Source organism: Eublepharis macularius, chromosome 7 (assembly GCF_028583425.1).
Source record: "Eublepharis macularius isolate TG4126 chromosome 7, MPM_Emac_v1.0, whole genome shotgun sequence".
NCBI classification, from domain to species: Eukaryota; Metazoa; Chordata; class Lepidosauria; order Squamata; family Eublepharidae; genus Eublepharis; species Eublepharis macularius.
In genome coordinates, this window is record NC_072796.1 from 143,180,426 (window position 1) to 143,248,209 (window position 67,784).

Consider the following 67,784-nt stretch of genomic DNA (forward strand, 5'->3'; position numbering starts at 1 on the left):
GCTTCCAGGCAGCAACTAGCTCTGCGCCCCACTCCCTGGGCAAATGCTCAGGAATGCCCAGGAGGCCTTGGCTCCATAGGGCAAACCCACCCACCCCAAACCAGTGCGGATCCAACCAACCCTCCTTGGAGCAGGGCAGCGGTGGGGGGGACTTGTGTTTTACCGCTTTTCTTGCCTGACCAGCAAGGGCCGTGAAGACTTGGGTGTTCCTGGCAAACGGCAATGCCAGAGGGAGTCTGGCGCTTTGTGGGGGGCGTTCAGAAGAACCCCTCCAGCGTTGGCACGGAAGGGGCTCCTTGGGCCTCGACCTGGCCCGCGCCTGAATCTCAAAGGGAAATCGTGTGTGTGGGTGGCGGGGGGGGGGGCAGCTCTCGAACAGACAGTCCCTGCCCGCCCTCGCCTGGCAAGGGCACATGGGCTCGGTTCGTTGCCACCCCAGCGAGGTAGCAGGCGGCCCTTGGCCATTGAGGGGGGTGGCGTCGGGCATGGGAATTCGTAAAGGCTCCTTTAGCGAGGGGGGGGGCTGCCAGGCTGAAAGACGGGAGGGGCCCCCTCCCTGCCCTCGGAGCGCCCCACAGACTCGGCCTGGCGCTGCCGGAGGAGCAAGAGGCGCTTCCCGGTCCCCTCGTAGGAGCCTCTGGGCGGGAGGGGAGCCTGGCCCGGGCCGGCCCGGGCCGCGTCAGCTGCCGCGCTCCTCCGTCGGCTTAATTGCGCCGCTCCGCTGCCAGCTGGGCCGGCCGGCCGCGCACCTGCTCGGGCGCCCCGTCCGCTCGCCCCGCCGGGGCGCTCTCCTCGGGCGCCCTGCGCAGGCCTGGGGCTGCCGGGGAGCTGGAGGCGGCCGGACTCGCGGCTCCGAAGCACCGCCAGAGACAAAGCCGTCGAGGCGCTCCTGCCCGCTGCGCCGGGCGACCCTCCTTCCCCAGGCCCCGGACGGCGCGGGAGCGGGAGCGCGGCCAGGGCGCCAGGGACGCCGAGGCTCTCGGGCGGCAGGAGTTTACCGGCGGGAGATCCCGCGCCGGCCGCACCTCCGAAATAAAATGTGGCCGCCCGACCCCCAGGATCGGTGGGGCAGTGGCATTAGGGCTGTCCTCCGGGATGCTGACTTGCCTGCTTCACTTGCAGGCCGCCTTTCTCGCAGAGGCTCAAGGCGGATTCCAGAATTAGGAAACCCGGAGGGAAAGGCAGGAGAAAGGCTGTTAAGAATTAGCCTAACCTTTTCCACGAGACATTAAAACCACCTCCCGATTCCATCCCGATCTTTTACAGTTCCCCCTTTCCACACCCCTATGCCTAGGGTGTGGGCTGGGAAATTCCTGGAGATTTGGGGGTAGAGCTTGAGGAGGGGGCTCAGCGAGGTATAAAGCTATAGAGCCCGCCCTCCAAAGCAGCCGTGTCTCCAGGGCGGCTGGTCTCTGTGGCCTGGAGATCAGCTGTCATTCCGGGAGATCTCCACCGGCGCCCTTTTCAATAATGCCCCTTTCCCGTCCGCGTCATCGGCTTTGGAGGCACGTAAACGCGAAGGAGCCTCGTGGGCCGAAGAGCCGAGCCATGCATTGCCAGCCCGCCTTCCAGGCTCGGGCTGAAGGCGGCTCCCTCAGCCCCGCTTTGGGCTCCGCCCCAGAAGCCTGGCCTCGAAGACCTGCGCCCTCCCCCCGGCCTGGGAGCTCCCCGGGGTAGGTCGGTGAAAAGAACCTTTGCACGGCGGGAAGGGCCCTTCTGGGCGGTGCGCGCTGTCCGGGTGGGATTCGCACCAAGGCCCCGTCCAGAGTGCCGCCGCCCCGCCGCCGGCGCCTTGGAAATACCCCCGAAAGGGCCGCTTGGGCAAGCCTCGCGGCGGCTTTCCCGGACGCATCTGGCGAGGGCGCCTGTTGCCTGGCAGAGTCCAGGCCGGGATCATGGGGGGAGGGGGCGCCATGGGCTGTGACCCCCCTCCCTCCCTCCCTCCCTCCCTCCCTCCAATAGTTCAGCCCGTTAAGCCAAAGCTTTACCTCCGAGGGCAGGAACCCGCGCACAGCCCGAGCACATCGTCTGCAGAGGGCAAAGGACTCCTGCACCCCCCGCACGCCGTCGGGAAGCCAAGGAAGTGGCGCGTGGCCCGGTGCTCGCCGGCTCAGATTCCCAAGGATGAGGCCAAGAGCCGCTGGCCAGCGCCCTCTCCCGCTGGGGGCTTTGGGACTGTGTCGTGGAGCTGTTGGCTCCGCCCTGAGCTTGGCAACCGGCTGCCGGCTGCTTTCGAACCCAGGCCCTGCCCTGGACGACTGCAGCGGCAGCGCCAAGCTCCCTCGGACCACTGCTGCGCCAGTCCTGGGGGCTTGGCCGGCTCTACCGACGCCTCTCTGGCTTTGCCACCTCTGCCACTGTAGAGCCCGACCGCTTGCGGGGGCCTCTGGGACCCCAGGCACGCAACGCTCCCTGGCGCCTTGAAGTGCAAACGGACACATGTTGGCAAGCATCCCCCTGCCCGGCGGCTTGGGCAAGAGAACCTCGGGGGCTCCTCCCGCATCCCGCTGTTTCGTGCCTGGAAGGGAAGAGGCGCTTGGACTCCCTGGGTGCAACCGGCACAAGTAAAGGAAGGCAGCTGGGGGGGGGGGCTCCTGTCCCTGGGGGTGAGGGGGAGAAGAGTGGGCACTAAGACCCGCGCGGCCCCCGCTGCACCCCCGCCCGCCTTTGTCACTGTCACTGGTCGCAAATGAAGCGGTAAAGGAACAGATCAGCCCCCACCCCCCCAGGGAGGCCACAGGCCGCCGCCAGCGCGGAGGGGAGGAGGTGGGGGGGCCCATTAGTTGTGGATGGAGTCTGTTTCATTGTCCACTCTATAAAAGCAATTAAAAGGGGAGGCCTCTCGCAGCCAGGAGGCCTGGGGGGGGCGGGCGGGCGGGCAAGGGGGTTCCCTTACGGGCCGCCTGCTCGACCGAGGCTCGGCAGAGATGCGGCAGGCGAGCCAGGGATCCGGGAGGGCCTCGGGCCCCTCTCGCCCACCCAAGGGCCGCCGCCCGCTGCCCAGGGAGGTGGGGAGAGTCCTCCGCGTTGCTTTTCGGGTGCCAGGCCGCCCCAAGAGCCTCCCGGGCGATGCTGCTGAGTGGAGGCCAGGCATGGCGGGGGGGGGGGCTGTCCTTGGGCTGGGATTGAGAGCCTCGGGGCCCGTGGCAGGCAGGCCGCGCCTTGCGGGAGCAGCCTGTGCCCAAGAGCCCCTGCCGCCGGGAGAGCCGGAGGAAGACGGGCAGAAGCGCTCCCGGGCTCTGCTTAGAGGGACCCGGGAGAGAGACACGCCGGGCCTTCCTCCCCAAGCCCTCCGGCCCCTCGAGGAACGGGCCTGGGCTGACCCCTTAACTTGCTGGGAAAGTGTCCGGGAGCGCGCCGGGCCCGGCGGGGGCTGCCTGGCGTTCCTCGGCCCCACGGGAGCCGCCGCTTGGCTCGGGGCTGCTTCGAGGTCCCGGCCTGCTGCTGAGCGCACGTGCCCCGGGATCGAGGCCTCCGGGCAGAGGCCGGCGAGGCTGCAGCCTGCCCTCGGGGCACGATCCGGCCTGGCGCGGGGCCTGGAAGCGCCCCCCGCCCGCCTGCCCGCAGGCAGACTCGCCCTCGGAGCCGGAGAACCAGAGGAGGGCCGGCCGGCGAGCGACCCCCGCCCGCCCCCAATCAGGCCAGGCCAGGCCGGGCGGCCCCTCCCCAGAGCCGGGCGCCGGGACTGGCGGGGGGCAAAGGGGGCGGCAGCGACGGGGCCGGGGCAGAGCGGGGGGGGGGGACGAAGCGTCCCTTGCAAGCCCCCCGCCGGCTCCCGCGCCCATGGCAACCCCCGACGACCCGCGCCCCTCTCCGCCTCTGGCCCCGGGGCGCCCGACCCGGCAGCGCGCAGGGAAGGGCTCGGTCCGCCACTGGCCTGGCCGGGTGGGGCGGCGGGGCTGCCTCAGTCGGGCCCGGAGAGGGCAGCGCCAAGCGGGCTGCGGCGCTGGCAGGCCCGCCGGGGCGCTCGGCTCGGAGCCAGGCCGCGGCCGAAAGGCCGTCGCGGGCCTCGCCCGTCGCCGTCAGCGCTGCGGCCGAGAGGCCAGCGGGGCACGGCCCGGCAGCTCCGCAGGGGCCGCTCGTGGTCTGGTCTTGGCCAGCCGCAGCGGCCCCCGGGCAGGAGCCCGCGCCGGGAACGGGCCCGGCAGGCGAAAGGGCCACCCCGGCGGCCGGGCTGTCCTCTGCCCCGAGGGCGCGGCGGGGCGGCGAGAGGGGCTCGTCCCCTCCCCTCGGGGCGGGCCGTCGGAGTCGCCGCGAAGGGCGGCAGCACCACCTGGTGGGCAAAGCGGGCAGGCAGGCGCGCTCCTTGGCAGGCTGCGGCGGTGGGTGCGAGAAGCGGCGGCTCCTCCGCGAACCGGCCTCTCTGCAGAGCTTGTCCTGCCCACGTGCCCTTGCCCGGAGCGAAGGGTGGCCGAGGAGGCACTGGCAGGGCTCCTTCTGTTGTGGCCCCCACGGCTCAGCTCGGTCTGCCCCCATTCAGGTGCTGTCAATGGTGCCACCGCCTCTTGCCCCGTGCTGGGGCTGCCTCCCGGTGCCGGTCATCGGGTGCAGGGCTGGGCTGCAAGATTCGGGCCCAGCAGCACCTGGAAGACCGACTCGATTCCCAGGGTCGGAGCTTCCCAGAGGCAGGGCTCCCTTCCTCAGATAGACGGAGCGGGGAAAAGTGAGGTCAGCCTGTACCTGCGAGAGGTTTTTTGTAAGCAGACCCCAGCGAGGTTCTCCTGGCAGTGACTGTCGAGCCCTACCCAGAGCCGTGCAGGTGAGGGACTGGCCAGAGGGTGAGCTACCCAGTCACAATCCCCAGCAGGGTTGGGGGTGCAGGGCAAGTTGACTCTACTGCCACCACCAACTGGTCTCCCTTGCTGGCCCCTTCTGGAGGCGCTGTTTTGCGGAAGTGTCGAGACCATTTAAATAAACTGTGTTTAGCTTTGGAGCCTGGACTAAAACCAGCAACCTGCTTTGCCCCGGGCAGAGAGTCCCAGCTCCTAGTTGCTGGGTAAAACTTGCTTTTAAAGCCACAGCCCGGAACCTAGCCTAGAGGAAGGAATCCCGGAGCCCCTAATGAACACCTTACTTGTAATGCACAAAGATACACAGGACGGGTGATAAATGTGTGTGAAAACTCTGAGCTACACAAACCGCAAACAACACCGATTCTACGGCTCGTTGTGAATGTAGGCAGATTGTGAGAGGGAAGGCAGGAAAGGGTGAGCCAGCGCTCCGCTCTCCTGCCCTCTGCTCTCCGGCCCTTTCCTATCTGTCCAGGATAATGCTGATCGCCACTTTGGGGTCAGGAAGGAATTTTCCTCCAAGCCAGATTGGCCAGGGATCCTGGAGGGTTTTTGCCTTCCTCTGGGCACAGAGAAGGGTTCACTTGGAGAGATGAAAGAGGGAGGTATCTGTGAATTTCTTGCGTTGTGCAGATGGTCAGACTAGATGGCCCTTGGGATCCCTTCCAGCTCTACAATTCTATCGTTCTGCATCCTGTCTTAGCAGTCAAGTGCCAGGCCCTCTTGAATGCAGCTGCTGAGCTCCTCCTACAGCTTCTCCTCTTCCTCCAAGCAAGGCACTGGATGCTAACCCTAGCCGAGAAGGGAGCCCTTGCCTCTGCGCACCGTTGGAATTGCTGCTTTATGCCATGGCCTGTGTGGGCCAGGACAGTCTACAACGACTGGCGGTGGAACGGTGTCTGAGCTGGGACCCCATTCACGGCGGCACTTTAACATCCTGACTCACAGCCACCACTCACTGTCATTGTCACTTCCAATTTTAAATGGCATATAGTAAAAAAGACTTAAAAATCGCTTTGAGATTTTTTTTGAGATGAGGATTACTTCTTTAATATCTCTATGCCTTTGGTATCTGCCCGTGAACCCAGCTAATCTTCATTGCAAAAAGTAGGCAACGCAGACTCTCCACTGCTGGTCATCTGAAGGGTGCATCTGACCGCACAGGTGCGAAGAGGGGACCGCAGCAAGTGATTCCGTGCCTGACTCGCTCTTCGGCCCTGGGGGATGCTTTGTCTTCTCTGGTAAGAGATGGCTTAATTCTCAGGCAATGACAGGCTGCAAGGACCCGACCCTCTAGCAAACGCCAGCATTGCCCTGCGCGAGCCTGCTCAGCGCCCAGGAACACCGGTCAGGAGCTCCACTTGAGGGAGGGCGTCCAAGCAAGGGGCACCAGAACAGATGGAGCTGCTGCCCCCGAGCCAGGCCTTCCCTGGTCCCTCGGGGTCAGTCTTGCCTCCACTGACTGCCAGCGGTTCTGCAGGGCCTTAGGAGGCCAGGGTTCATTTGAGGGGGGGCCACTGTTCTGGTCTGTAGTAAATTGCAGGATTTGAGTCCAAGGGGCCACTGGGCTCAAATCCTGGGGAGGCCAAAGTGTTTCACCTTGCCTACCACCTGATCCCTTGAACGGGAGACGGTGGGCATGGAACCAGGGACCAGTACTGACCCACAGCCCCAGTGGGGTTTGCTTGGCGACTGCACTCAGGCCAACGTTCTCAGCAGGCCTGGTTTGGGGCTAGCCCTGTTCATGCCAGGCGGAGCCTCTCGCCCCTCAATGGAGGTCTCCCTTGGATGGAACTTTTCTGTCTGTCAAATAGTAAAGCATCTAGTAGCACCTTTAAGACTAATACAACTTTATTGTAGCATAAGCTTTCGAGAAGCACAGCTCTCTTTGTCAGATGCATCTGACGAAGAGAGCTGTGGTTCTCGAAAGCTTAAGCTACAACAAACTGGTTAATCTTAAAGGTGCTACTGGACTTTTTACTACTTTGCAACATGGTTATTCCTCTGGTTCTCTGTGTCAGATGCTGTGCCCTAAAACATCCACTGCCTCAAACTATCACAAAGTCCTGAGAAACCACACACACTTTGGAGACAACTGTTCCCGAGGGCCTGATCCTGCCCCCTCCACATATTTAATAGGCAACCCCCCCAATCACACATTCTGATAACCAGTCAACTCTTCCTCCTCCTCCTCCTCGATCTCGGGCGGCTTGTGCCGGATTACGTGGCGAGTGGAGATATCTTCATAATCAAAGTAGTTGAGATTCAGATGGCGTGCGATGCGGCGCCCGAGAACATCTATCTGCTGCAGGGGGAGGGAAGAGTGGGGAGTTAATGGGATGCAGAAGCCCTGCCACAGGCCCCCACCCTCTGCTAGAGCTGGGAGCCCAAGTCCTCCCCGCCCCTCTAGGCACTCTAAGTCTGTTAACTAAGGAGTACGGCTCTGGGGAGGGGCTGTGCCACCTTGTAATAAAGGAGACACAGAGTGCGGAAGGTGCAGCTCCCAAGGAGGGCAGATTACCACCCCCCCAGGATGTTTTGTCTTGGGGAAATGGGGGGGGGAGGCAGGATCCCCTCCTCCCCTTCACTATCAAGCTAGATTGGGCCTGGTGGACTTTAAAAATTCCTTTCCCTCCAGCTGCTGCGGGACTGGGGCGAAAGCAAGACAAGTACAGGGAACCCAACTTGCTGAAACTGGTTGTGTGTAGTTTGGCCCTACACCACTTGCCACCACTGCGTCTTGTGGCACTGAATCCCTTAGGCGTTAACTACCCCTTGTGTGAAGTTGTTCTTCTTTTAGTCTGTTGCAGATCTGTTGGAATCTCGGACTGCCATCTCCAGCTCAGACTCCATCGGCTTGTATGTGAAACTGGGGGGTGTTTTTTCTCTCCCTTACAAGGAATTTCACCTGCTATTTGGATGCCTCTTTGCTCAGGATGGAGAAATCTCTTTGGAGCTCCCTTCCCTTACGTTCTCTCCATCCCAAACAATTTGGTGTCACTCATAACCCTGGCTACCTCACAGGGCAGTCCCACGTCTGGGTAATTCGTGAACCTATTAAATAGTACCAAGCCCAGTTTTGGCATTGAAAACTGCCCATGTATCACCACGTTCTGGTTTCATTCTGCTAGTCGAGAATGCACTCCTCCTCTTATCCCACAATAGTTAAACTTATTCTGAGGCCTTTGGTGTCAAACCCTTTTTGGCAGTCCAAGTAAAGGGCTACTGGATCCCTCTCCTACATACTCTTCCAAGGAAATTCTTCTTAGGCTGCACCAGCCCTGGAGCACAGCCTCAGCTGGAGACTTAAGAGAAGCATATCTGGGCAGAGCCACTTCTGCAGGTGAGCCAGACCTGGCCACAGGGGGGCTTGCAAGGCAACAGCAGCGCCTTTAACTGGGCCCAGCAACGTAGCGGCTGCCAGTGCAAAGTTCTGAGGACAGACAGTCTGCACACCTGGCTGGGACCCCTTCCCATCAATGCTCTCCATGAAGCCGCCTTATCCTGAGAGAGACCCTTGGGCTTCCTAGGCCTGTCTTGGGCTGCTCTGGCGGGCAGTGGCTGCCCAGGGTCTCAGGCACAGAGTTTTCATAGCACCTACTGGCCCTTTTCACTGAACCCAGGACCTTCTGTGCGCAAAGCAGGCGCTCTGCCACCGAGCCACAGTCTCTCCCTTCGTACCCCATGGTAACTTTTTGTAGTCCTAACCAAGGCTGAGTACAGCGAAGGATTTGTTGTCAGTTTTACTGAGAATGTCAGGTTTTATCTTGCCGTTTGCGTTCTGCTTTTTCACATTCCTTTTTGTTGTTGTTGCTTTTTCAGAAGCCAGCCAACGGTCAAAAGTTGCTCACCTCTCTGTACCTCTTTACAGGTAAGTGCTATGAAACATGTGATCTATTTCATAACCATTTAACACGCGATCAACACTGAAAGAGCTGCCTAGACAGCTCCACAGGAGGAAATCTCTCTGTTTACAGAATAAAGGGAAAGGGAGGTCAGAAACTCTCATACACAGGAAACGCCATTCTGCTAGCTGGACATTTACCTTCCTCTTTTCCCAGAGCAGAAGCCAAGTGCCTTGTGGTATCTTAAAAGCCAAAACATCCCTCACGGCTTGTGCTTTCACTAGCCACAGGCCATGCTGTCGGATGCATCAGCTGGCAGAGCTCTCTCGCTCTCTCGCTCTCTCTCTTTCAGAGACAGAATTGGGCACGGGAGAAGGAATACTTGTCTTCTGACCTCACTTTGTAAACAAAGATCCCTTCTACCCTTTATCTTCTTCCGTTTGTTCCCCCATGTGTATATACATCTCTGCCAACTGAGGGGAACCCTTTATGCACGCGCGCACCCACACACACACACACGCACACCCCATGGTCCACAGAAGCTTTCAGCATGGTAAATTGATCTTATTATTTTGAATTTCTATTCCGCCCTCCCCACACCAGCAGACTCAGGACAGATTACATTTATAAACTTTGAAATTTACATTCCACAAATTAAAATCACAATAAATACAATATAAATATTTAAAAAGCATAAAGCAGCACAAAAATAGTTGGACCGAGTCACTGTTGGACTAACACCCAAACCGTCACTGAAAAATACATTAAGAAGAAGATTTAGGGGGTGGGGGTGGATGCTTTGATAGGGAGGGCCCCGTTCTATTCAATTCGGCCGGTGGGGGCCCTACCCAGCATCAACCATATGCCTGGCGGAACAGCTCTGTCTTACAGGCCCAGCGGAAGGATAACAGATCTTGCCGGGCCTTGGTCTCATTAGACAGGGCGTTCCACCAGGTTGGAGTCAGAACCAAAAAGGCCCTGGCTGTAGTCGATGCTAGGGGGGCCTCCCTGGGGCCAGGGACCATTAATAGCTGTTTTTCTCCAGATCAAAGCATCCTCTGGGGCACATATGGGGTGAGGCAGTCCCAAAGATACACAGGTCCCAGTCCGCATAGGGCTTTATAGGTTAATACGAAAACCTTGAATCTGATAGGCTTTGAGGTGTCCCAGATTCTTTCTGGTTTTGCCTCTCATTGTTCACATGGCTAGTAGATGGGTTTAAATATTCTCAGAGAGCCAGAGTCCTCTTATTTAAAGAATTCATATACCCGCCTTTCCCCTGGGCATCCCAGGGCCCAAGGAATCAAGCATTTCTATGGAACTCAGTGCCAAGCAGAAGGCTTCTGGGCGATCCGGATTGATTCCAAGGACTGCCCATTGCCATGGACGTACGGCCAGCTGCACCAAGCAGTGGAAGAGGCAAGGTGGGGGCATTTTAAGGCGACTGGCGAGGAAAGCAGGCAAGGAAGATCTGCTGGGGAAAGCAGCACGTGTTGCATTTGCGGCTTCTACACTGCTGGCCGAGACACGGAGATGAAGTCTACTGCAGAGGGACCAGCTCAGCACTCGAGCGCAGAGAAACGCCCCTGCTTACCTCAAACTTGCTGGAGAGACTGGCCAAGGTGAGCATCTCCAGGCGGTATCCGTTAATAATGAGGCTGTAGAAAAGTTTCCCATAGGCTGGAACGAGAAGGAGAGACAATGGACACCGTGGTGCAGGTGATGCTTGTAGCTGAGAGCGTCTGGCGGCTCGCTCTGCAGGGATGCTCTCGTCGGGGTTTCTGCCCCGCTTCTCTGTCCAACTGTCATGATCGCCAAGGCAGACTGCGGCTGAAGCTCAAAACCGAGCCAAGCAGGGGGCTATAGAAACAGCTCAGCAGCCGGAGAATGAGAAAGGATTCTGATTCTGGCCCGAGAGCCAGACTGGTGTCGCAGTTCGAATGCTGGACCAGGATCGGATCTCCACACTACCATGCCAGATCTTAAATTAATATCTTTTAATGTTTTGTTCTTCTTGTATTTTGTTTTGTAATCCACCTTGACCAGGTTCCCTGGAGAGGCAGCATAAGAACTGCTAAATAAATAAATACTGTGGAAGCTGGGAGACTTTGGACCAGTCACTCTTGTTCAAGCTAACCTACCTTGCAGGGTTGTTAGGAGGATAAAAATGGGAAAGGGGAGGATAATGTTGTGGGCTGCTTTGGATCCCCACTTGGGGGGAAACAAGCTGCCAATACCTAAAGAAGATGAGTCAGCTGAGGCTTATCATAGATTTCTCAGGTGGGGGGCGATTTGGTAGGGGGCAAGCGAAAGGCTTGTCTGTTTCTGAGGCTATTCTGGTTCTGATATGTTAGGCCATCCCAAGGGCCAGACTAGGCCTTGAATGAATCGGGGTTCCCCTAGACAGACTCTCATTCTCTGGAGTTGTATGGCAGCTATTGAGAAATGATTTCCCAAGCATCACAGGGAGACAATTTGGATCAGAACCATGGCCTGGGTGGGGGGAGAGCTTCGCCTTCCTCCTCTGTGCTGTTTTCCCCACTGAAAAGGGCCCCAGGGGGCATTATGTGCTACGTTGGGGGGTGCAGCTGCATTGATGAGCTGAGTGGAGGTCAGAGAAGCCCCCCGGGAAGAGCTCCAGAGCCTCAGTCATGGGCAGCTGGGCCTGGAAATCTCCCGGCTGGCCTGGATTAGGTTTTCCATCTTGGAACAAAACTGGACCCACATTAACAAACAACCGCCCCCCCCCAGCACTTACAGTCCCGCTGGGCTACCAGGCGCACGTAGATCTGGTACAAGGGACCCTCCTGCCAGAGACGGCCTTTGATGTAGAACTGGTACAGCTCCTTATTGTGGTTGATGATCAACCGCCGCTTGTTCATGTTGCTGGCGATCAGCCACAGACCAATGGTGATGCCGTAGATGAAGAAGCCGGCGAAATTCTGGGAGCCCTGTGGGGAGAGCCACGGCCAGGCAGAGCACAAGGGGATGTTCCTTGGCTCAGGGGCTAAAGTGAGACCCCCCCCCCCACACACACACTTATCCTTGGCTAGTTTCCTGTTTGCCCCATGACTGCATAGGAGGCTTTTGTATGGTTCCCAAACTCCATATGGGGCCTGGTGATATCCTGGAATTACAACCGATTTCCAGACTACAGAGATCAGCTCCCCTGGAGAAAATGGCTGCTTTGGAGGGTGGACTCTAGAGCATTATACCTCACTGAGATACACGCAACTAGTGAGTAGAGTGCCAACAGCCACTGACATTTTTTCAACCAGAAATTTTTCTGCTCCTAAAAAAAGCTCTCGTTCTTCAAGTGGAAATGATTGTGGCATAAGTTTAGAAACCAGTTGTTTTTCTTAAAATAAAGAATTCTTAGTGGGGCAAACCAATGACTGCTTAAGGTAGCTCACTAAGTACAATAGTATAATAAAACCATATAACAGCAGCATAAAACAAGCCATAAAACGTCATAGTAGGAAAACAAGCCAGAGGCACAAAACCTTGTAAAACAACATTCAGCGCTGAAAATGATAGTAATAAAACAGTCCTTATGATGGAAGAAGGCCATCAACAACTAAAGCGATGGACCCCATCAATAAAAAGCATAAAAAGAACACCTAAAGGAGAGAGCAGGGAAGGCCTCAGAGGGGAGGGCAGGCAAGGTGCGACCGCTAGGCCACCACCAGAAAGCCCTCTTCCTGGTTGCCAACGGCCAACGGCCTCGCCTCTACAAGAAGTAGCACAGAGAGTGTAACTTATGAGGGGGTTCTAAACGGGCACTGAACTGACTGGGAGAATGGGGTGCTTCAGGCTGTTTGGAGTCAAGAATCCGCACTTTGAATTGTGCCCGGAAACAGAGGGGCAGCCAGCGCAGATGTTCCAAACCCCAGGATTGGCCTGACTGCCACATCTGAGGCCCGTTGAAATTTCTGGACAGTTTGCAAAGGCAGCCCCACAGAGAACGCATTGTTGGACCTGGATGTGATCACAGCACGGATCTCAGAGGCCAGACCCGGCTTTTCAAGGAAGAGTTGTAGCTGGCACATCAGCCACTACATGCCAGGGAGGAGACCTGGGCCTCCAGTTGTGCGTCAGGATCCTGCAGCCCCCCCCCCAAGTTGTGAGCCTGCTCCTTGCAGGGGAGCACTGCTCCTCCCACCCACCCAGCTCTTGAAATTCTTTGCTGTTGACCAGCAGCCCCTCCGTCTTGTCTGGACCGGGTTCCAATTCCCTGGCCCTCGTCCATGCTCCCTCCAGATCCCCAGGCAGCCTCTCCCAACAGTTTCATGCAGATGTTAAACAGTGGGAGGGGGACACAAGGTGGAACCCTGCAGGACCCCTGTAGCCTAAATGCCACGGGGCCACGCAGCAGTCCCAGCGCCACCTTCCGGAATCAGCCAGCCAAATAAGACGGGCCCACTGAAGTGCAGTGCCCCACTCCCAACCCAGCCAGCATCTCCAGGGGGGGCGCTCCGTGGCCGATGGCATCGAAGGCCACAGAGAGGGGCAGGAGAATCAAGAGGGACGCCCTCCCCTGGTCGCTCTCCTGGCAAAGATAATCAATCTGGGCAACCGAGTCCATCTCCCTCCTGAATTCTCTCTCTTCCTAGACTGCCTGCAGCTGCATAGCCGCCACCTGCTCAAGCCAGTGGGCTGAGGACAGAATGCTGGCCCCTGGGTGGAGGCTATTTGGGTCACCTGAGTCCAAGAGCACCTCCTTCAAAGCAGTCGGAACTCCATCCTCCTGCAGAGAGGCTGGAGAGATCCAGAACTTCCCACCCTGAGCATTCGAGATTTGTGTCGAGATATATCGACATTGCAGACCTCTGTTGACATCCCTCTAGCCTGTGGGGCGAGGCTCAAGAGCGCCAGGGCTCGGCGCTGCTCAGAACAGTCGTTCATTCCAGGCAGGGCCAGCGACTTGTATCCTCTCAGAGCAGAGTCTGGAACCTGCTAGGCCCCCGAGGCAGAGCCAGAGGCCGCAGCAGGGAAAGAGCTCCTGTCGCCCACGTCCCTCTCGCCACTGCCCCAGCCAGCGCAGAACACAAGCTCTAGTTTGCACCCTGCCGGCTGTGCAGGTCCGCGAGAGAGCGGTCGCCCCGTGGCCATCGGGGAGGCATGAAACCCAGAGCAAGACCCAAGAAGGGGGCCCAACGAGGCTACTGACGGCCTTGGGAGGGGAAGCACCAGCTCGGCTTTTCACAACTCCACAGCGGGGCATACAGACCATAGGTGTAAATTACACGGGGCGGGGGGGGGCTGAGAGGCTCAAGCCCCCCCCGGATTTGGCCAGGGTGGGCTGAGCACCCCCCCCCCCAGGCAACCAGTGAACTTCAGGGTCCTTCAGGACCCCTGGACAGAACGTGAGCCCAGAAGGCGCTTCCCACCAGCCTCTGGGAGAGGAGAGAGTCGCCGGGAGCGGGAGGCGGGCCCTCCTTCCAGAGTCAGCGCACTTGGGCAGGGCAGGAGGCCGACTCGGGCACGGACCTCTCCCAGAAGGAGTTTGAAGGAGGGCAGGGGCAGGGGGCAGGCGCCGGGTGGGGCGGCCAGGAAGGAGGGGGAGGTGCGCCCCCCCCCCCCGACGCAGGAGGAGAGCTCGGAGACGAGCAGGGCCGCTCCCGTCGAGAGCAGCGCCCGGGCCCCACCTTTTCCGCTTTGAAGTAGAAGACACTGGCCACCAGCGAGAGGCTGAAGAGCAGGGCCCCCTTCCAGAGCACGTCCTTGTAGTACTCCATCACAAACACTGCGGAGGCACAAACACTGCGGAGGCTCAGGACGGGGGGTTGGGGTGGGGAAGGCAGAATGCCCACCTCCCTGGAATTCACCCCCAAAATGCAGTCCTCAGGGTTTCACTCTGCGCCCGAGTGGGAAACCGGCTGCAATCTCTGAGCTGGCTGAAAGCATAATAACAATAACAGTAACAATAACATTCGGGTTTATTTACCGCCCTTCAGGACAACTTAACACCCGCTCAGAGCAGTTTATAAAGTATGTTATTATCATCCCCACAGCAACAATCCCCCTGTGAGGTGGGTGGGGCTGAGAGAGCTCTGAGAGAGCTGTGACTGACCCAAGGTCACCCAGCTGGCTTCAAGCGGAGGAGCGGGGGATCAAACCCTGCTCTCCAGATTAGGCTCCCAAGCTCTTAACCACTATACCAGGGCTGAAGGAAGGAGTCATCAAACTCCAAGCACAGAGTAAGGGAAAGGGATGGTGTTGCCAGGAGGTGACTTGGGATTGCCAAAGGGTATCCCAGTCTCCCAAGACGGAAGGACTGGGCCCTTTTGGACTGGGCGCTTTTCTCCCTTTTGCCATACCGCTGCTGAAGATTAACCAGGCTGGTGCCAAAAGACCCTGGCTGGGGCATGTGATTTGGAGTGCAGGGCTGTTCAGGTCTGCCGACCAGGGCGTGATGTGCTGGACTGAAAGTAGATCCCACCTCCTAGTCCAGCTCCCCCACAGGGCCAGCCTGCATTAACAGCTCCCCCCCCCCGCCATCCACATCCAAGATCCATCGCAGGAGACTCCTCACCTTTGGGCTGCTGCACCTGGAAAGGAAAGAACTTGTTCCCCTGGAGCTTCTGGGCGAGTTTTCTCTCTGAGCTGTTGAAATCCCAAAGGGCAAAGGGCCCCCGGAAAAGGGACATGCTCGGCTCCCCAAGGGCAGGAGGGGGAGTAGCTGCTTCTCTGGCCTAGGGAAGATCGGGAGAAAAGGAGGCGGGAAGTCCCTGTCAGAGGGCGGGCGTGAGAAGAACGAGGGCTCCTAGCCAATCGGGCATGCCTGGTGAAGAAGCCAGGTATGAAAGCAACCCCAGAGCCATCCAAGGACCCTCCTGCCGCCAGCCCCCCCTCTCCCTCCGCTGGACAGAACCTGTGCACGTGTGCCGTGGAGAAAACACACATGCGCACCTGGCTGTCTCTTCTCCAGCGCTGCATGTAATGGCACACTGAGGCTCAGCACCCATGCGGGCTCTCCAGATCATGACCATGAACTGGAGCAGCTGCCTTCACGCTTCCCCCAAAGAGCCAACTGTATTCCAAACACTCTGGAACCAGCCTTTGGATATGCAAAACCGCCGACAGCAGCCAGGCCGTTTTTTGACTGTTGGCAGGGCTAGAGCAGCAGAGCCATCTTCTCTCTTGCGACAGCCAGCTAGTTTCAGGCTGGTGTGGGCTGCCCGGTGCCTGTAAGGCAACACGGTGTCCACGGGTGCAAAGGGGCAGGCCCTCCTCAAGGAGGGGGGGGGTGATTTTTCCACCCAAGATGGGGGCTGGGGCTTGTGCTCCTTGAATAAAGTTGAGCTTCCTCACTCCGAAGCAACAGCCTCCAAGATTGTTGCCCCACACCAAAGAGTGGGACGCCACTTGGCTAAGAGGAAAAGCCGCTTGGCTAAGTTTAGGAAAAACTTTTTCCTGGTCAGAGTAGTTCGAAGGCGGAATCGGCTGCCTAGGGAGGTGGTGAGCTCCCCTTCACTGGCAGTTTTCAAGAAGGGGCTGGACGAATACTTGTCAGGGATGCTTTAGGCTCATCCTGCATTGGGCAGGGGGGTGGACTAGAAGGTCTGTATGGCCCCTTCCGACTCTGAGATTCTTTTTCTGCTTCCCCAGGAACTAGCATGGAGACAGACTCCCAGCAACTCCACGGAGCCACCTCCATCCACCAGCCCGACTGACACAGGAAGAGAAGTGGCCCAGATTTGGCCTGTGAAGGATGGATAATGTCAAGAATGAAGCATCAGCCCATCAATTCCCACCTAGATTTGACAGTTGAACACGTTAAGGGCGGGGAAGCAAACACCAGCGTCATACTTAACACAGCTACAAAGCAAACTTCAGAGTATCTGGAGAAAAGGGGCAGAGACCTCTGCTGGCTGTCCTCAAAGCCTGGTGGGCACGGGGCCAACGGTGACCAGGGCACATATTTGCCCATCAATAGGCAGCCACCATCCACCGGGGCCTCCCCTCCCCTCCCCTGCCAGCCTCGCCCATTGACAGGGAGGCTGGAGTGCCTCCACGTCACCTCCCAAGTCACGAGGGGGGGCTTGCTTGTGAAGCCAGCATCAGAGCTCCGCAAGACACTCCCCCCCCAAGGTGACACAGCAGACTTGGCACTACAGAGGGAAGCACGTCGCTTGTGGGTCGCCTTCATGTTGGAAGTTCTCCCGAACTAACCACTCAACAGCAGACCACACAAAGGCACACTTCAACCGCCGTCACTCTCTCCTCCCTAAAGCAGCAGCCCTCATAAGGGCTACCTTGAAGTTCCCGTAGAACAAGAGGCCCCAAATGGACTGGCATCCACGGTAGAGCTCAGCTGTGGGCAGTCGGTCAGACCACTGCTGTGGAACGGGCACGGGGAGGGCTCCATAGCAACCACCAGCAACAGAACCCCCTGCCCTGGAGACTGGGCACCATGTCGGCATGATCCGTGCTGGCAGCCGAAGCAACCGCTGGTCGGGGCAGGGGGCAGCGGTCTGCACTGCACAGCTTCACTGTTGCCCCGCGCATTGAACTGCAGAGAGGCAACTTTGAAGGGGAACAGGAGCTGGTTTGCCAGTTTCAGAATGGAAGTGGACTTGACGCTGTGTGCCGTGTTTAAGCCTGGGGCAACTCCCTCGGCGCTGTGCTGGCAGGACCAAGGAAGAGAAGGCAGGCACCCGGCGGGGTGGGCTTGCTCTCACCCACAAAAGGGTTTGGGGGCTTCAGGAGCTTCCAGGTAACAGCCAGGGCTTTTTTTCAGGGGCAACGCAGGGGAACGGAGTTCCGGAACCTCTTGAAAATGGTCACATGGCTGGTGGCCATGGAGAAAATGGTCACATGGCTGGTGGCCCCGCCCCCTGATCTCCAGACAGAGGGGAGTTGAGATTGCCCTCCATGCTGCTCGGCGGCGCGTAGGGCCATCTCAACTCCCCTCTGTCTGGAGATCAGGGGGCGGGGCCACCAGCCATGTGACCATTTTCTCCAAGGGCAACCCACTGAGTTCCGCCACCTCTTTCCCCTGAAAAAAAGCCCTGGTCACAGCCCTTTGCCATGGCAGTCTGACTTTGCTGAGCACCCCCCCCCCCTGCAGGCCTCCTCAGTTTGCTGTACCGACTCAGGGCCTAGAAACGCCGAACCAGAACTGAAAGGGAGGCTGCTATCCAGAAAGACACTCTGTGCATGTGTATGAGAGAGAGATGATTTTTTTGCCATGGCAGCTCTGACAATGCTGCCCCTCCTGGAGGATCACGGCCGGAGTAACCCAGCAGCAGTATTCCCTTTTCCAAGTTTGTCCCAAAGAGAGCTTTGTGCCATCGCCACGCCCTCCCTGCCCAGGGCCCTGCCGAGACAGGCAAACATCTGCTGGGGCAGCAAACCCCTGGCAAATCATCTCAGCTGTGCTGGCCCCGACTGCTGCTGGTGTCGACTCCAGAGTTGCTCCCACCACAGTCCAGGCCACCCACATCCCTTCCATCCAGGACCTCCCCTTTCGGAGGGGGGGCCCTCGTCCACAAGCAACTACGGCGTAGCTCAGAGCATAGCTGCGCAAGTGGGGCACAACTGCAAGGGTCTTCCATGGGGAATCAGCACCCCCGTCTTGCCAGTTCTGTGGGACCCACAAAAATGCAGCCTCAACCACGTAATGGGGGCATTTCAATATTTGCCCGGCCACACAGAAGCTGTTCCTGAGCAGCACTTGCAAGCTCAAAGAACATCTAGGGTGCCCTGGGGCGGGACTTCATATGCAAACACCAGGCTCTAGCCTGAGGAGTCCCACGGAATTGCACTGCGGAAGAGTTGACACAATCAGGGCGTCTTTATTCAAAAAGACAGAGAGAGAATTCAGAGATTCTTTAAAGTATCTTATTTATTAATTTATTTCATTTACAGTATGCCCTGCCCACCCACTCCACCCCCAGTGGAGACACAAGGCGGTTTACATTATTCTCCTACCCTGTGAGGTAGGCTCGGCTGGTGGTGGAGCTGCCACAGAAAACACAGGTTGGCAACATACCAGACTTTCCAGAAACTACACGTGGTACGAAACATGTCAGCAGGAGTGCCAGCTGGGGACCAAACCAGATATCCCAGCAATTGCTTAAACCCAATTCTCAGCCCCTCCCGCCCTCCTGTGCTGGGGACTGGATAAGGCAGAAAATTGTCCCAAAGAGATGGAGGCAAACCAGCTGCTCTTCTTCTCTCAAACAAAGGGAATGAAACTCTCCAGAATTACAGAACGGCCGCCCCTCCCGGGCTCGCCTGAGCTCCCCATCCTGAGAGGCTCAGGACCTGGGCACAGAGACAGAGAGGGGCCAGAGAGCTGCTGAACCCCGCTGTTCCTGGCCCAGAGCCAGGAACAGCATCAAGGCCCCAGGAAAACAAAAACATTTAGAAAATTCTGGCAGCATTTGGGCCTAAACGTGCTAGAAAAGGTATCAGAAATCAGGTGCTGGAAAAGAGGGCGGTGTCGAGCTCTCAGAACGCTTCCCCTCCACGTTCTTCCTTGCAGAGAGGAGAAGGACGGCTGTCCTGGTAAAGGGGCAGGAGCCACCCAGTGAAGTCGCAGGTGCTGAAAAGGCCCAGATGTTGGCTTGGGAAGGCACCGGCCGGGGCACCACCCCTGGTCCGAGACAGATGCCTTGGAGAGTCAGAGGGGCTCCTCCGAGGCTCTCAGGAGGTGCTGCAGACACTGGTGAATCTCCTCACGGCCTCGATATGCCTTCTTTGTACCCCGTGGCAAATGGCGACAGGACGAGAGGTTGAGGTAGATGAGGGCAGGGCAGCTGGTGATCAGGGTGCTGGGAAGGCAAGAGAGGAGACGGGCGTGAGCAGGACACCCGGGCTCCATGCCTGCTTCCCGCCCCCCCCCCCCAGGTCAGGGAACTGGTTATCACAACGCTGCTTGTAATGCCAAGGTCAGTAACGTGAGAAATTGTAGTCAGGACTCCAGTTCTGTGGTTGTTTACAGCTGCACAGGGCAGGACTGGCTGTTCCCCAAGACCCGCAGCCCCCACTCCATCAAGGTTTGGGAGAAAACTCCAGCCTCCTTGCAACTGGCCCCCCAGGGAAGAGAGGATTCAGCTGCCCGGTCCAGTAACACCCAGGGCAGAGTGCATCAAACATGGCAGAAAAACTGTTTTGAAAAGGCTTAGCAGTTAATACACCCCCAAAGCTGGGTAAAAGATCATTAGACTTCAAAAATGCAAGAGAAGCACAAAGACTCTCCCTCCAGGCCTCCCAAAAAGTGAAAGAACTCCGAAGATGCAGCTGGTGGAAAAGTAAACAGAACTGGCAGGTGCAATAACCAGACCAACTAGCAAGGGGCCCCCGCCAAACGCAGCGCCTCGAACTCAAGGCAAAGAGAAAGGGGGCAGAGGCTGGTGGTTCCTGGGGCTGCCGGACCTGCTGGACCTGCAGTGCTAAGAAGGGCCTTCCGCAGTGGCCCACAACGCTTGGACTGCACAGAGCCCAGGCTAAGCAAGGAGTCCTCGGCAGCACAGGCTTCTCCTGGCCCAGCCCACATCCCGCCCACCCTAAGAACTGCCGCAGAAGGCTGCTCCTAGAGTGGGCCTTTCCGAGATCCGCAGCCTCTCTGTGTTCCAGGCCCGCAACCCCCTGCTGGCAACAGTTGAAGGCAGAAGACGCCCCGCCCCCCAACACAAATCCACCAGGGGCAGAAATGACAGGGGTCGCTCCCTGAGAAAGGCCAGTGGCGCCCAGGTCCATGACAAGCACAAAAAGAGGCAAAGCAACTTCCCCAAAGGGTGCAGGAGTGAGGCAGGCCCCAAGGACCGCAAAGCAGGAGAGGGCTGGGAAAACGGGCGGCCCTTCAGCTCCGCCTCTGCCTCCAGCTCACCTGACTGTGCTGAGGACCACCTTGGTCCCGGTGAGGTTGAGGGAACGCAGGACAGGCCCCCCACTCTGGCTCTCCTCCCGAGCAAAGGCAGCCATGGCCTGCTGCAGGTCGCTCTCGCTGAAGCTCTGCCCGGCCAAATCCAGCTCTCGCAGGCTGCGACTCCACTTCCGGGTGATCAGGGGGCTCCCTTCCAGGGGCAGGCGGATGTGGCTGGCGCTGCAGTACAGGCCCAAGTAGAGCTGCTCCAAGTCTGCAGAATAAATGCACCGTGTATGAGGCAGGGTGAACGTCACCACCATCACAACCAACTTAAAAACAATAATAATAAAGGCAGGAGGAGGGCCATAAGCCAGAGACAGCTCTGGAGCAGGGGGCTGACTGGAGACCTGTTTGCACCTCAGAGGCGCAAACAGGAGGGACGGCCAGTGGAGAAGTTCTGCCAACACCCTTCTTCACCTGCCTCTCGCCCTCCAAACCCTTCCACAGCGCCCTGGACCCCCTGCAGCTCCCAAGCGCCTGCTTCCACGTGCCTCTTCTGCCGTCTCAGAACCCTCCTTCAGCTATCCTGGACCCTCCCTACCCTGGCACCACTAAATGGAAAAGAACACTGAAGGCTAATGCTTAGGCCTTCAGCGTGGCAACCATTTGCCCAAGCCAGGATGTCTCTTTCTGGACCTGCGATGCCAGCTCAATCACAGGCGAAGGACGTGGGACCCCACCCCCCAGGGTCGTATCAGGCCCAAGGCTCAACGGCCCTCCCCAAAACCACCTCGCCAGCATCCAAGTGCAACAGGCTCACTGGGGCTTCTCCTCTGGGGGCTTCTTCTCTGGGGGTGGGGTGGGGGGTCATTCACACTCCAGCCATTAAAACTTATCAACCTTGGGACTGGCACAGGCTGTTATGTCTGTTACCCATCCGTGCCATTATTTTCAGCTGATGTGTTGCTATGAACCATTGTTCTATGCTGTTTCTGGATATCATATTGCTGATGCCATAACTTGCCTTGCATTCACAGGCCTGCTGTATCCAGAGTGTCTTATCTCTTGTGCTTTGAAGCTCAGTGTCTCTGACCTTGCAAACCTGCTAGTTCTCAGGGGGAAGAAGAATACCGTGTTTCATTCTTAATCTAGTGCCTCTCTCCTTTGTCTAGACGAAGCATGTAAACTATTTAGGGAGTTCTCAAGACTGATTCGCGCCTAAAGTTATGTTTTCTTGTTGGGAGGGGGGATGAGTACTTGGGACCTATATGAGCCATAGTTTTACAGATTTTGTTATTCCTGTCAACCTTCTGATCAACCCGTGGATGTATCTATGAACATGATTTGATTCCCTGAACAAAGCCTTTTCAACCAAGACCATGGAGCGCTTGCTGTGAGGGTACAGGGATCTCTCTGCCATAGCCTGTCATCCATAGACCTGACACAGACACGGGGGATTCCTGGGCCTTTAGCTGCCTCGCTGAAGGAATGCCTCTTCAGTTGACATCCTCATTGCCGTAGGGACTTAAGGTGTCAGGTATCCAGAACAGACCACCCACAGGCAAGAGAAGGAAGCTAGCTGGCAGGACTTGCCACACACAGACAAGCCTGAGGAAGACAGCAGCCCAGGAAGCAGCAGGGATCACCAGCAGTCAAGGACTGGCAACAGAGCAGGGGTTAGCAAGCGAACAGAGCACTTCTGTGCCCAAGCTCAAGGACTGGCAACAGAGCAGGGGTTAGCAAGCGAACAGAGCACTTCTGTGCCCAAGCTCAAGGACTGGCAACAGAGCAGGGGTTAGCAAGCGAACAGAGCACTTCTGTGCCCAAGCTCTTGCTTGCTCTCTTGCTGGACAGCCAGTTTGGTGCAGTGGTTAAGAGCAGCAGGACTCTAATCTGGAGAGCCAGGTTTGATTCCCCACTCCTCTGCTTGAAGCCAGCTGGGTGACCTTGGGTGAGTCACAGCTTCTAGGAGCTCTCTCAGCCCCACCCACCTCACAGGGTGATTGTTGTGGGGATAATAACAACATACTTTGTAAACCGCTCTGAGTGGGAGTTGTCCTGAAGGGCAGTATATAAATTGAATGTTGTTGTTTTTGTTGTTGTTATTGCTCTGAGCAGTGGCAGCTTTTGGGCAGGCCATGGCACTCGGTCACCCTTTCCTGGGCCCGTTATGTGTCTCATGCCAAGAGGCTCTCGTAGTGGCGAGGCATCTCCTCAGACAGACAAGGCCAGGGGAGAAGGTGCTGGATGAGTCGGGGACAAGGGCAAAAACTCAGGTCCGAATGGTCTGGGCCACCGGGTGCCAACAGGACAGAAGTGGGGGAAACGGGGCCCTCCCTCTCCACCGGTCCATGCAGATCTCAAGCTCAGCCACACCTGCTTGGGAACCCTCCACAGCCACACCTCCTAATACTGGACCAAGAGAGGTGGTGGTCCCTGGTGAGGCCCTCCTCCTCCTGCTCTGACACTGCTGTGGTCTGCTGCCATGTCTTCTTCGCTTCCGCCCACATACTTGTTTCCCCTGAGTTTCCCCTTGATGCCTTACTGAGATTTTCCCACTCTGCTAAGTGCTTCTGACCATTCAGGTTGCAGGACGCAAATTGCCTTTCAGGGTCACAACAGAACACAACAGGGTCACAAAAGAAGCCCTGCAGTCACGGGGAGCGCGAAGACACTGGATGAGGCTCAGACAAAACACAGTGACTGCAGGCGAGTCACTGCTTTAAACCTGAATTGGCACCAAAGACAATTGCGTGATGTGTGAGAGGCACCCATCCTTCCTCGTTCTCATGGTTTGCCTCCCCATAGTCCGAACTCCTTTTCTCCCCTAGTAGGGCTCAGACATGGATGAGGAACACTGAGGCGCTGAGCCCCAAGCTAGATGGATCCGTGATTTGTGATCAGGCAGCGTCAGGGGGCAGCCCTGCAGTCAAACCAGGAGATGGGCCGCAGTCTCATACAGGCTGAGCCTGGAGGGCAGGGCTTGCCTGAGTGCCTGGAATGGCTGGCTGTCCAGAGAATGAAACGGAAGACAAGGTGGGGTCAGATCTTCTGATGTGTACCTGGGCACGGCAGCAGCTGGAGCGCTTTGGGGGTGACCCGGAAGCAGCCGCGCAGGTCAAGCATCCGGAGCTGGCCTGAAGCCCACAAGATCCGCTGCAAGGTATTGTCATCAACGAAGGAGTAGGAGGTTGTGGCCAAGCACAGCTCTGCCAGCTCGGGGAAGCCTGGGGAGCCGAGGGCTGAGCGGCAGCTTGGCTTGGGGCTCCAGACAACATTCAGCAGGCGCAACACCTGGACGGCAGGAACGGGAAGGTGAGAACACCTGGAGCCCCACACTCTAGTCACTGCAATCAAGTTAACCCCCAGGACCACAGGGGCAGAGCGCAGCCCAGCACAAAGCCCCGCCCCAACGCACACTCTTCCTTCCCCTAACCTTTAACCCACAACTTTAGCCCGCAACCCCCACCTCACAGGTCATCACAGGCAAAGGGCAAAAGGGGACACGGGGTCTGTGTTGCAGCTCAGACTTCCAGACGACTCCAGAGGGAGAGCCAGGCCAAGCCAGGCCAGGAAAGACAACGCCCCCAGGATCCCCAGCTCATCCGACCCCACATGCAAAGTGCCTGGAAGGGACACGCACCGACTTCCTACCTGCAGATGTGGGCAGGCGGCCTGGAGCTTCTCCACGGGGAACTGGAAATGCTCGCTGCTCTTCTTGATCTCCATGTTCATTTCCAGGAGCCGCAGTCCAGGGCAGCAGCCGCTCTGCAAGACCAGAGTGGCGTCAGGAAGTGGCCCAGAAAGCGCTGCTGCTCAGGAAAACGAGCCTCAGCCTGGGGCCCAAAAGCCACTCTGCAAAAGGGCTGGTTTCTCAGCAACTTGGAGCTTACATGGGGAAGCGCCTGGAGCCGGCCCTCTCCCCCAAGGACAGGCAGCCCCGTCGGAAGACAACAGAGATCTGGAGCAACCGGGCCTGGTCCCATTTTCACCCAGCGACCCTGATGCGGAGGCGATGCTCCTGGGCGCACGGAAGGCGCACCCCACAGCCCTTCCGCGTGGCCAAGCCAGTCAGCCTGGCCTGGCAGCCACAAGGGGCTTCCCAACTTGATGCTGCTGCTCAGCGGCGGAGCCTGCAGCCAGACCACCCTCTCTGCTCTGGTGACTCATTGATAAAAAGCATCAGATACAGAATGTCTAGCATTTGCACTTTCCCAGCTGTCCTCACAACAACCCTGTGAAGCAGACCATCATTACTCCCATTTTACAGAAAGAGAAACTGAGGCTCAGAGGTAAGTGACTTACCCAAGGCAGCCCAGGGAGCCTACTGCTAAGCAGGGATATGGACCCAGTTCTTCCAGATCTGTGCCCAGCGCTCTCTCCCTTGGACCACACTGCCTCTCTAAAATGGGAACATCAGAGTTGTTGTGAGGCCAAGTGAAGGAAAGACTGCAAAGGACGGACAGTGGCAGGCTTTCAGTTCCCCCTCCCCTGAAGGCAGTGACCCGCCCCAGCCCCCAGCCCTCCATACAAGCTTACTGAAAGTGCTGCCATGACAGCGCTCGTTTGGCTGCTGTATGTCAACCACAGGTGCCGGATTCGAGAGCCAGCAGCTTCAAGAATGCTGACGACCGCTGAAGAGTGAACCTAGGAGCGTAGCAGATGGCGACAGTGAGGAAGGCCCCCCGTACGTGAGTGGATCCAGCTCGCCCTCCCCCTTCTGATGCGGCCAGCCCACCCCTCACCTGGGAATTCTGCAGATTCAGGCTCTCCAGCTGGGGACAGCTCCCAGCCAGCACGGCCAGGGACTCCGCAGTCACCCCACTGCAGTAGGACAATTTGAGAGATGCAAGCAGGGGGCAGGATTGGCCAACTTCCTGAAACAAGCAGGACCGATACAGGAGATCAGAAGGCACGAGACGGCAATGCTGACTCTATGACTCAGTATGAACCTGGGCAGATTGTGAGAGGGAGGGCAGGAAGGGATGAGCTGGGGCCGGGCTCTCGTGGCCCCTTCTTACGTGCCCAGGGTCAGGCCAACTGCCACTCTGCAGTCCACAAGGGATTTTCTCCCAGGCCACATCAGCCAGGGATCCTGGAGGCTTTCTGCTTTCCTCTGGGCACAGAGCAAGGGTCAATGGGGGAGGGGGGGTAACTACGAATGTCCTGCATCGTGCAGGGGGCTGGACTAGATGACTCTTGGGATCCCTTCCTGCTGCCTCTCTGCTTCTCTGAGGGGCACTGCCATGAGTGGCCAGGCCGGTGTGTAAGGCTCGGTACTCTGGGCCTCAAAAATATGACATAACTAAATAAAAACTTCAACATTCTGCGCATGGATTATGCAAATTAAGGGAAACCATGAGTTCTGCATCATTAGTCTGCTTCTGTAATTTGAAGAAAAGCAAAGAGACCCGGGGCATGGTACAGTATCTGGCAGAGCGCAGCAGCTCCCCTTACCTTCAGGACAAAGGGCACATGGTTTTTCCAGTGGCAGAGAGCAAAGTCCTGGAGGCGGGAAAATCTGCAAGGAGGAAGCATAAAATTAGTCCAAGATTCAGACCCCCCCCCAAACAAAGGGGGGATGAAGTAAGTGCAAATAGTGGGGTGTGGAAGGCATGGTACCATTGCCAAGATAAGAAAGGTAGGCCACGGGCAATTGGTGCAGCCGAGGGATTATACTGGATCTAGCATTACTGCTAAGAAAGCAATGCAGCTAAAAAAAAATGCCTTCTCCAAACTCAGTTTTGCCTGAACAGTGTCATGCAGAGTTTCTGTAGCAGCCCCTGCCTTATGGCAAGGCCTGCCTAAAGAGGTCAGGAAAGCTCCCACTCTCTCGTCTTTCACAAACTATGCAAAACTGAATTATTCAGGAGGGCTTTCTAATCAGGCAGTAGGGCTTCACTGTAAGGAAAGGGTACAGAGAAATCCATTGGAAAGGGATAGGGACTGTAGACTATACTACTGCGTACTGTCTGTTGCTGCAAGTATGCTCCTACTGGATAGTTCACTTTGTGTAATATGTCATGTCAATTTGCTTATATTTTGTTTCAGCATTGTTTTCAGGTCTCTACTGGATCTCTGCCAGTTTGGTGTAGTGGTTAAGAGTGGTAAGACTCTAATCTGGAGAACCGGGTTTGATTCCCCACTCCTCCGCTTGAAGCCAGCTGGGTGACCTTGGGCCAGTCATAGCTTCTCAGAGCAATTTCAGCCCCCCACCCCACTTCACAGGGTGATTGTAGTAACACACTTTGTAAACTGCTCTGAGTGTGGCATGAAGTAGTTCTGAAGGGCATTATATAAATTGAATGCCGTTGTTGTTATTTCAAATTTCTGCAATCCAAAGCCCATTGTTTACTGAATATCTGAGTCATTGTTCATATTTACTTATGCAGTGTAATCTGCCTTGAGTCTCAGCGAGAAAGGGGGCTACACATTACATTAAAAAATTATAAAACTGACATGTGGTGGCAGCATCTCCCACAAGAGAAAAGCACATTCTTACCTGTGGGCGGCCAACCACTCCACCGTGCCAAGGACTCTCTTTTCTATAACATGAGACCATTTTTGGCCTGGCGCTGCCCAGCAGTAGCCGAGGGACACCTTTTGCCAAAGCACAGGACTGGCAGCTGCTCCGTACCACAGCCGGCACACACGGGCCATCCTAGAGACAAAAGCAGCCGTAAAGGTAACGTCCTTCCATGCCCACTGCACGGGGAGTGCTTGACGGGGTCCCGCGCAGCAGCCATCGCTTACCTGCAGAGGAACGGCACTGACCCTTCCAATGCCACAACATGCTGGAATATCTGTACCAGGATCTCCACCGGGAGTTGCTCGCCCCAGGAGCTGCCAGGAGCTGGCGGGGTGCTGGCGGGGGACCCTTTGCTGCCCTCCCGCAGGTCTCCCACAGCCACGGGCTGTGCTGCCAAAGCCCTGTTCTTCCCTCTGCTCCCTGCCGGCTTCTTCAGCCCCTTCTGCTGCCGCGGCTTCTTCCGCTTCCTCTTGCAGACCTTGCGAGCTGGCCGCTCTTGCTCCTCGCCCACGTTGGAAATGATCAACAGCATGTCATTGTCTGTCTCATGTACAAGGAAATGGGGAGCAGATCTTCTGGGGACCCGGCGGGCCTTCTTCTTTGGAGCCTGGCCAGCAGGCCCCGGGCTACCGCTTGCCTCTGCCCGCCTCTTCCGAGGAGCACGGCGCTCCCTAACAGCTGGGGGCATCCCTGTGCCAGGAGGCTTCTCTTCCATCCTGAGTCAGAAAGAGCTGCCTGATGAGGCCTCCTAAGAAGAAGAAAGCAGGAAAGAAAGAACGAGCCTGAAGTAGTAATAGTATTACTGGGTACATTTATCTAATGTATTTTCCCCACTGAAGTTGCCATTTGGTGAGCTGTGCCATGCATCCGTCATCCGGTTATGGGCAGCATTTGCTGCCAAATATTCGCGTGCAGATTCAGCCACAGCGGTTCTTGCACACGGGGCTGCTGCCTTTTTTCTCTCTGCTGGCCCTGCTCCTTTGCCTTGAATAGAAGACTGAGACGGACATTCAGAAGGTGAAGCTTTTCGCTTCCCTTATCACCATGAAAGCAAGGCTTCACCTGCTACATGCCCACAGGGCTGCCGTTAACCGCCCAGGGAAAGTCAAAACAGGCAGCAGCCCTGCTTGCAACTTGCAAGGTACCTGAAGGACCACCTCCTCTCTTACGAACCGACCTGGGCCTGTGGTCATCTTCAGATGCTCTGCTTTGGGTAGGCTAGATGGGTGGCAATCCAAGAAAGGGCCACGAACTCTCCCCACTAGGCGACTCAGCTGTCCCTTTCTGTTGCCATCTTCCACACCTTCACAACATCCAGGTTAGATTATGACAATGCTCTGTGTGCACTTTTTGGAAAGTTCCAAAATATGGCAACCAGGTTATTTACAGAGATCCACCAAAGTGACCACATCTCTCTCAGACAGCTCAAACTTCTCCATAGGCAAAGATTTCCAGTTTGCTTCCAGGCACAAACTAGGGTGCTGTTTTTTACCTTTCAAGGCCTACGCAGTCCGGGGGCAGATCCAATTCAATTGAGCTGCCTTGGTTGCCCACTGGGCATAAAAGGGGGGGAAACTGAAGGATTTTTTTTTACTACTTAGGCAGAAATTAACATTAACGAAAGTAACAGTATAAAGCTAAGAAGATAAAAAATAGGGGAATGATCAATCAGAAGGTTGGTATTATAGTGTGTACAAATATAAATAACCAAGGACGGGGTAGGAGAGCCATTATACATTTATGCTTAGTCATGGCAAATGTTGAGTGTAGTTTTATATTAGTTCAATGTAATTTTAAAACAGTGCTTGTATAAGTCTTAAATCAATTCCAAATGTACTGTTTATATAAGTTTATATATGTCTCAATTCAATTTCAAATGTAGTCTTTGTACAATCTTTTATTATGCGCTTTCTATTTTAATGTCTTTTATTTTAAATAAAAATTCTAAATAATTCATTTCTTCTGGATTTTTTTTAAAGCGTGATAAGTAGTTTAAATTAAATACATGCTTACAATGGATACAATGGCTGAAAAACTGAGTTCATGGCTGAGCAAAGATTTGACCTTCCACCTCATCGCTCATTCTCGCAATCACTACACTTCCCTAGCATCCATGGGTGGACACCTGGCCCAAGGAAAACTAATAGGTTTCATTTAAACTCACCCCTGCATGAAGCAAAAGCGCTTTTCTGTGGGACTCTGCACCCACATGACCTCTCACTGAACGTGGGCTGCCACCCACACGAAGGGTGACATGTGAGCAGCCCAGCCCAGTCGCAGTGCAATGTGACATGAGCTCAAAGTCCCCCAGGTAAGAGTTCTTGCCTCACCCAGCATTATATTTAAACCAGGCCTTGCTGGGCTTGTCTAACGCAGAACTGTTTCCTCCTCCCACAACAGCCACTCCTCAAAAACTCAGGGGCACAGGGTTTGTGTGCCTACATTGCCACCTGGAGGCTGGCGACCCAAATCTCCAGGAATTTCCCAACCTGGAGCTGGCAACCCTAGTTCCCCGCTCCAAAGCAGCCATTTTCTCTAGGTAGTAAAGAGTCCAGGAGCACCTTTAAGGCTAACCCACTTTTTTGTAGCATAAGCTTTCGAGAGCCGCAGCTCTCTTCGTTTATATCTGATCAGTCTTAAAGGTGCTACCGGACTCTTGACTATTTGGCAACTACAGACTAACACGGCCAACTCCAGGCGAGCGGATCTCTGTGGCCTGGAGATCCAGCCACCGCCTGGAGGTTAGCAACCTGGACAGGTAGGACAGGGCGGCGCAGAGGGCGCAGAAGCCGGGCAGGCCAGCCGCCGCGGGGCATTGTGGGAAGGCAGCCCAGGCTTCCAGGGCGGCGCTGAGAATGCCGGGAGGGGGCGCCATTGTGAGCCCCTCTGGCGGCGCGGGAGGCGGGGCTCTGGCCAGCGGCCGCGCTGAGCATTCTGGGAAGGGGCGCGTCGTGAGGGGCGGCGGGGAAGGGGAGCCGAGGGCCCCCCCCCGCCGCCAGGCCGCAGGGGACGCCGGGAGAGGTGGGGGGGGGACGCGGGGCCCTCCGGCCTACCTGGCCTTGACGCGCCTCGCCTCGCCGGGCGGAGCTTCCGGGCCGGGATGGAGGAAGAGGCGGCGCCGCGGGAGCGCGTGAGTGCCGCCCTGGGGTCGCCGACTGGGGCCGGGATGGGGGGGGGGAGCGGCGCACGCGCAGGCGCCTGCGCGGGAGGCCGCGTGGGACAGGCCGCCTCCGGTGGGGTCGCGGCGGGGAGGGGGGGGGCAGCCGCGCTCGCCTGCGCTTGCGAAACGGAAGAGAGCCCAGCCGCCCCTTTCCGACCAGCACGCTTTAGCGTCGCCTACGCTTTCCCCCAAAAGGCGCCCCGTGGCGCAGAGTGGTCAGCGGCAGCACTGCAGCCCAAGCTCTGCTCACGGCCCGAGTAGTTCGATCCTGGCGGAAGCCGGCTCCAGGTAGCCGGCTCCAGGTCGACCCAGCCTTCCATCCTTCCGAGGTCGGAAAAATGAGCACCCAGTTTCCCGGGGGTAAGGTGTAGATGACTGGGGAAGGCAACGGCAAAGCACCCCGTGACAAAAAATCTGCTGAGAAAACGACGTGACGCGATGTCCCCCGCCCACGGGTCAGTAATGACTCGGTGCTTGCACCTTTACCTAAGTTTTCGAGACCCACAGTTGTCTTTGCCAGATGTCAAAAGCTTATGCTGCAATAAAGTTGCATCTGACGAAGAGAGCTGTGCTTCTTGAAAGCTTATGCTATAATAAATACCGATGAGGTGCCCTCTGCTTGGGAAGACCCATGGAAAGAAGCGGGATTTCAGTCTCTCTCCAAAAGTACCCAACTGAAAAAACAGTTGAAAATATTTCTTCTTACCCAGAACAAAAAAGCAGGTTTGCAACCATGGAAAGATGTTGATAGACACACTTTCTGCTGCACCACTCACTTCAGATACAGTAGAAAATGAGTCCTGTCCTTATACCTTGGAGAGTGGAGTGATTGCCGATGCCGAATGACAATAGCCGGTGAATAACAATAGCAGGCATGATTGGATAGGGTGGGGTGTGCAGAAGGGTAGTGGGTGTGAAGAAGTCAGCATTGGTAATGAGACACGAAGCCTAGGTCTCGATTCAGTCCAGGTGGATGCATTGTCTTGAGCTTCGTTACCAGTTGCAGTTCTCCACACCCACTAACCCTCTGCATTAGAGTTCCCAGGCCCTTTCCCCTCCCGCCAGGAGGGTCGGGTCCCTAGCATTTACCTCGTGTTGGTCATGAGCGTGCATACGCCTGGGGCTGACTAACCCTTCTGGAAGTGACGTCACTGCACCAGTCGTGTGAGCGTTCCCATACTCTGCATGGGGTCGATTCAGCCCGTTTGGCACCCAAATCAGCCCCAAACGAAGCACAGGAGTGCTCCCACAGCTGGCGCAACAGTGTCACTTCCAGAAGTAATGTCGCTGCTGTTGTCATTCACCAACCATTTTGTCATTTACCTGCTGTTGTCATTCAGCATCTGAAATCACTCTCAAGCTATAAGGACAGATGGACTCACATTCTAGCTGCATCTGAAGAAGTGAGCTGTGTCTCATGAAAGCTCATACCCTAGTCTTCTAGGTGCTACTAGACTCTCTTCTGCTGCTACAGACAGACTAACATGGCTGCCCATCTTGATCTTTCTGCTGCAGGCCGTGTTGGTCTGCAGTGGAAGAGTGAGATCCAGGTCCAGCAGCACCTTAAAGGCCAACTGGATTTCTATGGTATGGTGAAGGGAGCTCTGGCTCTCGAAAGCTCCTACCCTGGGGATCTACTTGGTCTTTAAGGTGCTGCTGGCCCCAGATCTTGCCACTGAATGAAGGGAGACATCAGTCTCTCTCCAAATTTATTTAATTTATGTCATTTATAGTCCACCTTTCTCACTGAAGGCAGATTACATAGTGTGAGATTAGTACAATCAGTATCAAGGGCATTTCCATACAGTGTCAAGGACATTTCCATAAACAATGTCATAGGGTAGATAAATACAAGTTTACAAAGACAGAGCATTAGTATAGCTCCAATACAGAGTTGAAGAATTGCTGGAACAGAACATAAGCAATTCTAGGACTGCATTAGACAACAGAAAGCACAGGTAGTATATAGCAGTACATATTTAAAGCAACAGATAATATTTAGGCAACATAGTGGTGAAGTCTATGGTCCCTAATTCAATAGCGAAGCATCTGAGACCCCCTCCCTGCAATACCACCCTCCTATCTGAGTAAAAAGCCTTTTTGAATATTTTGGTTTTGTATTGTTTGTGGAAAGCCAGGAGAGGGGGGGCTCTCCTGACCTCAGGCAGGCCATTCCACAGGGTAGGGGCCACCGCAGAGAAAGGCTATGTACGGGCTGGTGTTGAGAAGTACACAACTGAAAAAAAAAATCACTCAGAGCAAAAAAACTGCAGGATTACAGTCCAGTGGCTCCTTAAAGATTAACAGGATTTTCGTAGTGTAAGCTTTCAGGAGTCAGAGCTCCCTTCAGACAATTCCTTTGGATTCAGATATCTGAAGAAGGGAGTTTCGACGCTCAAACCCTGAAAATCCTGTTGGTCTCTAAGGTACCACAGGGCTTGAATCCTGGTATTTAGACTGCAGACCAACAAAGCTTCCCACCTAAAACAAAAGGAAGATCCCAACAGCGTAAAGATACTTTGATAAGTATGTGACTGCTGTAGAATTACAACTTGACTTTTGGTGACTCCATCAAGGGATTTTCAAGACAAGAGCGGAGCAGATTATCCGAGATTGTTTCTGTATCAGCCATTTCCTCCCACCACCACAGGAGGCTTTGAATTTTTAAAAGTGGCACTAGAATATTATTATATCACTATTTCATTTTAACAAGTGTGTGCCAGGTTCTCTGAATGCTCAGCTTTCATTTTTTAAAGTAAGTCTCTAACCCATTCCTTTGCAGAGATATAAGGGGAAAGGGATAGCTCATCAGTAGAAAGGGCTAGAGACTTACTTTTAAAAAAACCAAAGCAGGGAATTCAGAGAGCCTGATACATTTAAGGCACTGCAATTTGTACACACACACACACACACACACACACACTCCGGCCCTGCACCTACATATGCACTCTGTAACAGTGTTGTTGATTCTGTTTACACTACTTGGGGCAAACAGGAAAAAAGGGCACCACAGAACTGGACTAAGCTATGGAAGATCTTGTATCTTTCCACTACTTGGGGCAAAGTAAAATGTGTTGGTGAATGTGTGTGAAGTGTGACACCATCAGCCAGAGGATGGCCTCATCTTCCAAACCAGGAAGGGTTTTAACTAATAGGTGGAGTGCAAATTGAAGAGAGAAGATCAAGAGTTACTTGTTATGCTGCTTCCTGTGGGGGGAGTTTGTGTGTGTTGCAATGTATGTATTTACTTAGTTTATAGTTCCCCTTTCTCACATAGACTCAAGGTGGATTACAAGATAAACACCTCCCTCCCCCCGCAAATAAAGAAACCTAACATAGACAGACAGCAACCCCGTCCCCAATGAACAATGCCGTAGGACTAGGATGGCAGAAGTAGAGAATAACGTGAGCAGTAGGCTGATTTCTGCAACGCATACCCTCTTCTAGGGGTACCCAACTTTTTTGGGCTTGCGGGCCCCTTTGGAATTCTGACGCAGTATGTTGGGCACAGACTCAGAACGGCTGCTTCAGCTCATCCTCCTTCACGCAGTAAAGATCCTTGTTCTGTGGCCTCAGTCCCCAACAAAGCAACTTTTAAAAAAATGGGCAAGCAGAAGCCTTGCTGGGCAAAAGCCCCACTTCATCCCGCCCCCTCTCTAAAAACACTTGGCTGACACCAGGGGAGGTGGGGGCGGGTACCATGAGGCCCACAGGCAGCGTGCTGACGACCTCCGGCCCTGTCGTATTTATGGAATGTCCCAGCCATTGATTTTACTGACTTCCCACTGTGTAATCCACCCTGAGTCTCAGCGAGAAAGGCGGCCTATAAATAGTGTAAATAAAATAAAAATAAAGAAAAGTATACAATAAACAATATAGAAGTTGTGTTGCCAGGTATAAAATAGTACAGTATAAGCAAGTTATGCCTACGGTAACCATTGGAGTGGACGACAGCCCTCCTCCATTATAAAGGTGCCCTCCTGAGCGGTTCTGTTCTCCTACAGTTCTGAATGCCCTTTTGATCTTTACTGTTTTGCACATTCTGCAAAACACATCACTGTGATGTAAGCCACTCTTGATGGGATCTAATACAAAAAATACTGTAATAAAAAGAAGACATGAGATTGCTCTTTTCCTTTAATGGTACGGCTTTATTAGGCATTACCTAACCACACTGATTTTGAGAAAGGGAAAAAACCCTACAGGGGTTTCTATAGAAGTTTTTTAGATTTAATTTTATGCTGAATTACTAGCAGGAAAGAAGCCAGACACTCCCGTGGTATTCGGATCATTATCGTGAAGGGAAACGAGGAGCTTTGGACACCACTTGTGGACCCATCCTTCCCATCTCTATCTTTGCTAAATAAAGGGCGTTCAAGAATGAAACGAGCCCAAGTATCTAACTTCCCCATATTACAAAAGCACCAACATTCTGAAAAAAGATGTCCTGCAAATCGACCCTTTAATTCAGGCGATGGTACGGCACTTAATATGGCAGCCCAAAAAATTTACAATATGTAGGGATCTATGTGGTTGATTTTAATATGTTTATAAAAGTGTATGAAGCGGCCTTGAATTGAGTCAGCATGTTGCTCTGCCCTGCCCTGTCTGGCAGTGGCTGCAGATGAGGAAGGCCTTTCCCAGGCCAGGAGCTGGTGCCTCAGTATCTGACCACCAGTGTTTTTTAAAACATCAGGTGAGCAGGGACCCGATGCTAAGCTCCCCTTGCCATGCCGTTGGTCTGAAATGGTTTAGGGAGCTACTGTTTGCCCTTGTATAGGTACCCCCCCACACACACACTCACTCACACCTGTGATAATTGAATGAAAGAAACCCCTGAGACCTCCAGTTTCAAAACTCCTCACGTCTCTTCTGGCCTGGCCCTGATATCTTTTAGCTGATATGCCAGGGGTTGATCCCAAGACCCTCCATGCCCATATCACTGAGCCACAACCCCGTCCCTCCCATGATCTAAGAGGAGAGTCCAAAAAATACACTTCCTCTAAAGAGACTCCCAGGGAAATTAATGGTAGGTTTATGGCAAGCAGAACAAAGTAGCTCTTCACCAAGAACAAAAGTATGCTGTGATTAACAGTGGTCAGTATGAATGGCTTCTTTAAAAGGGTTATATGGAAATGTAGCTGCAGATAGATCGGGAAGGTGCTACCCATTGCATAGTCAAAACTGAATTCCACATATTCTGGGGCAGCCTGTTTCTTGCTTTGGGAATGTCCCTCGCAAGCCCCCTTCAGGGAAGAACACTGATCTTGCAGTGCAGGGAAATTTCTTTCTTGCGCTGTGTAAGAATTATTTGCTTACTGTGTAAGTCTATCTGCAGCCTCTTCCTCTGAAGAATGTCTTGGGGGTAGAGTCCAGAATCGGGAGAGTCAGGTGTGAACTCGCTGCAAACACCAGGGGCAGCTCAGGTCGCCTCTGGGGCTTCCGCCATTTGGCAAGAGGCAGCCTCTTGATGTGTGATAAGGCTCCCCTTTGGAGTTGTAAAGCTGACAGGGCCTCAGTCATCCAGGCCCTTGCAGAGCAAAGTCTGCTGCTGAGCTACTGGGGAGGTTGCCAGAAGCTGGAGCAGTAGCTGCCTAGTACAGGGAAGGGCTGGCACACATGGGGATCTTTGGGGTGGGTGAGGAAGCTGTGGGCAATTAGGCTGCAACCAGACCTGAGAGCATTTCAGCTGCTACGTTGCATCCCTTTCCTGTTCAGATTTGGGGAGGAGACACCTGCGGGCAGACCGGGTGCTTCCCTCTTGGTACAGTCAGTTCCATGTCTCCTGGCCTGGCAGAGGAGCATTTGGTGCTGAGAGCAAGACAGCCTTGCCCAAGGTCCGCTTCCTGAGCAGGGATTTGGACCTGGAGTCTCTGCCTCCAGTTCCGGCAGTCTGCACTATTGACTGACTCTGTGCTTTTGTGGTCTTCTAAAGGGCCCCTTTGGCAACAGAGAAGATAGCAGATAACAGCGTGCCATTGGCTGAGGCCTCGTATCCAGCACCTTCCCTGTTGCCCACCTCTGGAACGATGCTTCTGACTTCCTGGTTCTCTGCAGCCTGGGCTGGCCGCAGGTAAGAAGGGGCTGGGGGAGGTCGCTGTGCCGCTTCTGTTGGCTGCAGGAGTTTAAAGGGATGGGAAGTCCGTCAGTGGCTGCTGGCTAGAATGGGCAGACAGTAAACCTCCGTACACAGGACTGTGCAGGGCAAAGAGTGGGGGGCATATTTCCCACCTTAGGGAAGGGTTCATGCGAAAACAGAGACTTTAACTCCAAATTGCAAACAGGACAACAAAACAAAGAGCAGCTCTTTCTTACAGCAGCCTTTCCCCCCAGAGCCATGCAAATCGCCTTTCAGGTGACGTATTAAGTCGCCATTTGTGATCTTTCAGGAAACTGTTCCCAGTCAAGAAGCCTGTTTTTTAAAAAAATATTTAGACAAAGAACATACATTCCGGGACTTCAAAGCATTTTGGCTCTCTGTGGACAACTTCAAAAGAGAACCAAGATGAGAGCCCGTCCTCCAGACATTTCTGCCCCTCAAGTATGCTGTTACTAATTCTTAAATTTAACCTTGATCTAAGGCCACATATTTATATTTCCATTCATATACAGCATAAAATTCCAGTCCTCACGTTGTCCTTTGGTTGTTTACCCTTGTTCCAGAACCAAATATAATGCTTGCCTTGTGTTGGGGAAGTTACCTGGAATAAACTTTCTTTTCCCACGTTCATTTTTATACATGCAGATTTTACATATACATAATGAAGCAGGCTTTTCACAACTGAATTTCATAACAGGACATAACATACCTTCTTTCCAATATTGTGTTATTAATATTCTTGCTGCTACAAGAATATTAATCAACCAAGGCCAGGACCTTTTCGGTCCTGGCCCCAACCTGGTGGAACTCTCTGTCAGAGGACACCCAGTCCCATCAAGATCGTCTATCATTTCAGCCTGTAAGACGGAGGTGTTCCGCCAGGCGTATGGTTGAGGCCAGCGTGAGATCCTCACAGAGCCTCCCACCGGCCTTCCACTAAGTGTGGGGTTATACAGTGTCCACCGGCCGGCTGCCCAACATATGGGTACAGTACGGGGCTATGTAGTGCCCATTTGTTAGCTGACCCACGTATGGGTTGCAGTACATTATCTGTCCGCTTCCCTCCCCCTGTATGCTGATGGGCAGGAATTGACCCCATCTTGGGACAGTTATTATCTGTTCGTTGATTTTATGATGGACTGTTGTTTTATGAATTGTTTTTAATATTTGTATTGTATTTTTATAACTGCTGTACCTCGCCCTGAGCCTGCTTGCGGGAAGGGCAGGTTAGAAATGTAATAAATAATAATAATAATAATAATACAAGAATATTACTAAACATGTCGATTTTCTCTTCTTTTTTACAAGGGCAACCTTGAGGCTGCCTGAAATTTTCTCTTTGGCTCTTCTTCTACTTTTTTCTCCTACTATTTCCTCTGTACCTTTGAAGCTTTCACTCCAGCACTCCTTAACCATTGAACTCTGCCACCAAATGTGAACGAAAGAGCCCGTTTGTTTTTTTGCGTCTCCAGCAAGAGTTCTGCGGCTGCAAGGGGCCTGCATCTTCAGCCGTTAACCTACAGTGGTGGAAATATCCTCCGCTGTAGAACTAACTACAAGGCCGGTTTAGCGGAATAATTCTGCTCTGTTGCCTTTCCCCAAATACACTTTTGTCGTCGCATGACCAAAGAGAAGCCTTTGATTTCTTCACAGCCCTGGCTTCTGCAAGGGTGGCTAGAGTAATGCCTCTTTAGCAAACAGTGAAAGTCAACTCTGATTATATAAGTATTAGGCATCGTATGCTCGACAGAACCCAAAATCAGTCCAGCCCTAACCTCTGCAATCAAGGCAAAATAAGCAGTTGGCGGAAGGCTGTCATTCCTCCTTCCTGAGGGCAGGCGAAAGGGTAGGGAGCTTGGAGTGGGGGCAGATAGTTGGCAGCCAGGGACCCGCTACAGAGCTCTTGTTTCCATTTCATGGTCCCAGCAGCAACCAAGAGGTGCTTCGCCCTCAGCCAGGTGAAGCCTTTTGGGACTGCATGAAATTTCCTTGCACACTACTTTACTCTAGAGGTTCTTTCGGTACAAGTCTTGTTCTCTCTTATGCTTTCCTGAGTGCTTTGGACGGGCATAGCCAGAACTCTGTGGTTTCCTGTGTTCCCCTGAGGGGCTGGAAGGAATTCTGAGCCCCTGTGCTACCTGCCCTGCCCTGTCTTACGTTGGCGTGCATTGCATAACTGTTGGCAAAGGATGCCAACGCCGTGGAGGGAAGTGTGGGAGGAACGTTTTGCCTTCTGGGGCTGGATTTTGGCAGGGAGAGCAGACCTTGTGGTGCCATCCTGGAACTGTTGTAGCTTGTTAGCAAGATGAGAGACTCTACCTCTTATGCCTGGGAAGCCGGCATTCTACACCTCCCGACATGCGCCATTTCAGCACTGCTGGCTGATCAGCTCTGGCTCCGAACTGCAGCCAGCCAGCCAGCCAGTTGCCTTCTTTAGTAAAGATGGCCTTGTTCCGCTGGGACTTTGGCTACTCCTGTGCTCCTGCGGTGCTTCCCTAGCTCAGCACTAGGGGCTTGATATTTTAACAAAGAGAATTGAGTGGAGGTTCTTGGCACCATATAAAATAGTGCTAGAAGCCTTTGAGAAATCCTCACTGTGGGAACTGCTGTGTGGAGGGTTGTGCTGGATTGGGCTTGAAGGGAGGTGGCCGTTGCAAGTCAGGCCACCTACATGTGCTGCCCTCTGGCCTCCACGGGTAAGACAAGCTGGGTGTCTTCCTTCTTCTCACTTGAGGGTTAAAAGGGGCTTTTCTGGCTGAGCCAGGCAGGATGTCAGAACAGGCCCTTTGCTGGCGTCCGAATAGCCCCGCATGCTTCATGTGGCTGTTGGGATTTCCGCTAGCTTAGCAAAACCTGGGATTCCCCAGCCACTAAGGGGTTAAGGAGCCCGGCCTCCCGACTGAATGGTCTCTGCGTTTCTCCCTGTTTAGATTTAATTGTATCTTCCACTCCGCATTTCCTGCAGGTCAGGGTCCCTTGCCCAGGCTGTTCCGTTTTTAATACCCGTACATAAAACGAATGTCTAGTGATCGGCCACTAGATGGCACCTGAGCTCAGGAGAGCTTCTGCTGGAGTTGGATCTTGCTGGTTTTTAAGGTGCCGCCAGACTCCCGCTTGTCTGTTTCCTTTATTTCTAGCCTTCCTTCACGGGGGTGGGGGGGGGACCCCCTGCAGGAACGGACTCCTGGCCTCCTGACTTGCTCCGCTCTGTGCGCTCTCTCTCTGCTTTTTAGCCAGAGCCCCGACTCGGCTCTTCCGCAGGCCTTGCGCTGGGTGGGAGTGGGGGCAGCCCGGTCTTCCCTCCGGGTTTGCCTGCACCAAGAGAGACCTTTACTTTCTGTGTCTTTTATATAAACGCTGTGCACATCAGAAACCAATTTCAGCTTTTTTTCCTCCCACAAGTACGGCCTCAGTGGTCTGAGAAATGCTCCCTCCGACCTGATGTCTTCCTCCGTTAAGGGCTAGATCAAGGGACCTGGCAGCCTTTGACACGCAAAGCTCTGATCCATGGTAAGAGAAGAGGCTCCCGGAGATCGCCCCCCCCCCCCCTTCCTGTCTGCCGCCTGCTGTTTCCCCCGCCGGTTGGACTCTCTCTGGTTTTCAGCAGCTTCTCGCTGCCTCTGGTGTTCTGCTCTTGCTCAGTCCTCGGGGCCCTGCCCGTTTAGCTGTGTGTGTGTGTGATCTGCTTGGGCCCTGAAGAGTTTGCTCCCCCAAACCTACTGTGACCTCGTGCCCCCAGTATGTTTGCTTGTTTATGTTGTTTCTCGTCTGGGCTCCTCACTGAGACTCAAGGCAGATTGCACAGGGCTAGTCAGTGCAATCAATTGCAAAGTCTTGCCGAAGGCTTTCACGGCCGGAGAACGATGGTTGTGGTGGGTTTTCCGGGCTGTGTTGCCGTGGTCTTGGCATTGTCGTTCCTGACGTTTCGCCAGCAGCTGTGGCTGGCATCTTCAGAGGTGTAGCACTGAGAGATCTCTGTCTTTTGGTGCTACACCTCTGAAGATGCCAGCCACAGCTGCTGGCGAAACGTCAGGAACTACAATGCCAAGACCATGGCAACACAGCCCGGAAAACCCACAACAACCAATTGCAAAGTCATTGCAATCAACAGTGTAACTGAGTATATAAATGCAAGTTGGCAAAGATTGCCCCTGCCCATCCTAAGGTGGGATTCCTAAGGTTTCCCTCCCCTGCATCCTTTTGTGTGGTTTGTCTCTGAGGTGCCTCCAAGGGGGAAGGGGCTGGGCAGCATCAGGAGGTGGCAACAGAGGCCACCCCATTGCTGCCTCCTGGTGCCCTCTTGAAAAGGCACCCCTCCCTTCCCTGTTCAGGAGGCTACGTGGAATCCCCCCAGGGACCAGTTGTGCTTGCCCCCTTCTTCTCCAGTCTCATCTTCCAGGTTTCCAGACTTCAAGTGACCTTCACTTGTTTCCTCTGCTGTTACTGATTCCCGCTGCTACTTTTCTTTCTGTGCTTTTAGTTTTTCCTTCCGCTCGGTGCGGGTTGCCAATGTTCTCTTCTCTCTTCTGTTTCTTTCAAAGGTGGACAACTGCAGCTTTTTCTCTCTCGTTGTGAAACGCCTCCCTTGCTAGAAGATCCTTTCCCATACCTGGCCTGGCCATGCCGCCCCCTCTCCTCTCCTCTCCTCTCTGTACCTGCTCCCCTTCTGGCTGTTCCCACGGCCTCTTTTATTAGCATCCTCCGTTCTAGCTGCTCCGGTGCATTACAGATGCTTGGGGGTATCTTTCTGAGGTTTGCTGCAGAAAAGCTCGTGTCTAGCACAGAATCCAAACGGCCTGACTTCTGCTGGTCTGCCCCTGAAAAGGAAAGCGGCAGATCCTCTGCTTGTGGGAAGGGGCGAGAGCAACGCCTGCAGAGCCTGACATTTGTTCCCAGTGTTTACAAGGTGGAGCTCAGCTGCCTGACCTTTCTCGCTGACAGCTGATCCCGCGCTCGTCAAACGCCTGTTCTTTCCTCGTTTGCATCATGAGGCTCTTTTTTTAAAAAAAAGTTCCAGTTGAAATTCCGTTATCAAAACTCAGCAGCTGTTGTCCAGATTCTATAACTTTTTTTTGTTTGCTTGTAGTAGTGGAGGCTTCTTGATGCCGGGCTTTGGATTTGGTGGCTGCTGTTCCTGTAACAACATTTGATTTATCTACTGCCCTTCAGGACAACGTCCACTCAGAGTGGTTGCCATTATTATCCCCACAACAAAACACCCTGTAGGGTGGGTGGGGCTGAGAGAGCTGTGACTGCCCCAAGGTCACCCAGCTGACTTCCAAGCGGAGGAGTGGGGAATCAAACCCGGCTCTCCAGATTAGAGTCCCACCGCTCTTAACCACGACACCAAGCTGGCTCTCTCTGTGTAGCAGGACCTTCTGTCTGCAGCTCTGAGTGGCTGGAGGATGCCCCAGCTCTGCGTGCAGAAGGCCCAGGCTCAGGCTCTCCGATCATCTGCCTGAGGCTTGGTGGGGGGGAGCTGCTACCACTTGCCTGTGAGCTGGGCTGGGGTCAGGCTGCTCCGCCTGTGCTGCTTCTTTCAGGAATGAGCCAGGCTGCCCCAGAGCATCGCCTGGAATAGCTCAGCTGCCAGATACACTCCCGGTTTGGAAGGCAGGGACACTTTGGTCTCCAGCTCTCCCTTCTTTTGGCTCCAGAGAGTGTCCTTCCCATTGGCCGGGGTTGATGAAAACCTTTCTCAGTCAGTATGCCGGTTTCCCTGCAGCGTGGTTTCACCCTCTGGGGAGACGTGGAGCCTTTGCAGCTGTGGCACTGATGCTCTGGAGCCTAGCTGGCCCCAGGATGGCAGGCGGCAGGCTGCGTGTGAAAACGGTGTGGTTTGGGAGGACACGAAGCTGCCTTCCCTCGAGTCAGACCCTGGGGCTGTCACGGACAGTCTCGTCTCCTCTGACCGGCAGCGGCGCTCCAGGGTCTCAGGCAGAGGAAGGTCTTTCACGTCACCTGCTGCCTGCTCCTTTTAACTGGAGGCGCTGCGGATTGAACCTGGGACCTTCTGCACACAACGTGTTGCTCGCCCATTGAGCCATGGCCCCTGGCACAGTGTCTCTATAACAACTCACGTTTTTCATGTTTCCCAGCGTCCTGGTTTTAAACTTCTTGGCCTTTCCTGTTTCCATGGCACGTGTGTGTTTTTCTGATTTGATGGTATACTGTCATCGCTGTTTACCAGCCTCAAGGCTTTGGTAAAAAGCAGGATATAAGTGTTTTAGTAAACAAGTGTGCATTTCCAAGACTTCTGCAGGCAGCTCCCTGAGTGGAGACGAAGGTGGCGAGAATGGCGTTATTATCAGGCCCTCACTTTACTTGGCGCTCTGCAGCAGGCCCTGCTCCAAGGGACGCGCAGTCTAAAGTTTGAGACTGGGAAGAGGCCAGAGGCAGAGGAGGGGTGAGCAGTGCAGAACAGAAGGGCCCTGGTCATTTCCTGCTTTCTCTTCCCAGGTCAAGAGGATGTCTTCCTCCCTGACCAGCCGGTCTGTGGCCACCCACGTGCTTGTGGCCCTCTTTGGGATGGGCTCCTGGGTCTCCATTAACTCTCTGTGGGTGGAGCTTCCAGTGGTGGTGAAGAGGCTTCCAGAAGGTAAGGAGCAGGGCCGGGATCCTGCAGCACCAGCGGTTCCCTGGATTGGGACCAGTCCTGATCATCGGGTGGGAAATGGAAACAAATGGGAGGGGAGCAGCTTTGGTGGGCTTCCGGGGGACTTTTTGAGAGTGCCACTGGAATGCAGGGGAGAAGGAAGCCAGAGCAGGGTGGCAGCTGGCGGAGAAAGGGGCACCAGCAGAATGTCGCCTGGAACAGCTCTGAGGCTCTTGCTGTAAGATCACAGGCAGCTGTTAGGAAGCCCTGCCGGATCACAGCAGAGGCCTTCCTAGTAGCATCCGGCTTCCCAGGCTGGGCCGAGACTGTTTGTGAACGAACTGAATAGCCCCAGTCCCTGTGGGACCTCAGCTGCTTGCTTCCCTCCATTGTGAGACTGGGGTCCTCGTTCCTCCCCTCCGCCCTTTGTTTCTCGGCTGCTTTGTTTCCTCGGGCAGGACTTTGGCAAAGGCCCTTTGCTGCATCATGTTAACTCTCTCACGGAATCGGAACTTCCTCTGCAGAAGCCCTGCGGATGCTTTCCAGGCCTGCTCATGGCACCCGTGGGACGTCTGGGGGCCTCTCCACTTCCAGTAGAATCCATACCCAGGATCAAGCTTGTGTCCCTGCCCCCCCCCCCACCCAGTCATGGCTCAGAGGCTTTTAACCTGGGCGTATAGGTGACCTGGACCATTTGCCCCCCTGTTCCTGGTGGGTGAGTTGTCTCGAAGTGGGTGTTCTTCAGCCCCAGAGCTTCCCCCGAGAGGGCTTTGGCTGCGACCGAAGGACATGTCCAACTCAGAGTGGTGACCATTTCAGAGTATTTCATCCTGAGCCAACAGCAAAGTGGCATAAAGTGGATTCCACTTTGAGATTTCTGCATTCAGAAAGCAGCAGTGCCCCGGGACCGTGAGCGGTCCAGCTGTCTAGTTGATCAGAGCCCCGTGAGAGAACTTAAGAGGCTCCCTGGGGACCACTGGCTCCACGGGCTGTGGCCCAGCCTGTGGGCACCATGCTGTGTGCCAAGGAGGTTGGGCAGGTTTTGAGGTTGGCTCTTCCTTTGGCGGGCACAGGAGACGTGCCGGAATGGCCAGCCACCTGATTTTGCTAAGGCAAGCAGTAAAATTCTGCTTTGTTACTTTGGAGTATTATTTTGGTTTATTACCTGCTTATTCAAATATTTATACTCCAGTTCTCTTCCTAGCTCAAGTCAGTTTGATTCTCGCAAGCTCCAGGGATATGCCAGGGATTGGCAGGGCCTGTCCCTGGCAAAGTATGGAGTGAGAAACTCCCCCTCTCCCAATTCTCTCCAATGCAGGACTGGTTCAAGGCATTTTATTGACCCCAACCCTCTGTTACCAGAACTGCTCTGTTTGAATGGGGAATTAGCTAGCAGTCTGGAACTAAATTTAGTGCGGATCTTTTAACCAATATATACCAGGGTCCCTCTCCAACGCTCATGCAATAAAGAGGCAGACTAGGTAAAGATACAACATGTTTTACTAAATAATGTGGCGTATGCCTGAACTAGCACACACATACAAGGTTACATACAAGAGCTAGGAAAATAGAGACGGTTGCATTAGCGGGAGAGCCCACTTGAGAGCGATGAAGTTGGGTATACTCACAATCCCGACGTGGAGCAAAGACGTAGCAGCGAGATGAGGTGGTCTAATGCCTGCACTAGATCCAAAATAGAGTGACAGCAAGGAGTCTGGATAGGAATGGCACGCACACCAGGTGGCCTGGGAGACCAGCTTAAATACCCCAAACATACCCTGGGGCTGGTGCAGTTTCTAGTGGTTCTCATGGGCGAAACAAAGGTTTTAATGGTTCTACAACTACCCTAGATGGGCCACTTTAGGAATCTGATTATATTATTGTGACACCTTGGGAAGAGGGGACAAAGGAGGGAGGGGGAGATCCGGGCGTGTTGAATGGATGTTCCAGCGGACAGGGCTTGTCCCGATGTCATCATCTCTGGAATGCGGAGGCTGCTTTGAGATGCATTCTCTAAGTGCTTGGGATGGTCGGCACTTAGCTTCTTCTCGGGGCGACTATTAAGATATGCAGAGCAGGGTGAGGCTCGCCGCTGCGGACGTGGTCTGCTCGCCTCTTCGAAATGGCTTCCCTAAGCAGGCTGCTTCTCTGGGTCTTCTGGCTGCCTGGAAACATGGCTGCCGGCTGGGCATGGCTGGGGCTTGCTAGCAGGTTGCCCGGTAATGAAGGCAAGCTCGGTGACCGGCCCGCGGGAGGCTCCAGACGGGAACTGGCCAGGGGGTGCCTAGTCATGCTCGCTGGAGTTTTCCCTGGCTGGTACCTGGCTGCTAACAGCACGGCTTGGGGCCGGTTGAGGCAGGCTTCCATGGAGGCAGGGAACAGCAGGTATAACACAGTCCATAGCAGAGACAGGAGCAGCCCGGTGAAGGTAATCCGGAGCAAGGAGCATAGGCAGGAAACAGGCACATGTAGCAGGGTCCAGACACGCAGGGAAGTCAGGATACTGGCGTGGGCAGTGCTGCCCAGAAAGAGAGTCCCTATTGTAGTTTTAGTCCATAGCTTTTAGTCCCTAGCAGAGGCAGGAATAGGCATAGTCCGTGGTGGGTAAACATGCAGGAAATAGACACGTGTGTTAAAGTGCACACGTGCAAGGCAGTCTCTGGTGTAGCAGTAAAACAGCAACGCAGGAAACCCAAACACAGTTCATGGCAGGCCTTAGAGCAGGAGCAGGGTGGGGGGGGCTCCTTGGCAACACCTCCCAAGCCTTTTCCTGCACCTGCCAGGTGCAAGCCCAGCCCGTATGTCATTGCCTCCCTTGGCTTGGACCCAGCTAGTGTCAGCATGGGTCCAGGGAGGGGGTGCCACTGTGCCACTGATGGCTAGGAATGGTGTGTTGGCACTCTCCTCTTATACCCATACCTGGCACCTGGCAACTTCCCCACTGAGAGGGCCGTTGCCCTGACAGAAAGAGAAGCCAAACACAGAGTGAGGAGTGTGACCCCGTGAATTTTGAACTGACGTCGAAGAAGCAGCCTTCCCTCATGTAGAGAATGGGGGGGGGATCTCCCTTTGCACCATTCAGAGGAGACTGACCCGTGGAGCTCTGCTGCCCAAGAAGGGCCCAGCAGGCTCCATATAGCTGGCCCAGGAGCGGTCTGGAAAGGGAACATCCCCCAACCCCTGTGCAGTCCAGCCCGGCAGGTGTGACTTGAGATTGTGCTGGGGGACTGTGGATGTCCTGGACTCTAGCAGAAAGCCAACCCTGAGTCACCACAAGCGCAGCATTTCTCTGCGCGGAATAAACGCTACCCGTGTACGTCAGCAGGCTGAATTTGTGCTGCCTGTTTTAACTGCAGCATCTTGGGTTTCATGCCCACTTTGGCGAAGGCCACAGAGACAGCAGAGAGGGAAAGGGTGTCCGTCGAGGGCGGAAAGCGGGAGCCACATGAAGTTGTAAAGGACGCCAGGCCTGGTCTCCCGACAGGCAGGAGGCATGGCCAGAGCCACCCCTCTGCCTCCCAGCTCTCCCCGGTGCATGACTCTGGGGGGGACGGCCGGGATTCCGTGCAGCAGCCCGACCCCCCCCCCCCTGTTTCCCTTTTGCAGGCTGGAACCTCCCTGCCTACCTGTCGGTCCTCATTGCCCTGGGGAACGTGGGCCCTGTGGGCGTGACCTTGACTCACCACTTGGCCCCCGGGCGGCTGCAGGAGCGCTGGCTGATCCAGGCCATCCAGGTCTTGGCGGTGGGGGCGGCGCTCTTCCTGGCACTCTTCTGGCACCGGACCACAGCCGTCGCCGGCGAGCAGCACAGCCTGGCGTTCCTGGTGCTGACTTTCCTGCTGGCCTTGACGTGCTGCACCTCCAACGTCTCCTTCTTGCCTTTCATGTACCGGTTCCCGCCGCTGTTTGTGCGCACCTTCTTCATCGGGCAGGGGCTGAGCGCCCTCCTGCCCTGCGTGCTTGCCCTGGGACAAGGCGTGGGGCAGCTGGAGTGCCAGAACGGCACACACGGCAATGCCTCGCAGCCGCATTACCTGGACGAGAACTTCTCAGCCACCACCTTCTTCTGGCTGCTCCTTGGCCTGCTGACCATCTCGGCACTGGCCTTTGCGGCTCTGCTGGCCTGGCACCAAGAGGGAGACGTCCCTGCGGAGAAGAGCTCCTCCCAGGAAAGCGTGGCGTCGGAGGAATCCTTCCCGTTGCAGACAGACGGCTCCCCCGCCTCTGAGAGCGCCACAGAGAGTCCCAGGCCAGAAGCCTCTGCTAAGCCGCCAGCCGCCGCCTTCTGGACGTGGAGAAACATCTACTTGCTGGTGCTGCTGGGGGTCTGCAGCGCCCTGACCAACGGGGTCCTGCCTTCAGTGCAGAGCTACTCGTGCCTGCCTTATGGGGACATGGCCTACCACCTGTCCGTGGTGCTCAGCAACATCGCCAACCCCGTGGCCTGCTTTGTGGCCATGTTCCTGCTGTGCAGGTAGGTGAGCAAGGGGCGCCGTGTCATCAGCTGTTGTGGCTTTAACGCACCCTTGGGTTTGTGCCGAGCATCCTGCATGTGCTTGAACATCAGAGAATCTTACTGATGCAGAAAGAGGAGGGGGGGCGGGCGATGGAGTCTACACTTGGGTCCAGCATATTCCAGATCTTGGGGTACAGGAAGGCCAAACACAGTTGAAAGGAGGTGATCGATGTGTACTTATTACAATTCACATTCAAAAGGGTTTCGAGCCCCCATTCGCCACCTTTGACTGGTGGGTCATTTATCCTCATTTCAGCGAAGGCAGAATCAGAGACTGAGACAAGGCTGCCCAGAGAGAAGGGGGGGGGCAGGGCTCCTCCCTCTGCTTCCCTTACTGGGCCCCGTGGGCAGGTGGATTCTCTGCATTTGCAGGATCCTGGGCTCTTGATAGGCGACTGGAAGGGGCATCCCTCTGGGGCTGTTTTCATTTCTGGGCCTTGTGCTTTAAAAGCGGCAGGAGCTCCTAGCCAGAGGCCTTTCACTGCTCGGCCTGGTCAGAGGCAGCTGGCAGAGCTCTTTGTGCCTGGCCTGCCTGGGGATCAGCAAATCTGGCTTGGCTGCTCTGGGGGCTGGGGGTGGGGGTGGGGGGGCAGAGGGAAAAGCTGGAACCTTGGTTGTACGTCTCTGGGAGTGGGGGCTCGGGGGCTGCCGGTCAGTAATGCTGAGGCTCGTATGACACCCACCCACCCCTTCATAGCCAACAACCCATGAGAATCAGGCCACGCCCAACTCTTGCCAGCTCGGTGGCCTTTACGACGAACATTTCTCTTGCATCCACTGTCCCCCGCTCCACTGCTATTTCCATTTGGCCCACGGGAAACCGAGGGCACAGTGTATCTGAGGCCCACCCAGTGAAGGAGTTTGTGTCCAAATATAACGCTGTCTACTAGTCATCGCTGTCTCCATGTATAAGGGTTATCCTTAGTGGTTCCTAAGAATTCACCTACATTTTCTTAGTTGATGCAACCCTGTAAGGCAGCTCAGCGGGCTTCTGCCAATATTGTGGGGCAGGGGGAGGGGCTACGGGGCAGTGACTTGCCTAAGTCCACCTTCGTAGGGGAAGCTTGACTCTGGGGCTTCCCCGCTCTCCAGCCACCTCTTCCAAGTGCTGTGACAGATGAAGTCCGATCTGGACTGCAGCAGCGTTCCCAGAGACACCTCAGCTTCCAAGTAGGAGTGCGCGCTTCCAGCTTCTGATTCGGGGAAAATGCCCGAATCGGACCCAGTCAGAAATCCTGAATCTTTACGGAATTGAGGCCAGCCTGCTGGCCCCAATTCGGAAATCCTGAATCAAAGCTTTCCAAAGCGATCTGGGTCGCTCCAGGAAGCTTCAGGGCCCTTCCCAGGCTTCAGCTGTCCCGTGGGGGAATCACCCACCCGCCGGCCAGCTGAAGTTTACAGGGCCTTCCCCAGTTGCCAGCACCCCACTTGCCTGGGCCTGCCCCGCTGCCCAGCTGGCCGCTGTGGTGGTGGCGGAGGCGTTTCCCGCCGCCCAGCTGGTCTTCCTGGCTGCCTCCCCAGCCAGGTAATTGGGGTGGGGGGAAGGGGGGGACTAGATGGGGTGGGAGGGGGCTGGGACAAAGCTTCCCCCCTCACTCCGGTGTGCTCCAAATCTTTATGGAGCATACCAAAGCAGCTTAAACACCCGAATCTGAAGCAGCTTGCCACTGCAGGTTTCGGGTTGTTAGGAAACATTTTCCCGCTTCGGGTAAACCCAAAGCAGGAAACCCAATTTTTTCCCGGGTGCACACCCCTGCTTCCAAGGTCTCTTCTGGCCGCAGCTGCCCATCTTGGCCGCCAGTGGCAGCAAGGAGCTGCTGTTCCCTCCCTGACCCAGCTCACCCCCCTTCCTGCTTGGATAGGATTCTGGGGAGGAGGGGGCTCTGCCGCCGCCTCTCGTTGGTGCGTTCGAGCTGCTTCCCTCTCCCACTGATTGCTTGCCTGCCTTTCTGTGCCTCACAGGTCATCCCTGGGTCTGGGCCTCCTCTCTGCTCTGGGGTGTGTGTTCGGAACCTACCTGATGGTCTTGGCGGCCTTCAGCCCCTGCCCACCGTTGGTGGGCAGCCCCAGAGGAGTGGCACTGGTGGTGAGTATGGCAGCGGCTTCTGAGAAGAGCGCAGAGCACCTGTGGGGGAGGGGAGGGTGGGGAGCATGGGGAGCCAGTGCCCTCCAGGGCTCCCTCTGGTTTCATATCCTTCTCCAAGGCAAGACCAGGTCCTGCCGGGCCTCGCGGAGCACCTAGTCCCTCTCCAGGTTTGGCTGGAGGACATGACCCTTCATGTGCCTGAGCTCTGGTTGGGCACAAATGGGCATTCTGCCCCCATTCTTCCGGCATTTGAGTAGAATGGAATACCCAGAGAGGCACCCATGTTTAAGGAATGCAAAGGGAAGGCGCGGATTCCTCACAGCAGTCAGGGCAGAAGGAATCTAGCCCTCCTCCTTGGCAGGGCCCAGCCTGCTGCCTGAGCAGGGGGTCCTGGTGCTGCCCCGCCTCTGAGGCCGTCTTCTCCCGGCAGGTGATCTCTTGGGTCCTCTTCATGGGCCTCTTCTCCTACCTGAAAGTGGTGATCGGCAGCCTGCTGCACGAGGCAGGCCATGCGGCCCTGGTCTGGTGTGGCACCATCATCCAGGTGGGCTCGCTGGTGGGAGCCCTCATCATGTTCCCCCTCACCAGCATCTACCACCTCTTCCGCAGTGGGATGGACTGCGTGGACAGCTGCAGGATGTGAGCAAGGAAGAGACCGGTTGCGATGGGACCAAGCCCGCCTTCTGGGACTAGGATTTGACTTCCCTCCAGATCCTGGTGGGGGAAAAGCCAGGCTGCAGAATTGCCTTTCTCCCGTGGTGGCCACGTGATCCGCTTAGCACTTAGGGTCCATAGCTGCACTTCTTGCTGTCTGTGGGGTTTCTCTGGCCACCTCCTGGCTGTGCTGAGGCCTCCAGGCATCCCCTCCTGCTCTTGCCTGTATGGCGAGCATCACAAATGCTCTTTATTTTCCATGTGTGGGAAAAGCTTTGCCTTTGTTCCAAAGGAGTATGTCCTTTCTGCCCCCCCCCCCGACAAGCACTTTCTCCTTGCCTCCAGAGTAATCCTCTCTCCTCTCTCTGCTCAGCCTGTCTGCAATGGAGGGTTTTCCTCCACCTCCCGCCCCCCAACTTCCCAATCGCTTGGAAAATTCACATTCCAGCCATGGCCACCCTGTACCAGTGAGTGGCTAAATGCTCTTCCAGGCAAGCCTGTGCTCTCTCAGCTGGGCAGCCCCGCCTGCCCGCCCCCTTCCTTGGGAGAGTGAGCACGCACACTGCCCCAGCAGCAGCCTTCCTCCCGTTTCAGAATCCTACTACTGCCACAAGCCTCCAAGTGAGTAGGGAGGGGTCACTCCGAGGAGCAGGGCAAGCCGCAGCCTCCTTCGGTGAGAGGCTGTTTTGCCCCGTCCCTATGTGGGAGGGATGCTCTGTCCAGAAAGAACGCCACTGCGTAAAGCCTTGGGACCAGGGCTGCTGCGCCTGTGCTGTCCTCAGTGCTTTCCTGTCCCTCGCCCTTCCTTTTGCCGGCTGAGTATGCAGGTCGCTTGGATTTCTGTGCTGGCAGCGATGCTTTGGGGTTTCCAAGGGGATGCAGGCAAGCGCTGGGGCTGGGGCTGTATCCAGCAGCTGGGCTCAGGGTGTGCTGGAGGGGCCTTTTGTCGAGAATACATTTTTCTACTTCAGACGTGGCTTATTTGAGTGCTGTGTAGGGGAGGAGGGTGTCTCATAGCCCCTTCCTGGAGAGAGCACAGAGAGGCACAGGCTGTGAGCCTCAGCCAGGCCAGGGATTCACAGGACTGGGAATGGGAGACGGGAGGCCATGTGAGCCGGGCATCAAAGAAGTGAGGCCTCTGCAGGTGCGAAACAGAGCTTTTCCTTCTCTCCTCAATGAGTTTGGTTCTCCAGTATGGGCCTCGTAGACCCCCCCCCCAGTGCCAGTCTTCGGCGTTCCAGAAGAGCTGAAGCCCCCACCGTTCACTGCCCAAATTGCATTGGAGGATGTTGGCCCCCTTTGTTTCCCGGGTTTGGGAGGAGGGAGACCGTCCACACGCCCTGTGGGGGGGGGGGATAGTCGAGCACCCCTGGGCAGGTGTCTTCCGAGCGGTGCGTTCTCCTCCCAGAACGTCTGCCCTGTTTTCAGGCCTCCATCTGCAAAGGGGAGGGGGCTCAAAACCGGCTCCGTTGCGGGAGTGGTCTTCTGTGGCGCTCTGGTCGTCGTCGCTGTGGCGGTTCCTTGAGGGAAAAGCATGAAGTGGGTCTCCCTGAGGTCTGTGCATTGGGGGGCTGGCAGAGAGGTAACGGACCGGCCTTCATCCCAGCCAGCCGGACCACGGATTTGCGCCTGTTCCCGCATTGCATCTCCCACAGTAGTAGAAGAGAAGCCCCCAAGAAATTCTCAAGCAGTGGAATGTGCAGCCTCCCCCCCCCCCCAATACAATAGTCTGAACCTCAAGGCCATGCTTAGCTGTCCTGCTGAACAGCCTTTGATACTCTCCATACATGTTTCCTTAGCATCGCCGTGTCTGGCCGTGAATCCCTTAAATTCGGCACAGTGTGAAGCCTTCAGCAGGATCCCTGGGCACCCCTTCGACTGCTGCCCGTTGTGTCAGGATCATGGGACGAGCAGGCTGCCTGCCTCCTGACTTGGGCGTGTGCAGGGAGCAGAGAGTGACTTCAGCGTGGCAAGCCTCGTGATGCTGCCAGGGCCAAATTTAGTTGCCTGCTGGGAGGCATTCTGGAAGGTGGCGTCCGTGTGATGCCCTCTCTCCGGAGGAGCAGTCCCGCCTGGCCACTGGCGTTTTGTCTAAAGCAAGACACTTCGCTCTTCAACAGAAGCTGTGGTACTGGAGTGCAATGATTTTATTCAGTGGCTTACAAGGAAGACAACGCTCGGTGCCTAAATAAGGTGAAGGGTTCTTTCAGGATGTGAAGGGAAGGTCTCGCACATCCCTCCCTCGTTCCTTCGTGTTGGCTCCACTGAAGTCCGAAAATCCCACAGCCGTCTCAAGTCTCTGCTCTGCAACACCGCCCCTTCCCCTGGTTCCCTGGCAGTGCCAAAAAAGGCCCAGTGACTGAGAATGCCTCCTGCGAGGCAGAGTTGCGCATCCAGTAGTCTGTACCTGTGTTGCTATTGAAGGGCTCCGCCTAGTTGCTGTATTGCCCGCTTCCCTCCTGCAAGCTAGCGCTGGGTGACTGATTGCGGTTTTGCTCTTGGGCGATCGTGCTGGAGGGTTGGTGACTTACCTGCTGCCCTCCCTGGAAACACAATGTGGTGTGTTTGCAGACGATAGGCTACAAGCTTTCAAAGTATAAGTGACTTTGATAAAGGAATAAAAAGAATACCCATCTGTTCAAGTGTTCAGGATGAGCAAAGGTACCAAAAAAAGGTGAAAATCCACAGTCCCCTTTCCTTATCCTACACTCGGAACGACTCCTAAATGGCGCTTGAATAGGACAGGCTAGCTCAGCTTGAAGCTGCAGTATTTAAAATGCCCCATTACCCACCTCGTTCTCTGAGATCGGGACTTCTCCCTATTGTCCCTGACCGTGCGGGCAAGATGGAATCCCTGGGTAAAAGCTCTCCCCTCCGTGGCTGGTCTCTCCCCAAAGGGCAGGTCCAGACAGAAGAGCAAGAGAGCTTCTCTGGGTCTAGAGAATTCACAGTTTCCCTTCTATCTCCACTTACCTCTGTATCTGAAGATGGAAGCTTTGACTCTCGAAAGCCGATACCCTAAAAATCTTGCTGGTCTCTAAGGTGCGAAGGTAGCGGACATCACGCGGGTTCTAGATGGGTTGGTAGACAGTGCTGGGGAGGAGCCAGTGGTCGTGGTACATGTTGGTGCCAACGATGTGGGGAAATGCAAGCGTGAGGTCCTGGAGGAAAAATTTAGGCTGCTAGGCAGGAAACTCAAGGCCAGGACCTCCAAGGCAGCCTCCTCAGAAGTGCTGCCTGTTCCACGCGCAGGTCCAGAGAGACAGGCTCAGATGAGGAGTCTCAATGTGTGGATGAGACGATGGTGTGGGGAGGAAGGGTTCAAGTTTGTGAGGCACTGGGATGCTTTTTGAACAAGTGGGAGCTGCACAAAAGAGACGGTCTCCACTTGTCCCGAGAAGGAACCAGGCTGCTGGCGCTTAAAATCAAAATGGTGGCAGAGCAGTTTTTAAACTGAATCTTGGCGGAAGGCTGACAGGAGACAAAATTACTTTTCTATAGGGAAATGGACTAGAGTTGTCCACTGAGACAGTGACAGACAATATGGACTGCCTGGCAAGGTCTCGAGGCAGCGGGAGGAAGGTTGCGGGCCGAACATGCCTGGGAAATTATAGATGTTTTTGTGCGAATGCTAGAAGTGTCCGAGGTGAACTCGGGGAGTTGGAATGCTTAGTGTTGGGGGGAAACACAGACAGTGGGCATTACAGAAACTTGGTGGGATGAGGAAAACTAGCAAGAGACAGCAATTCCTGGATATAAATTATATCGTAAGGATAGGAAGGGAAGGGTTGGAGGTGGGGTGGCTCTGTATGTTAGAGAGTGTATACAGTCCAGTAAGACTGAGAAGGTAAGAGAATTAGATTCACTTCTGGAAATGCTATGGATTGAAATAATGGGCCCAAAAGGAAACTCAACTCTAGGAGTTTGTTATCGCCCACCGGATCAAAAGATAAAGGATGATTATAACATGATGAAAGAAATAAGGATAGCGGCTAGACGGAATAACTGTGTAGTAATAGGTGATTTCAATTACCCGCACATTGATTGGGTCAACGTGTGTTCAGGTCGGGAGAAAGAGACTGAGTTTCTAGATGCTCTCAATGACTGTGCTATGGAGCAGATGGTTGCAGGACCCACCAGGGGAGAGGCGATCCTGGACTTGGTCCTAAGTAATGCCCAAGATTTGGTGAGAGATGTAAAAGTGGTTGCACCGCTTGGGAACAGTGACCATAATGTTACTGAGTTCAGCATTTGCATAAATAGGGAGTTGCCCAGAAATGTTATTGAGTTCAGCATTTGCATAAATAGGGAGTTGCCCAAAAAGAACAACACAACCACTTTTAACTTTAATAAAGGTAACTTCTCTGAGATGAGGGGGCATGTGAAGAAGAAACTGAAAGGTCAAAAGGGTCAAAACCCTTGGGGAAGCTTGGAGACTCTTTAAAACTACAGTCCTAGAAGCTCAGATAAAATATATACCACAGGTTAGGAAAGGCACAAATAGGTATTAAAAAAAAGCCTGCGTGGTTAACAGACAAAGTGAAGGAAGCTATAAAAGGTAAGAAGGTTTCCTTTAAAAGGTGGCGAGCTAGTCGGAGTGAGATATATAAAAGGGAACACAGGCTGTGGCAAAGAAAATGCAAGTCTGTGATCAGGCAGACAAAAAGGTACTATGGGGAACACATCGCAAAAAACATAAAGACCCAACAATAAACGTTTCTTCAAATATATTAGAGGCAGGAAACCAGCCAGGGAGGCAGTGGGGCCCCTGGATAATCAAGGAGTAAAAGGATTACTGAAGGACGATAGGGAAATGGCCGAGAAGCTAAATGCATTTTTTGCTTCTGTCTTCACTGTAAAAGATGAGAGGGGCTTGCCCACTCCAGAACCGCTGATTTTGGGAGGACTGTTGAAAGACCTGAGTCAGATTGAGGTGACGAGAGAGGAGGTCCTATGACTGATAGACAATTTAAAAACTAACAAATCACCAGGCCCAGATGGCAGACTTCCAAGAGTTCTGAAAGAACTCAAATGTGAACTTGTGGATCTCCTGACAAAGATATGTCACCTTTCATTAACATCTGACTCCATTCCTGAGGACTGGAAGGGTAGCTAATGTCACCCCCATCTTTAAAAAGGGTTCGAGAGGAGATCCGGGAAATTACAGGCCAGTCAGTCTAACGTCAATACCGGGTAAGTTGGTGGAAACCTTTATTAAAGAGAAAATTAGTAGGCACAGTAATGAACAAAAGCTATTGGGGAAGACTCAGCATGGGTTCTGTAAGGGAAGATCTTGTCTCACGAACCTGTTAGAGTTCTTTGAGGGAGTGAACAAACACGTGGACAAGGGGGAACCAACAGATGTTGTCTACCTGGACTTCCAGAAAGCTTTTGATAAAGTTCCTCATCAAAGGCTGCTGAGTAAGCTCAATAGTCATGGGGTAAAAGGACGAGTCCTCTTGTGGATCAAAAAGGGGCTAATGAATAGGAAACAGAGAGTGAGCATAAATGGGCAACATTCACAGTGGAAGGTGGTAAGCAGTGGGGTACTGCAGGGCTCAGTATTGGGTCCGGTGCTCTTTAACTTGTTCATTAATGATTTGGAGTTGGGAGTAAGCTGTGAAGTGGCTAAGTTTGCCACTAAACTGTTCAGGGTGGTGAGAACCAGGGAGGATTGTGAGGCACTCCAAAGGGATCTGTCGAGGCTGGGCGAGTGGGCGTCAACGTGGCAAATGAGGTTCAACGTGGCCAAGTGCAAAGTAATGCACATTGGGGCCCAAAATCCCAAATATAAATACACAATGATGGGGTCCAAACTGGCGGAGACTGACCAAGAGAGAGATCTTGGAGTCGTGGTGGATAACTCACGGAAAATGTCGATACAGTGTGTGACAGCAGTAAAAAAGGCCAACACTATGCTGGGGATTATTAGGAAGGGAATTGAAAACAAATCAGCTAGTATCCTAATGCCCCTGAATAAATCAATGGTACGGCCTCATTTGGAATACTGTGTACAATTCTGGTCACCACACCATAAAAAAGATATTATAGCCCTGGAAAAAGTGCAGAAAAGGGCAACTAGAATGATTAAAGGGATGGAATACTTCCCCTATGAAGAAAGGTTAAAGCGCTTGGGACTCTCTAGCTTGGAGAAACGATGACTGAGGGGTGACATGATAGAGGTTGACAAGATTATGCATGGGATAGAGAAAGTAGAGAAAGAAGTATTTTTCTCCCTTTCTCACAGTACAAGAACTCGTGGGCACTCAATGAAATTGCTGAGCAGTCGGGTCAAAACGGATAAAAGGAATTACTTCTTCACTCAAAGGGAGATCAACACATGGAATTCACTGCCTCAGGAGGTGGTGGCAGCTTCAAGCATAGACAGCTTCAAGAAGGGATTGGATAAAGATATGGAGCAGAGGTCCATCAGTGGCTATTAGCCACAAGGTCTAGATGGAACTCTCTGTCTAGGGCAGCGAGGCTCTGTATTCTTGGGGTTTGGGGGGCAATCAGTGGGAGGGCTTCTAATGTCCCTTCCCCACTGGCAGACCTCCTGAGGACACCTGGGGTTTTGGCCACTGTGTGATGCAGAGTGTTGGACTGGAGGGGCCATTGGCCTGATCCAACATGGCTTCTCTTATGCTCTTAAGGTGCCGCAGGACTCTGGTCCTACCGTAGACCAATGCAGCTACTGGCGTGAAGCTGTCCCATGTAAGTTTGTCACTCGTGAAGGGTGTGAGGTGGTGATCCAGTAATACGTGTAAAAGGAAGCCTCCTGTGCTTGGTGTTGGGGGACACCCTCTTCCCTGCCGGCTCTGAGTTTGCAGCCAGGTTTCAATGGAGTCACAAGGACTGAAATATTGGGGTGAATTCGGGGGGGGGGCACTTCTCCCCACAGGATATTGAACTGCTTACTGTATCTCCTCAACTTTTCCAGGGCAAGACCCACCTATAACTCCTAGTCAGTAGCCTAGGGCCCACAGATCTGCAAGCTTGTGGGAGGGGGGCTCTGAACCTGCTAAAGAGGAATTCTCCCCCCCCCCTCCTGAAGTCCTTGCTGTGCAGCTCCTCTTCTCGGCCTGCACGCAGGGAAATGCGGGAGGCAAAGCGCCCAGCGGTGTATTTTTATTTATGTTCTTTATAGTTAACGTTTCTCACTGAGCCTTAAGGCAAATCACACGGGGTGTAAAATGCTGGCTGGGCCATGCAGTGAGCAACGCAGTACAGGAAGCCCAATAGTGGGCCGCTGATTCTTGCCAAAGGTATTCCAGGGCCTCACGACCCACCAGGTGGGACTCCGTGGCCGAGCCGAGGGCCCCGACTCTGCTGGGAATTCAGTTGCGCATGGGAGGGAGGCACCCCCCACCAGAGCCATCCCGTCTTCTCAACGGGGGGAGCTTCAGGCCCGGGGGATGTTTGGACAGGGCGGGCTCAGGCCAGGACACAGCAGCAGCACCCCCCGCCTCACGTCCCATCGGGACTTGCGCTTGCGCCTCCGGAACTGCTGGCTGGCTGGCGGTTCTCCGTGCGTCAGGCCCTGCCTCTCAACCAGGACGGAGGTGGCAGAAACGAATAGCCGCGGACTCGGCTGCCCCTCAGGGTAGACCCGGGATTAGGAAACTTCGTCCCTGCAGGGACCCATTGACGCCAGAGTGGGCCTGTAGCTAAACGATACAGCTCCAGTCAGCATAGGGTATATTAGACGTGTTGCAGTTTTCAGCGTGTCAGAAAGAAGCTAAAGGCATAATTTCATTAGAAACAGATGGGGGGGGGGTCCAATTTCAGCAGTGGTGCTTCCCTGCCCTTGGTTAGTTGACTAACTGCATGTTACAGTTTGTCCGGGGATATCCTCGGGCTGGCTTGAGAGTGTCTTCTGGAGCTCTCCTCTTCCCCGGTGGGTATGGGCCTGATTCAGATTGGAGCTGTGGCACACGGAGACAGGAAGCTTAGGCATCCGCCCTGAGCCTGCGAAAGCGGGGAGGGCGGAATATAAATATAATAAATTAAATTAAATTAATTGCCTCCTCCATGCTGTTTTCCGAACCTGAAACGGCCCCAGGGAGCCACTGCATGTCTTGATGGAGGCTCCACGTGAATGCATGGGCTGCACAGGACACTTCCCCCAGCAGGGCAAATAGCAGCTCCCCGAGACCATTCCAGGTCACAAAAAAGGCACAGGAGGGAAGCGTTAGGCTCCCTCTCCATGGGCCGTGGCTCCAGTCTGAACTGGGCCTGCACCCACCTAGGAAATATGGAACATTAGAGGACATCTAAGAGTGGAGGGTGTCCCAAAGGAAAATAACACACACAGTTAAGCCCCCCAATGCCAGCATTCAAAGTGGATTAGGAATAAATATTTTCATCTTAACCAAAGGTCTGTTCAAAGTTGTCCGTCTCCTTTCATGTTGAGAATTTTTAACTGCAAAGACCTAACGTGCAGGAAAATGATTCCGTGATGCTACGGGCTGAGGCTGGTCTAACTGCTTTGTCTAATCCATCTTCTTTGGTTCCAGAAGCAGAAATCCGCTCATCAAATTCTTGCCTCCGTCAGGATTCTTAATAAATAGGAACAATTCAGCAAGGGCCCTGATCAGCTGGCAAGGAAGAAGCTTTCTTTTACAGGCAGCCCAATCCAGAGGAATTCTAGTTTTATTTCATTCTTGGGGTGAACGATAACTAATCTGTCAAAAAAAAAAATAGTGCCAACTGGGATATTTTGGTAGGGGTTATTGTCAGATTTAACCCAATGGCAAAAATGTGGTTTTCACTCTGGCCTTTTTGCTGCATGTAATTCATATTCCACAAGGTTTGCCTCCAATATATCCCACATCAATATACTCTGATCACCACCCAAGAGTTAGGTATCTTTGATTTCACCAGGCCTAAGTCGGTACTGGGTGGTGGGCTCGAAAGGTTAGAGGGATGATGTCACTGCCCAGGGAGCTCCCCCCCTCCCTTTCCTGCTCGAGGAAAATTCTGGCATTGAAACGGTGCCGTAGCCCTGGTGCTGTTCTGGCAGGCTGGCGTATGGTAGCTAAGCCCCCAGGGAATGGCTGCAGGTGCCACCTCTTTCTCCCTGGCAGAAAATGTCTATCTTATTTCTGAATGGCCGCACTTAGATCATGTCCATTTATTTACTTACTTAATTTACTATCAGCTTTTTGCTTTGAGACTCAAGGAGGATTACAGAATTATAAAGCAATGTAATAGACTGGTATAACGTATACAACAAATAATATTGAACAGCACATTAGAGAACAACGAAATAAAAACGGTGCAATACTGCCAATGCAATATAAGGGGAGGCGGGGAAATGGTGTAATATCTTCGCTGACAAAAGTACACCTATTCGCTTTGTTAAAATGACCTGTACAATTATCTGTTCTTTATTCTGCAAAATGATAGAAGCGTGAGAGCTTTCTGGCCTCATTGGATGGGACAATCCACCATCGGGACGGCAACAGAGACTGCTCAGGTACAGGCAACTGTGCAAACTGAGAGCCAGTTTGGTGTAGTGGTTAAGAGCGCGGGACTCTAATCTGGAGAGCCGGGTTTGATTCCCCACTCCTCCGCTTGAAGCTAGCTGGGTGCCCTTGGGTCAGTCACAGCTCTATCAGAGCTCTCTCAGCCCCACCCACCTCACAGGGTGTTTTGTTGTGGGGATAATAATGACATACTTTATAAACCGCTCTGAGTGGGCATTAAGTTGTCCTGAAGGGCGGTATATAAATCGCATGTTGTTATTATTATAACTTGCCCCTTTGCCGGGTGGCGACTTCAGTGGGCTTTGCTCAGAAAGCTGTAACATAATGGTTAAGTGGTCGGGCTGAGAATCAGTGCTTTGCTGGTTCAACCCCCACTCCCACCATGAGCCCAGCAGGTGGCCTTGGGTAAGCCCTGCTGTATTGTAGGGACAATAACAACAGTGACTTTGTTCAGCCTTCTGAGTGGAGCACTAATCTGTCTAGAGGAGCCGTACATAAGCGCAGTTATTATTACTATTAGATGAGTGAAGCTTTCAGCGAAGCACAGCAGGCAACGCAGCCCTTCAAACAGGCGGGTCCTGGGCCGTGGAGGGGTTTGTTGGGAATAACCGGCACCTTGAGATGAACCCAGAAACTAATCGGTGCCGGGTGAGGGTGTCTTCCCTGTGCTTGCTGAACTCTGGGAGCCCTCCGGGCACGACGGGCACTGTTTTAGCCTGGGGGGTGGTGGTGAGGGGGCAATGGGCGTTGTGGTAAGATCGAGACTGGCTCGGGCATTGGCGTGCATGCCAGTCCAGCCCTCCCTTCCTTGCTCCAAGCACGGACAAGTGACAGCCTTTCCAATACTTCAAGAGAGTCACCATGTCCCCCCTCAGCCTTCTCCAAACTGAACATTCCCAGGTCCCTCAGTAGTGACCGTGTTGTTTTGGAATTCAAGATCTTGCAGAAAGGGAAAGATGAATGTAGTCAGACATACAGGTTGGTCTTTAGAAAAGCTCATTTCCACAAGCTTCTGAAAATTAAGTTTTTGAAGGCAAAAGAGCAGATGATTCCCGTGAGAAGGAAAAACCAAAGGCACATAAAGAAGCCAGGGTGGCTCCATAAACAGAATGAAAATTAAAAAGGACACATTTAGAAAAAGGAAGGTGGGGTATACAGCCAAGCATGAATACAAACATAGCTAGTGCTTGTAGGGAGAGTGTTAGAAAGGCTAAAGCTCAATATCTCAAGCTAGCGAGAGATGCTAAACACAACAAAAAAAGGGTTCGTTGATTATGTTCAGAGCAAAGGGTAGCCCTGCCGTGGGGACAGGAAAGACGGATTTTAACAGGTGATAGAAAGAGGGCGGAACAGCTCCCGGCAAAAACAGAACACGTGACGAAGGAAGGTGCAGGGGTGGCGTGTAAACGGAGTGTTTTTAAATGAAATCAGATCCTCAGGGCCAGATGAAGTGCATCCTAGGCACTAAGGGAACTTGGGGATGTAATTTTGGATCCTTTATCTATAATCTTTGAGAATTCTTGGAGAACAAGTGAGGTGCCAGAAGATTAGAGATGGGCAAATATTGTCCCCATCATCAAGAAGGGGATAGAGGAGGATCCAGGTAACCACCAAGCCGTCAGCTTGATGTCCATACTCGGAAAGGTACAAACCATCAAACATTCAGTCGAGCATTCAGAAAAGATGGCTGTGAGATTACCAAGAGCCAGCACACGTTCTTCAAAAACAAGTCATGTCAAAGTAACCTTACATTCTTTTTGGAGAGCGTTACTACTTTGGTCGATCCGGAGAATATTATGGACATAATATATCTCGATTTCAGTAAAGTTTTTGATAAGGTCCCACATGATATGGTTTGAAAGCTGCTACTGTTAAATGGATTGGTAACTGGTTGACCGATGATGCCCAAAGATTGCTTGTAAATGGTTCCTCATCCTCTTGGAGGGGACTGAGGGGTGCCTCGGGAATCTGTCCTGGACCCTGTGCTGTTCCACATCTTTATAAATTATAAAGAGAGGGGATATTCATTAAATTTGCAGATGGTACTAAATTGGGAGAGGTGACAAATATGGTAGAAGATGGAATCAAGATTCAGGATGATATTTAGGCAGGTCGCCGTGTTGGTCTGCAGTAGAACAGCAGGACGTTGGTCCGGTGGCACCTTAGAGACCAACAAGATTCTCAGGGTAGGAGCTTTTGAGGTGAGTCAGAGCTCCCTTCTTGGGTCCGAAGAAGGGAGCCCTGGCTCTTGAACGCTTGCATGTGTGTCTGTGTGTTACGTGCTGTCAAGTTGCCTCTGACCGATGGTGATTCTGTGAATGAAAGGCCTCCAAAACATCCTATCATTCCAGTCTTGCTCAGAAAGCTTGGATACACTCTGAAAAACTCCGAAAAAGTCTCTAAGGCACCACTGGACTCCAATCCTGCTGTCCAGGATGATCTGGACAGGCTAGAAAACAGGGCTAAACAATGGATTTCAACAGAGATAGATGTAAAATTCTGCATTTCTGTAGGAAAAAATCAAATGCGTAATTTTGGATGGGTGAGACTTGTCTTGGGAGCAGTAGATATGAAAAGGATCTAGGAGTCTTAGTAGATCATACACTGAACATGAGCCAGCAGTGTGATGCAGCAGCTAAAAAGGCAAATGCGATTTTAGGCTGTATCAACAGAAGTACAGTGACCAGATCACGTGAAGTCATGGTATTGCTTTGCTCTGGTTAGACCTCACTAGGAGTCCTGTGTTCACTTGGAGTCCTGTGTTCAGTTTGGGGCACCTTGGTTTAGGAAAGACGTTGACAAGCTGGAATGTGTCCAAAGAGAGCTATAAAGATGGTGAGGCATCTGGAGACCAAGTTCTATGTGGAAAGGCTGAAGGAGCTGGGTAGGTTTAGCCTGGATAGGAGACGACTGGAAGGTGATAAGATAGCCATCTTCAAATATTTGAAGGGCTGTCACATACCTGTTGTTCCAGAGGTTGGATCAGCACCACTGGGTTAAAATTAAACTGTGATAGTTTTCAGCTATACAGCAGGAAGAACTGCCTGATAGAGCGGTTCCTCAGCGGAACAGGCTTCCTCGGGAGGTGGTGGGATCTCTGTCTTTGGAAATTTTTAAGCAGAGGCTAGATGGCCGTCTGACAGCAATGCTGAGTATATGGATCATTATGAACTCAGGCAGATCGTGAGAGAGAGGGAAGGAAGGAAGGGCTGAGCTGGCGTTCGGCTCTCCTGGCCTCCTCTTACGTATCCCCAGGGTAAAGTCGAGCATCACTTTGCAGCCAGGAATGTGGGGGCCCCGGAGGATTTTTTGCTTTCCTCTGTGTGCATTGACCAGGTGTCACTGGGGGAGCAGAGCTGGACTAGAGGACCCTTGGTCTCCCTTGCAGCTGTATGACTCTATGAATGTAAACTTTTAACCTTAACGATGCAACTTGGTGTGCTTTAGACTTTCTGGCTTCAGCTCCACAGTAGATGCTGCTGGCCAGATGGAGAACCGGCACAGTGGAATGGTTAGACTGCCTGCCAGATTCAAATCCCCACTCTGCCAGGACAGCTCAGTGCCCTGGGTGACCTCTGGCCAGCCACACATTCTCAGCCCAAACTTCTTCCCGGGGCTCCTGCCGTAAGGAACAAATGGAGAAGAAACGGATGTTGTAAGATGCATGGGGTCCTCGATGGGGAGAAACGTGGGGTATAAAGAGCAAAACAAGTAACGATTTACAGGCGTAATAAACGTGGGGGTGCATTTGGGGGGGCAATGGGGCTTTCCCCTCCTGTGCCCCAGGAGACAGGCATGCCTCCCCCAGCCCATCCTCCTGCCGGCTAGGCCAAGACCACCCATTTCTCGGCCCTTTTGGGGGTCTGGTCAGGCTCTGCTTGCATGCCCCATCTGGGAGGTCCTGGGGCCCTTTCCTCGGAGAAGTGGCTCAGAGCCCCCAGACCTGCTCCTTCTGTGGCCATTGCCAGAGCCCCCCCCTTGAGGACACCACCAGCACCCATCCCCTCCCTGCTTGGGGATCTAAGCCACACCCCTTTGCGAGGCTGGGTGTGCGTCTTCTGCAGCCAGGCAGATGAAGCCCTGAGCGGGGCAGCCACTCCATCATATGCTTCCTGAGCTCTACTCCACTCCAGGGCTGCAGCAGGGGCCAAGCCTGACTCTCACTAGACAAGGTAGGAGAGGACCAGGGGAGGCTCTGGGCAGCCCTGGGTGGGCGCTGCTGGCCAAGGGAGAGGCAGAGGAGGAGGAAAGAGAGCCTGGGCGCAGGCCCCTTTTCCCAGGTCCAGCCAGCCCCAGCCCCCTTTGGCTTTTGGAGAGCTGGCTTGGGCAAACAGCTGGAATGCCCGGACAACTGGAAGAGTGCCATGGGGCTGCACTTCCCCCAGACTCCAGGAATCTCTGGGCTGGGTCATCCTGGCTCCCATGCACGATGCCTGTTAATGCGCGTGCATGGATCCCAAGTGCCCATGGACTGCTTCCCTGGTAACGGGGAGCATCTCTATGGCCATTCACAAGAGATGCCGCTGCAGATGCAAGAGCTTAAGAGGCGGCTGCAGAGCAAGCAAGCCGGGGGTGCCCACAGGGGGCGGGAGAGCCTTCCTGCCCATACAGTTCTGGGCTGGGGAGCTCGGGCAGCACAACTATGCCGCCGGCCTCCCAAAGCTTCCCCTTCTTTCCAGCTAAAAATCCTGGAGAGCAGAGCTGATGGGGGGGGGGGCTGGCAGGACTGCATTGCTCATGCCCCGCTTCTCAAATGTGCCCCCCTTCTCCCCAGCTGGCTGGGGCTGCCACTTGCCACTCGAGAGTGAGGGGAAAGTTCTCTGCTCAGGCTCAGGGGCACTCTTTTTGTCATTTCAAGGCGGCTTTGGGTGCCTTTGCAGCAGCAGGACACTCGCGTTTGCTGGGAGACCGAGCAGAGGCCGCAAAGGGTCCGGCTGGGCAGACAAGCACGTGGCAGGGGAGGGATGGGTCGGCTGGGCCAGGCGGGGGCTGGCACGGGCTTCGAGCACCCCATCAGGATGCTCTAGATTTGCGTTGCATCAGAAATAAAAGAGGGGGGGGCTTATTTCCTTCATTTTCCTCCCCAGTGGGAACCAAGCAGCTTAAACCATCCTTCTCCTCCCCTCCATTTTATCCTCACAACAACCCTGTGAGGTAGGCTAGGCTGAGAGTGTGCAACGAGCCGATGCCCGTGTCTGAAACTAAGCTTCTACTAGCCGAAGGAAAGATGTGTCTTTTCTCCTGGGAAGCTTGCAGCAATTAGTTCTCAGACCTGTCAAACAGAGAAGTTCTTTGAACCAGCTGTTTGTCAGTACATGTATTTAGATAGGGTTCAATATTGCTTTTCAACTCTTTATCAAACACAGGCACCTGTCTAGAGTTTATTTCACTTTATTGAAAATACACCCTCGTTTTTTAATGAAGCAAGTAATCAAAGTATAAAAGGCTATTAATATAAATCCTATAAAAACAGAACACAGAAAGGCAATAAGAAATAAGTTTGCTAACATTTCCTAATAAATCCTAAGTTTAACATGCTCAAAGTTTCTATGAAATACATAGGTAGAATAAGTTCTCACCTAGATTTTCCCAAGAGATTTCTTCCATCAGTACCCTGCCATACTATCTGTGTTTGCAATTATATACCTCATCATATGCAAATATTTAAGGTCTATTCACATGATAGCACAAACAAATAATGATTGGTTTGACTCTTCACTGAATATTCATAATTTTTGTAGTACAGCCTTCCAATTAGTAAAAAATTACATCATATTCAGATCTGCAAAAGAACACTATAAATCTCTGAGAGGTGTCAGGAAAAGTTAAGTTGAACGATCACCATTGGTTGAATCTCTGATAGAGGAACATCAATCTCGATAGAGTCCACTATTTTAATTAACTGTCTAAGGATGAAAGCACACCTGTTGAATGACCTAACACAGAGAAAAAAATACACAAAGTTCATGCAAAGTTTACAAGTTCATCTAGAGAATACAGGAGCTTGGCCTAGTACTATTCAGTATTGATTACTGTCATGTGATTTTAATCTATATTGGCATAACAAGTGTGTGACTGGCCGAAGGTCATCCAGCAAGATTCCATGGCAAAGCAGGATTTGCACCTGGGTCTCCCAGATCCTAGTCAGACACTCTAACCACTACCCCACACTGGCTCTCAGTTGTGACTCCTATGATTCTTCAGGCTGTCTGGATGGGGTGGGGGACTGGGGTGGCAGACCCAGAGATGTGGCCCAGCAACCAGCTGGGCAGAGAGAACCATTTTGTCCCTTGGAAGTTCTTCTGGCTCTTCTTCTCATTTCTGCTCTGGAGAAAGGGGGGAGAGGACGCCCCCCCTCCACTGCTTCAGGCCACCTGCAAAAACTGCGGGAGCAATCACAGTGCTTGGCCCCCCTCCCTGTGGAGCCCGTGTCTCACCTGCATGCCAGCTGACCCTTGCACAGGACGGACACGCCACACTCCTCAGCAGCCAATGCACGGGTGCTGCAGACGTGCCCCTCCATTCCAAAAGCTACCAGAGACTGAATCCCAGTCCCAGAACGAGGAGGCCCCGGTTTAGTCACGTCTTCCTCCAGACTTTTATATCCCGCTTTGCTCCCCCGCAGGCACCCAAAGTGGCTGACTCTCACTGGCTGCAACTTTCCCTGGTGAGGATCACCTGCCAACACATGAAAGCAGCAGTTCAGGGGCACCGACAAGCAGGGGGCAGGACTTGGGCAGAGGTTCCCTTCCCACCTTTGTCGCTTGCCCCCTTCCAATTCCCCAATCCCCTTCCCCCCGCACCGTGTCCTCCTCGCCCTGAGCTTGCTGTTGTACCCGCTCACATTTTTCAGAGGACATAACTGTTGACTTTCCCAGGCCTGTCTGTGCATAATGTGTCCCCACTGGGATGTGGGGGACAGCTGGTTGGGCTCAATTGAAACGTAACTAGGAGGCCCTGCCTCTGCCCAGAGACCCCTGCAGCAGCACCCGACAGGCTCGCCTGTGCATTCTACGCTGAGATGAGCCTGAAGGCTCTCTGAACAGAAGCACGAAAAGGTAATGCGAGACATAGGTGTATGGAGGGTCACAGCGCCCTCCAGACACGTGCACGGAGTCCCGCGACTGGCAGGCAGGAGGGACTGGGCCCAGAGCAGTAAATCAAGAGCGTCTGGAAGCCCAGCAGGTTAAAGGCTCACCCAGCCGCGCTCCCAAGACACGGGTGTTGAGCCCTCAGACCCCCGAGTGCTTTGTGGAGCTGCCAGTTGTTGCTGTGCATGCGTGTGGGAAGGAGCACGCGTGGAAAGCAAGAGCACCATGCCTCCGGACTCTCTTGGCACACCTGGTGAGACAAGGTCCCCTAGTTGCCAGGCAGGCTCGGAGACCTTGCCACCCTCCACTGCCCTCTTTCCCCCGACCTGGCACAGCCTGGACACCCCCTCCCACCTGTCAGCTCCGCAATGTGCCGCGCGTTCTTGTGCAATGGAGCCCTCTCCCCACCAGTGGGGTTGCGACTGGCTCCTCTTCTCGGTCACTCCCACTGCAACGAGATCTCATGGCTGCAGTGCCCCGTGTCTGCCTGTCCCCTGCTGCCTCTGTGGGACAGGGTGGGCCCTGGCACTGGGAAGGATAAGCCCCAGTGTGCCAAGCATGCTTGAGGGCGAGCAAGCCACTCCAATGCTCCCTGCGGGCTCTTGGGGCTTGGATGCGGAACAGGGCGGTTGCAGAGGCCGGGCAGGGGAGGGCCCTGCTCAAGGGGCTCGTGTTCTACTCATTACCAGACAGACCCAGTCACCCCCCAAGTGATGCTCCGAAGGATTTGCTCTGAGGGCCCAAACGCCTGGTTTTGCCAGAGGAATCAACGGGCAGGGCAAGACTTGGGTGCATGCTGGCATGAGCTCGGGAGGGAGGGAGGGAGGGAGGGAGGTGCTATTAAAGATGCAGCACACATTTGTTCGCAATGTTGCACTTTATGGGCCACGTAGGCCCAGGGCTGGCAACTCTAGGTTGGGAAATTCCTGGAGACTCAGGGAGGGCGGGGGGGGGGGGAGTTTGGTGAGGGGAGGGGTCTCAGCAGGGTATAGGGCAGAGCCATAGAGTTTCCCCTCGGACGCTGCCGGTTTCTCGAAGGGGACTGATCGGTGTAGTCTGAAGAGCAGCCGAAGAGCAGGATTCTGGCCCAGGGACACCTTGGAGATCTCCAG

The 67,784-nt window shown here is 54.3% G+C and overlaps 3 protein-coding genes across 6 annotated transcripts; 1 reads left to right on the forward strand and 2 right to left on the reverse strand.

Moving 5' to 3' along the window:
* Positions 1–6,888: 6,888 nt before the first annotated feature.
* Positions 6,889–15,327, reverse strand: TMEM249 (transmembrane protein 249). Of its 2 annotated transcripts, none has more exons than XM_054985303.1 (5): positions 15,171–15,327; positions 14,284–14,381; positions 11,394–11,586; positions 10,230–10,315; positions 6,889–7,095 (listed from the first exon to the last, which is right to left on the reverse strand). In XM_054985303.1, exons 1-5 carry the CDS (start codon positions 15,283–15,285, stop codon positions 6,943–6,945), a joined length of 645 nt encoding a protein of 214 aa, XP_054841278.1. In that variant the 5' UTR covers positions 15,286–15,327; the 3' UTR covers positions 6,889–6,942. The 2 variants fall into 2 exon arrangements, with proteins under 2 accessions (XP_054841278.1, XP_054841279.1); XM_054985304.1 differs by having other exon boundaries at positions 14,284–14,532; positions 15,171–15,245.
* Positions 15,328–18,501: 3,174 nt separating this feature from the next.
* Positions 18,502–30,097, reverse strand: FBXL6 (F-box and leucine rich repeat protein 6). Of its 2 annotated transcripts, XM_054984461.1 has the most exons (10): positions 30,036–30,097; positions 27,207–27,730; positions 26,956–27,114; positions 25,911–25,974; positions 25,199–25,330; positions 24,993–25,100; positions 24,108–24,221; positions 23,516–23,747; positions 20,475–20,724; positions 18,502–19,416 (listed from the first exon to the last, which is right to left on the reverse strand). In XM_054984461.1, exons 2-10 carry the CDS (start codon positions 27,695–27,697, stop codon positions 19,266–19,268), a joined length of 1,701 nt encoding a protein of 566 aa, XP_054840436.1. In that variant the 5' UTR covers positions 27,698–27,730; positions 30,036–30,097; the 3' UTR covers positions 18,502–19,265. The 2 variants fall into 2 exon arrangements, with proteins under 2 accessions (XP_054840436.1, XP_054840437.1); XM_054984462.1 differs by lacking the exon at positions 25,199–25,330.
* Positions 29,926–51,063, forward strand: SLC52A2 (solute carrier family 52 member 2). 2 transcript variants are annotated; one of them, XM_054984463.1, is made up of 7 exons: positions 29,926–30,112; positions 36,078–36,215; positions 39,645–39,752; positions 42,702–42,840; positions 46,444–47,311; positions 49,316–49,439; positions 49,870–51,063. In XM_054984463.1, exons 3-7 carry the CDS (start codon positions 39,750–39,752, stop codon positions 50,080–50,082), a joined length of 1,347 nt encoding a protein of 448 aa, XP_054840438.1. In that variant the 5' UTR covers positions 29,926–30,112; positions 36,078–36,215; positions 39,645–39,749; the 3' UTR covers positions 50,083–51,063. The 2 variants fall into 2 exon arrangements, with proteins under 2 accessions (XP_054840438.1, XP_054840439.1); XM_054984464.1 differs by lacking the exon at positions 29,926–30,112 and adding an exon at positions 35,814–35,979.
* The last annotated feature ends 16,721 nt before the right edge of the window (positions 51,064–67,784 follow it).

Bases quoted from the DNA above. Each gene is read 5' to 3' on its own strand.
- TMEM249 (XM_054985303.1), bottom strand. From the start codon at position 15,285: ATGTCCCTTTTCCGGGGGCCCTTTGCCCTTTGGGATTTCAACAGCTCA. The intron at 14,382-15,170 runs GTGAGGAGTCTC...GTGCCTCCGCAG, and splicing joins CCAGGTGCAGCAGCCCAAAG to TGTTTGTGATGGAGTACTAC. The intron at 7,096-10,229 runs GTAAGCAGGGGC...CTCCCCCTGCAG, and splicing joins GTCTCTCCAGCAAGTTTGAG to CAGATAGATGTTCTCGGGCG.
- FBXL6 (XM_054984461.1), bottom strand. From the start codon at position 27,697: ATGGAAGAGAAGCCTCCTGGCACAGGGATGCCCCCAGCTGTTAGGGAG. The intron at 20,725-23,515 runs GTACACATCAGA...TTTATTCTGCAG, and splicing joins CCAGCTGCTGCCGTGCCCAG to ACTTGGAGCAGCTCTACTTG. The intron at 19,417-20,474 runs GTGAGCTGGAGG...TTGCCTTCCCAG, and splicing joins GTGGTCCTCAGCACAGTCAG to CACCCTGATCACCAGCTGCC.
- SLC52A2 (XM_054984463.1), top strand. The intron at 42,841-46,443 runs GTAAGGAGCAGG...TCCCTTTTGCAG, and splicing joins GGTGAAGAGGCTTCCAGAAG to GCTGGAACCTCCCTGCCTAC. The intron at 49,440-49,869 runs GTGAGTATGGCA...TTCTCCCGGCAG, and splicing joins CCAGAGGAGTGGCACTGGTG to GTGATCTCTTGGGTCCTCTT.